General features: G+C 37.4%; 2 protein-coding genes across 3 annotated transcripts in view; both read left to right on the plus strand.

Annotated features, from left to right (window-relative positions):
• The first annotated feature begins 13,007 nt into the window (after positions 1 to 13,007).
• Positions 13,008 to 45,289, plus strand: LOC119821752 (vomeronasal type-2 receptor 116-like). Its single transcript, XM_038340873.1, has 7 exons — positions 13,008 to 13,204; positions 16,637 to 16,639; positions 22,058 to 22,343; positions 22,621 to 23,433; positions 24,606 to 24,833; positions 37,747 to 37,870; positions 44,364 to 45,289. The coding sequence occupies exons 1-7, from the start codon at positions 13,008 to 13,010 to the stop codon at positions 45,287 to 45,289; spliced, it is 2,577 nt and encodes an 858-aa protein (XP_038196801.1).
• A 20,167-nt stretch (positions 45,290 to 65,456) lies between these two features.
• LOC119820508 (vomeronasal type-2 receptor 116-like) overlaps positions 65,457 to 72,089 on the plus strand; it is a 44,740-nt gene continuing 38,107 nt past the window's right edge. For both annotated transcript variants that reach the window (XM_038338910.1, XM_038338911.1), the window contains exon 1: positions 65,457 to 65,653. In XM_038338910.1, the coding sequence (XP_038194838.1) occupies positions 65,457 to 65,653 (197 nt within the window). The remainder of the gene's footprint in view (positions 65,654 to 72,089) is intronic.

Consider the following 72,089-nt stretch of genomic DNA (forward strand, 5'->3'; position numbering starts at 1 on the left):
ATGTTGCTTTTATTACTATAAATTTTCATACAACCTGTTTCTGGAATGGTGAAATTATTAAAACTTTAAAAACTTTTATTGTTCATCACTATTTCACTTACTCTGTTGTTGTTTATCCCTATGACACTGAATATTTTCCTTTGAAATTCTCTGAAAAATTGAGTTTGAAAGTTACATTCTAAAGGTGAAACTTGGCTTTATTGATTCTCTTCAAATTCCTAAACTTTTTATTTCTAAAAAAAAATTTCACTTTGGATTGTTTTTGTCTGTTTGTTTGTTTGTTTTTTTACTAATTTATTCATTAAAAATTTCTACCCCTCCCCCCATTCCTCCCCCTCCTTTTCCAGTCCAAAGAGCAGTCAGAGTTCCCTGCCCTGTGGGAAGTCTAAGGTCCTCCCCACACAATCCAGGCCCAGAAGGTAGGCATCCAAACAGACTAGGATCCCACAAAGCCAGCACATGCAATAGGATCAAAACCCAGTGCCATTGTCCTTTACTTCTCAGTCAGCGCCCATAGTCCACCAAGCTCAGAGAGTCCGGTTTGATCGCATGCACAATCAGTCCCAGTCCAGCTGGCCCTGGTGAGCTCCCACTAGATTAGCCCCACCGTCTCAGTGGGTGGGCACACCCCTCGCAGTCCTGACTTCCTTGCTCATGTTCTCTCTCCTTCTGCTCCTCATTTGGACCATGGAAGCTCAGTCCAGTGCTCCAATGTGGGACTCTGTCTCTAGCTTCATCCATTGCCAGATGAAGGTTCCATGGTGACATGCAAGATACTCATCAGTATAGGTATAGAATAGGGCCATTTCAGGCTCCCTCTCCCCAGCTGCCCAAGGAACCAGCTGGGGACATCTCCATGGACCCCTGGGAACCCTTCTAGAGTTAAGTCTCCTGCCTACCTTAAAATGGCTCCCTTAATTAAGATATATACTTCCCTGCTCCCATATCCACCCTTCATTCTTCCCAACCGTCCCATTCCCCCCAAGTTCTAACCATCCTCTCCTTCTCACTTTTCTCTCCCCATTTCCCCTTACCCCACCCCATCCCCACCCCCAAGTTTCCAACCCCTGCCCAGCAATCTCGTCTACATCATATATCCAGGAGGATAACTACATAATCTTTCTTTGGGTTGACCTTCCAACTTAGCCTCTCCAGGATCACAAACCACAGGCTCCCTTACTTATGGCTACAATTCACTTATGAGTGAGTACATACCATGTAGAAGGAACTGCGGTGGGCTGTGTCCCGCCACCCGGCTAGCTTTGCCCAAAATAATTACACGGGAACTGTATTCTTTTAAACACTGCCTGGCCCATTATCTGTAGCCTCTTATTGGTTAATTCTCACATCTTCCTTTAACCCATATTTAGTAATCCGTGTAGCACCACGAGGTGTAGCTTACCAGGAGAGATCTTTACCTGTGTCCATCTCGGAGAGGAGAAGCATGGAGGCTCACTATGGCGGCTGCCTGAAGCATCTCCCCACTGCCTGCTACCCCTTTTCCCACAATTCTGTTCTGTCTACTCCGCCTACCTAATTTTCTGTCTCTTAAAGGGCCAAGGCAGTTTTCTTTATTAATTAACCAATGAAAGTAACATAGACAGATAACTCTCCTCCATCAATACCATATTCATTTTTTTGATCTGGGTTACCTCACTCAGGATAGTGCTTTCTATTTCCATCCATTTACATACAAAATTCAAGATGTCATTGTTTTTTACCGCTGATAGTACTCTAATGAGTACATATTCCACACTTTCTTTATCCATTCTTCCATTGAGGGGCATCTAGGTGGTTTCCAGGTTCTGGCTATTACAAATAACGCTGCTACAAACATAGTTGAACAAATTCTTTTGTAGTATGTTAGGGCTTCTCTTGGGTATATTCCCAAGAGTGGTATTACTGGATCCTGGGGTAGTGTGATTCCGAATTACCTGAGAAACCACCACACTGATTTCCAAAGTGGTTGCACAAGTTTGCATTCCCACCAGCAATGGATGAGTGTACCCCTTACTCCACAACCTCTCCAGCATAGGTTATAGTTGGTGTTTTTTATTTTAGCCATTCTGACAGGTATAAGATGGTATCTCAAAGTTGTTTTGATTTGCATTTCCCTGATCACTAAGGAGGTTGAGCATGACCTTAAGTGTCTTTTGGCCATTTGAAGTTCTTCTGTTGAGAATTCTCTGTTCAGTTCAGTGCCCCATTTTTAATTGGGTTAATTAGCATTTATAAGTCTAGTATCTTGAGATCTTTATATATTTTAGAGATCAGACCTTTGTCTGTTGCGGGGTTGGTGAAGATCTTTTCCCAGTCAGTAGGTTGCCTTTTTGTCTTAGTGACAGTGTCCTTTGCTTTACAGTAGCTTCTCAGTTTCAGGAGGTCCCATTTATTCATTGTTGCTCTTGTTGTCTGTGCTACTGGGGTTAACATAGGAAGTGGTCTCCTGTGCCCACGTGTTGTAGAGGACTTTCCACTTTCTCTTCTATCAGGTTCAGTGTGTTCAGATTGATATTGAGGTTTTAATCCATTTTGTGCATGGAGATAGATATGGATCTATTTTCATTCTTCTACAGGTTGACATCCAGTTATGCCAGCACCATTGGTTGAAGATGCTTTCTTTTTTCTACTGTATACTTTTAGCTCCTGTGTTGAAAATCAGGTGTTCATAGGTTTGTGGGTTAATATCCGGGTCTTCAATTCTATTCCATTGGTCAACTTCTCTGTTTTTATTTTAATACCAAGCAGTTTTCATTACTATAGCTCTGTAATAGAGTTTAAAGTCAGGGATGGTAATGCCTCCAGAAGTTTCTTTATTGTATAAGATTGTTTTGGCTATTCTGAGTTTTTATTATTGTAGCTCTGTAATAGAGTTTGAAGTCAGGGATGGTAATGCCTCCAGTAGTTCCTTTATTGTATAGGATTGTTTGGGCTATTTTGGGTTTTTTGTTTTTCCATATTAAGTTGATTATTGTTCTCTCAAAGTCTGTGAAGAATTTTGTTTGGATTTTGATGGGCATTGCATTGAATCTATAGATTGCTTTTGGTAGAATTGCCATTTTTACTATGTTGATTCTCCCAATCCAAGGGTAAGGAAGATTCATTTTATAGTGTCCTCTTCAATTTCTTTCTTCAAAGACTTAAAGTTCTTGTCAAATAGATCTTTCACTTCCTTGGTTAGAGTTACCTAAGATATTTTATGCTATTTGTGGCTATTGTGAAAGGTGATGCTTCTCTGATTTCCCTCTCTGCTTCTTTATCCTTTGTGTATAGGAGGGCAACTGATTTTTTGGAGTTGATCTTGTATCCTACCATGGTACTAAAGGAGTTTATCAGTTGTAGGAGTTCTTCAGTAGAGTTTTTGGGGTCACTTATGTACACTATCATACCATCTGCAAATAACACAAGTTTGACTTCTTCCTTTCCAATTCAAATCCCCTTGATCTCCTTATGCTGTCTTATTGCTATTGCTAGAACTTCAAGCACTATATTGAAGAGATATGGATAGAGTGGACAGCCTTGTCTTGTTCCTGATTTTAGTGGGATGGCTTTTAGTTTCTCTCCATTTAATTTAATGTTAGCTGTCGCCTTGCTGTATACTGCTTTTATTATATTTAGGTATGAACCTTGTATTCGTAATCTCTCCAAGACCTTTATCATAAAAGTGTGTTGAATTTTGTCAAATGATTTTTCATCATCTAATGAAATGATCATATATTTTTTCCTTCAGTTTATTTATATGATGGATTACATTGATAGATTTTTGGATGTAGAACCAGCACTGTCTCTCTGGGATAAAGCCTATTTGATCATAATGGTTAATTTTTAGATGTGTTATTGGATTTGGTTTGCCAGTATTTTATTGAGAATTTTTGCATCTATGTTCATGAGTGAGATTGGTCTGTAATTCTCTTTCTAGGTTGAGTCTTTTGTGGTTTTGGTATCAGAGTGACTGTAGCTTCATAAAAGGAGTTTGGTAATGACTCTTCTGTTTCTATTTTATGAAACACATTAAGGAGTATAGGTATTAGTTCCCTATGTATGTTCTGGATAGAATTCTGAATTGAAACCATGTGGTACAGGGATTTTTTTGGTAGGGAGGTTTCTGATTACAGCTTCTAATTCCTCATGACTTACAGGAATATTTAAACTGTTCACTGGGTCTTGATTTCATTTTGGTATATAGTACTTATCTAAAAAATTGTCCATTTCTTTCACATTTTCCAATTTTGTGGCATACAGACTTTTGTAGTAAGATCTAATGATTCTCTGAATTTCCTCTGTGTCTGTGGTTATGTCCCCCTTTTTATTTCTTATCCTGTTAACTTGCATGTTCTCTCTCTGCCTTTTGATTAGTTTGGATAGTGGATTGTCAATCTTATTGATTTTCTCGAGGAACCAGCTTTTTGTTTCATTGATTCTTTGGATTGTTTTCTGTGTTTCTATTTTGTTGATTTCAGCCCTCAGTTTGATTATTTCCATCTTCTACTCTTCTTCGGTGAATCTGCTTCTTTTTTATCTAGAGCTTTCAGGTGTGCTGTTAAGTCTCTAATGTGTGCTTTCTCCATTTTCTTTATGTGGGCACTTAGTGCTATGAACTTTCCTCTTAGCACTGCCTTCATAGTGTCCCATAGGTTTGAGTATGTTGTGTCTTTATTTTCATTAAATTCAAGGAAGACTTTAATTTCTTTCTTTATTTCTTCTTTGACTCAAATGGGGTTCAGTAATTGACTGTTCAGTTTCCATGAGAATGTAGGATTGCTGGGGGTAGCATTGTTGTGAAATTCTAACTTTATTCCATGGTGATCCGATAAGATACAGGTGGTTACTACAATTTCTTTGTATCTATGGATGTTTGCTTTGTTACCAATTATGTGATGAGTTTTTGAGAAGGTTCCATGAGATGCTGAGAAGAAGGTATTTTCTTTTCAGTTTGAGTGGAATGTTCTATAGATGTCAGTTAAGTCTATTTGGTTCATTACATCTGTCAGATCTTTTATTTCTCTGTTAAGTTTCTGTCTGGTTGACCTGTCCATTGGTGAGAGCGGAGTTTTCAGATCTCCTACTATTAGAGTGTGGGTTTTCATGTATGCTTTGAGTTCTAGTAATGTTTTTTTTTTACATATGTGGGTGCTTTTATATTAGGGGCATAGATATTCAGGATTGAGACTTCATCCTGATGAATTGTTCCTGTTATGAGTATAAAATGTCCCTCTCCATCTCTTCTGATTGATTTTAGTTTGAAATCAATCTTGTTAGATATTAGTATAGCCACACCTGCTTGTTTCTTTGGACCATTTGCTTGATAAACCTTTTCCCAACCCTTTACTCTGAGGTAGTGTCTGTCTTTGAGTTTGAGATGTGTTTCTTGTAAACAGCATAATGTTGGAATCTGATTTCGTAGCGATTCTCTTAACCTGTGCCTTTTTATAGGTGAATTGAGTCCATTGATATTAATTGATATTAATGACCAGTGGTTGTTAACTCCAGTTATTTTTTTAGTGGTAAAGTTTGAGTGTTTCCCTTCTTTGAGTTGTGTTGGTGGAAAGTTATCAGATGCTTGTGTTATAATGGGTGTTGTTGGCTTCCTTGGTTTGTGATTTTCTGTCTAGTATTATTTATTTGTAACGCTGGGTTTGTGGCAATGTATTGTTTAAATCTGTTTTTTTCCTGGAATATCTTGTTTTCTTCATCGATGGTGAATGCAAGCTTTGCTGGGTATAGTTGTCTGGGCTTGCATCCATGATCTCTTAGTGTCTACAGCACATCTATCCAAGATCTCCTGGCTTTCATGGTTTCCATTGAGAAGTCAGGTGTAATTCTGATAGGTTTCTTTTTATATGTTACTTGACCATTTTCCTTTGCAGCTCTTAATATATGTTCTTTATTCTGTATGTTTTGTGTTTTGATTGCTATATGGCATGGGGATGCTTTCTTTTGATCCAGTCTATTTGGTGTTCTTTATGCTTCTTGTACCTTCATAGGAATATCCTTCTTTAGGTTGGGAAAGTTGTCTTTTATAATTCTGTTGAATATATTTTCTGGGCCTTTGAACTGTAATTCTTCCCCTTCTTCTATCCCTATTATTCTTAGGTTTGTTCTTTTCATGGTGTCCCAGATTTCCTGGATGTTTTGTGTTAAGAATATGTTGGATTTGTTTTGTTCTTTAATCAGTGAGTTTATTTCCTCGATAGTATCTTCTGTGTCTGAGATTCTTCTATCTCTTGTATTCTGTTGGTAATACTTGTCTCTTTAGTTCCTGATTGTTTACCCAGAATTTCCAAATCCAGCTTTCCCTTTGTTTGTGTTTTCTTCATTACCTCTATTTCATTTTTCAAATCTTGAACTGTTTCCCTTACCTGTTTGATTGCTTTTTCTTCTTTTTCTTCTTTTTCTTGGGTATCTATGAGAAATTTATCCATTTCCTCTACCTTTTTGTTTGTCATCTCCATTTCTTTACAGCAGTTTTTCACATCCTGTTTAAGGTCCTCTACTATTTTCATAAAGTTCCATTTAAGGTCGATTTCTTCTATTTCTTCTGGAGTAGGGTGTTCAATTCTTCTTGTTTCATGATCCCTGGATTCTGGTGATGTAATGTTGCCTTTCAGGTTGTTGGAGAAATTCTTGCCTTGGTCCCTGCCCATCTCTTCCTTCAAATGGAGCAAGGAGAGTCTTGGTGTCTTTGTCCAGTCTTTTCTGTGACTGACTCTCTGGGTGGATCTCCTCAGTGCAGGAGCAGGAACTGTTCATGTCTGGATGAAACTCCTCAGCACTAAAACAGAAATGCCTGGTAGCCCCCTCTGCGTGGATAGCCTGAGTGCAGGAGCAGGACACTGTTCCTGAGCCAAGGACCCGTCTGGATGGAACTCCTCAGCACTAAAACTGGGATGCCTGTTAGTCCAAGGACACCTCGGACAAAAGGGCAAATATGTGGGCAGGGTGGGCCCAAGTAGAACACATAAGACCCTGTAGCACAAGCTGAAGGCGCCCGCACTCCCTTGCTGGGACCTTCAGGTCTGCCTGGCAGGCAGACACTCACCCCTCTGGGTGGAATGCCTTAGTGGAGGAGCAGGAAACTGTTCCTGAGCCAAGGAACTTGCAGACAATAGGGCATTCATGTGTGTTTTCTGAGAAGATGAGTTCACTATCCCTTCCCCAAAACTTGCAGTTCATACTTTCCAGTAATAATAGCTCCAATGAAAGCATTGCTCTCTTTTGGCTTCCAAGTACACCTACATTCAGATGTGCACGTAACACACTCAAAAAGCACCCGTACACCTAATTGAAATTAAATTAATTTTTTAATTTTATGAATCTTTTATTTACAGATAATCTCAATGAAAATTAACATGAGAATTTACATATGATGTAATTAAACAATACATGCCTATATTGTTCATGATAAAGTAAAAAATGTGTAAAATTTCTACACAATTATTTTTATTGATTTCATTATGTTAATATAGGCTTATATTATGTTATAATGTATATTTCTCATGTATTGTTTTGAATGAAAAAAGATATAAAACTGAATCTTGTATATATTTGATTAAATATACTGAATTCATTACTGTACTATTTTTACTTTTTAGAATAGAAAAAGAAAAGATGAAAGATATGTATCTTTCTAGATATACCTAGATATATAGATAGATATCTTTCAGTGGTAAATTTAAACTTTGAAAAACTTAATTTGTGAAACAAATACTTTAATAGTCATTCCTTGAAGTTGTAGTTTGTGTGATGACCACATGCCTTTGTCCGGTACATGAGGTTGTTTCTCTTTTGTCTGTCTTACTGTGATCTTTGAGCATAGAGACATAGACCATAGACTCTCCTATAATGTGCATTGTTAGCTCTACATAATAAAACTTATACTCTCCTTTCCCTATTGATAGTACAGATTGTATTAAAATATAATGTTCTTTTTAAAATTGAATTTTACAGAACACTGAAATTGAACATGGGTTTTATTATTTTATTCATTAAAAATATTTTTCTACATAATATCCTCTAGTTAGGTCTTCTCCTGCCTTTATTCCTTTATTCTTCCATACACCTTCCCATAACCCCTTTATGTTATCTTATCCACCACTTTTTATCTTTCATTGAAAAACAAACAGGTTTCTATTGGAAAGTAATAAAAAAATTATGCTAATTTTAAGAAAAGCTAACACATTATGTTAGGTCAAAATAAGGAAATAAAAATAAAAGATCTAAAGAGAATGGATGAGAATCAGACCAATGGAATTGCACACTCAGGAATCCCATAAAAATTTAACCTGAAACCTATAATATTTATGCAAAGTATCTATATGACTAAAAGTGGAAATTAATATATATGCACATTTATGAATATATATACATATAAATGCATGTATCACATAATACATATGATATGACAAGCCAAACAATTAGAGACAAGGTGAAACTCTGACACAACATTATGAGACAAGGATATCCAAGAATGAGGTTGAGTGAATTATCTATTCACTTCTGTTTCTGGGCATGCAAATTCCCTATTGAGACTCTTTGGAGGAAAGGCAATTATCATTAGTGATTGATTATAAATTGGATATTGATTCAGGATTAGAAATGAAGCTTGTGTTTACTTCTACTTTCAGGTATGTAACCCCAACTGGGAAACACACATGTAAGAATTATGATGTGTTACTTCAGGTTCTATGATTTCTTTTGTGTTTCAATCCTGTTTGTTCAATCTGTTGTGAAGGTAAAGTTAAGGTTTTATTAAAGGACATTGCCATCAAACCGTGAAAAATAATGTATAATCTTGTCCACAGACAAGGTGCTTGGAGACAGCCAATATATTACTTTTAGACAATAACTCAATTAGATGTAACCAAATGATAGTATTCTGTTTCTTTTATTTGTTTGTGAATTCATTTAGATCTCCTACAGAGATATATATAGTTTAGGAAGGTTCATCTTTATTTTGTTCCAACAGTACTCATCAAATGACCGTTAAATTTAGCAATCTCGACAGAAAAAACCAAAAGGTGAATGACTACACACCCCAATCTCTAGTCCGTCCATACCTAAGCAAAATCATGTGTGCTCCCATACCTGTGTCAGCTTCTCTAGCCAGCCAGCAGTCAAGATTCCTGCAGGTAGGCTGCTCCAACTCCCCATTCCATCCATCTGACCATGAAACCTACAAGTCACACTCCTGTCAAACCTTCCTGTCACCCAACCACAACCTCAGTGGAATGATGAAACACAGATGCCACTACACAGAGAGGACCAAGTGAGAAACCTTGAAGCACAAAACTGTGATTGCACAGAGTGGACCAAGAGAGCAGGGCCCTGAGTAAACTCACACGAGAGCAACAGTACAGAGCAGAGCAAGAAAAGTTCCGATAGACACAGACAGATACATCAAGGATTGAACAACATACAAAGACACTTCTGGGAGTAAGAAATGGGTAGGGAACAATACAAGAATTTCTCCAAAACCTAAGAAACAACATGGTAACAGAACTCAGTGATACAGAAAGACTTGATCATGCTAACCCAGAACAAGAGAAGAAAATGATTTCAAATATAAGTTTATCAGGATGATGGAGAACTTTAAAGGGGAAATGAAAAAGTCCCTTAAAAATTGAGGAAAATACATGGTCCCAGTAAGCTATCTCTTAGTTGCTGTCTGGCCAAGGACATGTTAGAAACTCGATGTGGAGTTAAGCGAAGGGATTGAATTGAAGATAACAATTGGCCCTTACCAAATTGTGGAATGTTTCTATTTTTTATTTAATAAATCAAATTTTTGTTGTAAATTTTAAAAAATGAGGAAAATATAATAAAAAAATAATAAATCACATAGAAAAAAAAGCAAGAAAAAAGAAAAAACAAACAGGAGAAACAGGCAGCTCAAACAGTTCAAGACTTGAAAACAGATATATGAACAATAAAGAAAACACAAATAGAGGGAATTCTGGATATGGGAAATTTGAGTAAATGAACAGAAACAACATAGGCAATCATAACCAATAGAATAGATGACATGGAAGAGATAATCTCAGGTGTTGAAGATACTATAGAGTAAATAGAATTAATGGCCAAAGAAAACATTAAATCTAATAAATTCTTAACACAAAACATCCACAAAATATGGGACACCATGAAAAGACCAAGCAGAAGAATAATAGAGATAGAAGATTGTGCTCAAAGGCACAGAAAATATATTCAACAAAATGAAAGAAGAAAAGAAGAAAACTTTCCCAACCTAAAGGAGGATATCCTGATGATACAAGAAACTTACAGAATACCAATAGAATGAACAAAATAAAGTCTCCTTGCTGTATAATAATCAAAATATAAAACATACAAAAGAAAGAAAGAATATTAAGAACAGAAAGGAAAAAGGTCAAGTAACATATAAAGTCAGACCTGAATTCTCAATGGAAAACATAAAAGCCTGAAGGTCCTGGACAGAAATGCTGCAGACAAGACACTAAGAGACCATGGATGCAAGCCCAGACTTCTATACCCAGGAAAACTTTCAATCAACATCAATGGGGAAAACAAGATATTCCACAACAAAACCAGATTTAAATAATAATGATCTACAAATCCAGCACTACAGGAAGTACCAGGAAGAATACTCCAAACAAAGAACGGTAACAGTACACAGAAAAATGCAGGCAAAGAAGGGAAAAACACAAACACTTCTACCAAAAAAAATATCAGGAATTAACAATCACTGGTCATTATTATCTCTTAATATCAATGGACTCAATTCAAATATAAAAAGAGGTAGCTAAGAAAATGGAAGCAAAAGGAAAGTCCATCCTTTGCTATACACAACAATCAGACCTCAACCTCAAACATAGACATTATCTCAGAGTAAAAGGCTGGGAAAAATTTGCCAATCAAATGGACCTAAGAAACAAGTAAGTGTAGTTATCCTAACATCCTATAAAACATATTTCAAATTGAAATCAAGCAGAAGAGATACCAAAAAAATGGAGTAGATCCCTGTATCTTATCAGATAACCATTGATTAAAGTTAGAATTTAAAAACAAACCTAATTGCTGAAAGCCAACAAGCTCATGGAAATTGAACAGTGCTCTAATGAACAACCCCTGTGTCAAAGAAAAAGTAAAGAAATTAGAGACTTCCTACAATTTGATGAAAATAAAGGCACAATGTCCTAAAACCCATGGAACACTACAAAAGTGGCGCTAAGACGACGGTTACAGCACTAAGTGCCGACATAAAGGAAGTAGAGGAAACTCATACTAGTGACTGATTAACACACCTGAAAGCTCTAGAACAGAAAGAAACGACAGGAAATAATCAAATTGTGGGCTGAAAGCATCAATGAAACAAAGAGCTGATTTTTTGAGAAAATCAACAAGATAGACAAGTGCTTATTCAGACTATTTAAAGGCAGAGAGAGAACACTGAAGTTAACAAAATCAGAAATGAAAATGGGGATATAACAGAAGACAATGAGAAATCCCAGAGAATCATTAGGTCATACAAAAAAAAAAAAACACTATATTCCACAAAATCGGAATGGATAAAAGAAATGGACAGTTTTCTGTAGAGGTATCACAAACCAAAATTAAATTAAAACCAGGTGAATAATGTAAATAGACCTATAACTTTCAAGGAAATAAAAGCAGTCATCAAAATCCTCCCAACCAAAACTAAGCCCAGTACAGGATGGTTTCAGTACAGAATTCTATGAGAACTTCAAAGAAGAGCTAATACCAATACTTTTCAAAGTGTTCCACAGAATAGAAACTAAAAAAACATTGCTAAACTCTTTTTTTGAGACTACAGCTACCCTAATACCAAAACCACACAAATACTCAACCAAGAAAGAGAAGTACAGACAAATCTCACTAACGAACATAGATGCAAAAATAATCAATAAAATACTTGCAAACCAAATCCACAAACCCATCAAAAAATCATCCCCATAATCAAAAAGAAAAATTATGCATGGAGCACATGGTCACTTCACAGTATTATTTCCTTTGCAGATTCTCAACAAGACATATTCACAACCACTACAAGAATCTAAAATGAGAAAAGCAGTGTAGTAAATCACAAATAAAGCAGATAAATTTTCCAAATGACTAACTGATCTATGAAAACTGAGGATCATGGAAGGAGATTATGAGGGGGATTATGTTATAGACATAATATATTTGCCTTATCTTCTATTTAATATTTATTGTTTGGAGAAGGTGTAAAAGATATTGAGTGTTTGAAATGTAGAACACAGAATCTGTAGTGATCTTGTTGAATATTCAAAAACATTTTATAATGCTATAAATATAACTGATTCTATGTTGATTTGGATAATTATAGAACAGCAGGATTCAGAAAAATTTAGAATTGGGGCTGATTATTTGTTTTTAAAACAATGGAAGCACAGTATTTGGTTAGATATTCTGTTACTGTCAGTCCTGTAGTATAAGCCCACTGTGCATGCTGTGTGAAACTCCGTTTCTCTAACCATGGAACTGTTGTTCCCTGACAGGGATTTTGTGAAAGAATTCCCAGTGTGCAACTAGGAATTTCAAATTTGTGTGTCCTTCCTAAAACATTGCTGCATGTCTCAATATGGATCATCTAACCAAAGCCACTGACATCATTTCTAAATGCATTAACATAAAAAGATTGTTCTGGCAGCCATGGCCCCAAATTTTTCTCAAAATGACCTCCTCCAAGGAGCCGTAATTTCCACAAAATTAAATGATGTCATGAAACTACCTGAATTTTCCTCATATATATTTCTGAACTAAATTTGGATCACATGCATATCAGGTGCACAGCCATAGGGAAAGAAAGTGTCCAAGATTCCTCCAGAGGCAAGGAATCAACTGGGAAATAACAGAATCATGAATACACAAATAGCTTCTTCTTTGGCTGCAGAAATAAAAGCAGGTGGGAATATCCGGGTGCCCATATAATGTGCTGATCTAAATAGCACTTCACAATACACACTGCCCAGGCTCTGAGTAGGACAAAGATGTTCACTTTGATTTTTCTCTTCTTTCTCCTGAACATTCCACTTTTTGTGTCCAGGTTCACTCATCCCAGGTGCTTTTGGAGAATGTATGAGAATAAAGACAAAGACGAAGACTTGGTGACAGGTTGTGTCTTCTTACTTACAACAGTGCAGTGGCCTGTGGAGAAAGATTATTTCAACGACATTCTGAATGTACAGTAAGTTTCTTTGAATTTTCTATGTTAATGTTACCATAAATATTTCATAGGGGGTCAGAAAATGAGATTCATAGCAATGCTTAGAATCTTTTATTCTGTTATTTTCATTTGCAACCCCAAATTCTTTGAGACCCTTGCTATTTATTTATTTTACTTTTAGTTTGTTCATGGGGTGTAATATTATTTTCCTACTTACCCTCCAACTTATAAGGCTGGAAGCTGAGAGAAAGGGGGACTGTGTCACTTTGTTCACCATGTATATCTCTGCTTTTGACTTTTTCCACAACTGAGTAGCCAGTAATAGCTTATCAAAAGAAACCCCATATTAGACAATAAATATCATAGTAAATGGGTGCAGCTAAACTGATGTTGATTAGATCCTGTGATGACCATGCAGCTTCAAATGCATGTCTCAGGGCAACTAATATGTGTGGCACCCCTAGGTCCAAAGAGTTTTTACATAGATATTCAGTTACTCTCTCAGATGTTCTGCATGTGGTCACACAGTGCCTTCTAATGCTGCAAAAAGAATGAAAACAGGAGACTTGCCTACTGTTAAATTCTTATACGATTCTGTTTCTCCATACTTTGTTTATGTACAACCACAGGCCTTTATTTCCACAGTACAGTTCTTCACTGTCTCATTAAAGAAATAATTTTTGTTGTATAAATGGTATGTTTGCATTTTTTGAAATATGAGTTGTCACTAATGGAGGTGACTGCTTACTCTCCTTGCACTTGCCTGATTGGCAGCTGCAGCATGTGATACTTGTCAACACTTGATAATGGTACTTACTTGCTCTTTGCTATTATTTAAGAAGCACATGTTTCTTCTCTATAGGTCTAAAAGTGTTACTCACTGTCAAGTCTATCTCATTTATGTCTTATTTTTCTCTACAATAATTTTACTAATTATAACTTTGCCTTTTAACACTTTAAAAACTATGATTTTGTGTATTGTTGATAGTTCTTTTCAAATATAACACTTTAGATCACTATATCACCCCAAGAGCTCAAATTATTGACAATTCCTAATGTTTACTATGCAGGAGTTAGTGTTTCACTTCCATAAGTTTTTTATCCCAAATTCCTGTTGAGTATTAATGAAACTTTTGATAATATTTTCTATAAGGTAATAATGAATATTTTAAGATTATTTTTATTTCAATATGTAGAGGTAAATATTTACATTTATTCATAAAGGTACCACAGTGGTAAGAAATCAAATTAGGAAATAAATTGATTGTAAGTCTGAGTGCATCATTCAGCATGAAAGCATATGTTTGAGTTTGTTGTTTATTTTGCAGATGATACATAATGTGTAAGAAGACATAGGAGTTATTATTTTTATTATTATTATTAGTTAGTTAATATTATTTAAGTGAAACAAACACAAAATGGTATTGTTGACTATATTCTAAAGATTCATAAATATTTTCCATACATTGCACACTTTATATTATTGTACTTTACAAACATGTAATACTGGCACAAAGAAATCTCACTGCAATTTACAGATGTACATAGTTCTCAACCGCATGCCAGTGTTGTGAGTTTGTAAATGGAAATGTAGACAGAAGATGCTCTGTACAAGAAAATTCATGTTGTTCAGATGTATCAGGTACAATTACATTGAACATACCTATGTAAGCATTAAATACATAGACAATATTGGGGTTACTGGGATTCATGCCCTTAATATCTACATTAATGAAATGGAGTAGATGTATCATTATGCATTCAGGGCCAGTGGCAATTAAAAAATGTTACTGAAAACTGTGAAATCCATTCCCCTTTTATGGTCTGAATGAGTATTTCTCATGTTCATACACACAAATGAATTTATTTACCAATTGTATTTTGGTATTTAAATTTATTTAAAATTAAATATTTAAAGAACATTTTGTGCCTTTAATCGATAAACCAGAAAAAAATACAAGATAGTGATGGTAGACAAGAAGGAATATGTTAACTATATTGTCCACTAAATATGAAAGAATTAGTAGTACAGGAGCCAAACATTGTCCCCAAGAGACTACTGTGCACTTACCAGTCATTCCTTAAATGCCTTATCCAGTTAAGTTTGTTTTATAAAACTTACCAGAATTTTGGATCACGTGTACTTTTAATCTTGCTCAATAATTTCAAACTGAATATATGATCAGGTTTTCTGTTTCATCAAAGCCTGTACCCTTTATTTATCTTCTGTGCCAGCACTCAAAAACCAGAGATGCATTGTCTTTTCTGTGAGAGTTGAAAATGACTCATCTTATTTATGGGAGCTTTACTTTAATGAACATTTAAAGCTTTTTTAACCTTCCAGCAACTTATGTCATTCCAATCTCACAACACAGGACATTTGTTTCAATTACTGAGGGAGGCTGAGAAGATTGTCCACTACAGGATAATTCTTCTTTTTACTACAAATAATCATATATAGATCTCTGTCCATAATAAACACTGTTGCCTTTTATAGAACACGAACTGAAAAGTGCCAGTTTGCTCTGGTGTTGAATTTTTGCATGGGTGATGTAGCAAGAACCCTGATATTTTACCAAATATGTCACTAGTATTTCAATTACCAGAAGGAGTGTTATAATATTGGGTCACAATTACACAGTCTCATTCATTTTATCTGAACAAAATAAAGAAACTCCCCCTAATTATGTCTGTAATGACAAGATCAGGTGTACTATTGAACTTAGAGGACCTTATTGAACAACATCTGTCATAATAGGATTAGTCACGAATCTCTACAAATCTCAGCAGGTGAATATTTTTGGATGTTTGAAAGAAATCCTTGTCTCCATTTGTACCATTCACAGATGCTAAGAAAAGTGTGAGGAAGATAATGGCCACACATGGATGTCAAAATGTGAGGTTATAGGCTACTATTCAGAGACTTGATTGGGGCTTTTACATTTCCTTGTGTGAAACAGATGAGAAAAGATTAACAAGTGAGGGAGTTTTCAAGAACACTTGCAAGAACAGTGTTTCTAAGTTTTGAGGAGTGCATGCTACTTTAGCTCCTCACTTTCTTCATTCTATGTTCCATCCACTCTAGTTCACTCATTCCGCTTATGTATGCACCTGTCCATCCTATCCTGAGTGATTGTGGTCAGTTTCCCTCTCTGTATCAGATGGCGCACAAAGATGCATCTTTAGTTCTGGCCATGATTTCTTTCATACTTCACTTAAACTAAAACAGGATTGGGCTGCCCATCTCAGACAATGAAGATGGTGCTCAATTTCTCTCATAATTGAAAAAAAAGAGTTGTTAAATATAAAATCTGCTTTGATTTTGTTAATACAATCACAGTCAACATGCATTTATACTTGTGAAGACCTGAAGTAAACTATAACCAAATCATGACATCATCCACAATTTATTTTTCATTTATGATTACACAAACAGTTCACTGCGTGCTTCAGAATGTGAGAATCACTAGGTATACAAAGAATATTGGTCACCACCTCACAGTAGGTTTGATTTCTCTATAAGAAATAGAGACTTCACAATTGACTCATCCCTTGGGATGTTAACTTTTGCAAACCAACCTGCTGAGATTTATGCTTTTTAAATTTTTTACCTTACATGAACCAATTCCTAAAACTCAGATGAAATCCTGACAAGATTAGGTGGATGAAGTTTAGAAGTATCACCTTTTAAGTATCAGACACTGAAGAACTTCTCATTCAATGCCTCATTGGAATTACTAATGGTACACATTTTGAAATGGCCTTTAATGAGAGGAGTTATGATGTATAGAGTTCTGTTCATGCTGTTGCCCATGCTGTGCATGCTGTGTCCCATGCAGTGCATGAGATTCTTCAATAAGATAAACAGTCACTGGACAATAGGAAAAAATTGATACTAAATGTTAGAAGGTAGAGTTTCTTTTATTGGATTATATTTGCTGCCGTCAATGCCATAGTGCTTAGAGGATCTTAGATGCCAAAATCTCTTATTTTAAGAAATATTGGCCAAATAGAAAGATTTCTGAACATTTTTCTGCTGTGTTAATAAATCTAGACTTTTATATAAATTTCTAATACAGAAAATGAATGGGGAGAAACTAATTATCAATGAAAATCAGTGATTTCTACAAAGCACATGAATATCATCATTCCATCCTAATACTGAAAACATATTAGTTCTTAATTATTAATGTTCTCTATGTTGATAAGATAAACACTCCTTTATTAATTGTCGCGTATGTGGTAAGTTACTGAATGTGAAGTTTTCCATAAGCTTCCTTTACTGATTATGCACCCATGTACACTCTGGGTACCTTACATATAACTCTGAGAGAAATTACAGAAGAAATTTTATTGTGATTCAGTTTTGTGTATACATGCATATTCCTTTATGTTAATAGAGATTTCTCACTTTGTATGCATGTATGTTTGTGTGTTTCTTTGTATCTGTGCCTATATCTGTGTTGCTATAATGTGTGTGTGTGTGTGTGTGTGTGTGGTGTACACTTCAGTATAGCTGTATCTCTATCTGTTTTTAGAAGTAAGAATAAATTTGCCATATGTCAATGTCTTTTTATATGGGAGTTTTTTATCTGCCTGTGAGTGTTTGTCAATACATGTCTCTTCACATGCCTATGTATATGTTCTTCATATTTCTTTATATGTGCTTGCAAATATGTATATCTGTGTTGTTGTGTATGTGTGTATCTGTTGTTTATGTCTTTGTATATGTGCATAAATTTCTCTATGTCATTATCTCATTGTGTAGTTATTTGTATCTGCTTTGGGCCTGGTGATATGGCAGAACTTAGGTAGGTGGGGAGACAGAACTAAATGCTGGGAGGAAGAAAGCATAGTCAGGGAGATGTCATGAATCTTCTGCTTGAGTCAGACACTGGTTAGAATTTTTCCCGGAAAGCCACTGCCATGTGGCGATATACAGGTTAGTATAAATGGGTTAAATCAAGATATAAGAGTTAGCTAGAAAGGCTAGAGATAATGGGTCAAGCAGTGATTTAACTAATACAATTTCTATGTGGTTATTTCTGGGCTAAGCTAACCAGACGGCTGGGACAAACAAGAAGGCTCCACCTTGCATAAGGTCCTCAATCATATTCATGAAGTTGGTTTTATGCTTCAGTTGTACTGGAATTCAGGTCTTGCTGTAGTAAGATAAATGGCATATATTGCTCGGTTGTTGCTGATAGAATATTAACATTTGTGTCTAGGAATCTGACACTCAAATTGGAATCTGACACACAAGTTGGAAGATGAATGTCTGGTAGCAACATTGGCCTCTGGTACAGCGGGGGGGACTCTCCTTATGTTGAAGCTGGGGATGTTTGATTCATAGGGGTTTGGGATTGAGAATATGGTAGGGAACCAAATTGTGGGATTGCATTGGGGTAGGCCATTTATGTCAAACTCTAACACTCCTTTATGGTCTCTGGTTGAGTAGAGACTCTTACAGTGTTAAAGAACTGAAGCACTCTGGTCTGGAGGGTTGGGGAAGGGAAATCACAATTGGGGTACATGGAAAGTGGGTGACATTCAAATGTGAGCAGCCTATCTGGAATACTGGTGGCCATTGTGGTCTTTAGTAGAGCTGGGAGACTGTCCCTGTTGCAGACTGGGATAATGTAGAAAGGGCAATCAAAGATATGAGATATGGTGAACAGGCACAGAGAGAGTGAGAGCCTTGGAGAATTCAATGTGCAAATATCCTACATGGACTTATGTTGGCAAGCATGTTCCCAGGTAAAGATCTGATAAACCAATGCAAGATTGTGTTAAATCATTGACTTTCTCTGTCATTGATGCTTTCTCTGTGGTGAATAGTCATCTGTTCAACTGCCCAAGGAAAGTTTACACAATGTTCAAGACACTTGTGGCAACAGTAAAACTTTTCTGAACAGGAAATTAGCAAAAAGGTATGTAAAAATTAAAAGTAGAAGTCTCTTCCTATGAAAGAATCTGCCTTTCACTTTTCTCTGTGTCCACATTGTGGGCACCCAGGACAGCTCATCAGAGAACCAGAGTCATGCACTTTTTAGATGTTTATTTTTCAATGTACAATAATATCTATAGAAGAACAGTAGTCCTGTTTACCTCATCACAAATACTAAATAAGACATAACACCACCAGAGATAAGACTTGTCCCATAATTTCCTACATTCTCTTCAGGCATATCCACTGAAAGAAGCTCATCGACCCACACTCACAAAAACACTCTACCATTATTAGAGTAAGTCTGCTTGTTGGTTCCCGGCCACATGGCTATCTTAGATCTGAAATAATCACACAGAAACTGTATTATTTAAATAACTGCTTGGCCCATTAGCTTTAGCTTCTTATTGGCTCTTACATATTAATTTAACCCATCTTTATTTATCTGTGTATTGCCATGTGACAGTGGCTTTCCAGCAAAGTTTCAGGGCCTCTGTTTCTGGTGGCAGCAGCTCCATGGCATCCCCTCAACTCTGCCTTCTTTCTCCCATTATTCTGTTTAGTTTTCTCTGCTTACCTAAGTTCAGACCTATCAAGAGGCCAATGCAGTTTCTTTATTCATTAATGGTAATCACAGCACACAAATCACCTGGTGTCAGAAGTAGGATGCATGAAGTTCCTTGCAACAATTTGTGTGCCAATGTAGTGGACTAAATCCATGTAAAAACCTGAGAAACCTTAAAAAGGACAAAAGAAAAGTCTTAAGCATGGTTTGGTTTGTAGAAGCAATTTCTTGGATGGGCTCTGTTTTCTAGAGGTAGGCAAAGGCATGGTTTTTTGGGGAAAGGATCTCCTGATTCAGCCATAGCAGGTAATAAAAGCCACACAGTTTTGAAGGACTGCTTCCTGGGACATACTGTCAGCACAAACTCTGGCCATGGAGCATTTCAATGGTATTTTTTGGGCCCAGGTGTTTGTGTGCTCACTCTTGAATGATCTGTATGTGGTCCCATTATCCTGAGACTGCATTAAGTATGGAAATAAGACACTGGTCCCTTGTGAACATCATATGTGTTCCTATTTCTCCACACATCATTTACCTACATGTAAAATCACTGCCTTTAATTTCAAAGTCTACTTCTTCACTCTAGTTTTGCTCAAAAAAATTATGAACTGTAGATAATATGCTTGCATTCTTTGAAAAGTGTGATTGACACTTCCCTTGTCACTTACTTGATTGACAGCCCTAGTGTGTGATAGTTAGCAACACATTAAAAGGGGAATAGAGCAGTTACATATTAGCACATCTTTGCCATTATTTTTAAAACAAATGTATTGTCTCTTTGTATCTAACTTGTTTATTTTCTGACACATATTCCCCACGTACCTCTCACATTGCTTTCAGTAATTTTGCTAATTATAACTGTTTATTTTACCAATGTGGGGACTACACATATTTTGATGTTGTAGATTGTTAATATTGTTATCAAACACAGAAATTTACTCCACTGGGACACTCTAACTGCTCAAGGATTCATGTATCTTAAGGTTTGAGGGAAAGGAATTGGTGTTTTGGATTCACAAGATCGATTCTCAAATTCCTGTTGTGTGTTACTAAAATTTTCAATGACATTTTTGCTGTGTGGTAATAAAAATATTCAAAAATTATTTTTACTTGAAAATATATAGGTAAATACATAATGACAACATAGTAGTACAATATATAAGTTGGAAATAGATTTATTTTACTCTGAGTGTATCATTTAGAATGAAGAAGTATGGCTGATGTTTATTGGTCAGATTATATTAAATGACTAGAAAGAGACAGAAGTTACTGATCTTTTCAAAAAAAATTGATATTATTCACTCCCAACTTACTTATTACCCACTTTTATTACAGGAAGCCTCATAAACATTTTCCTCAGATTTTATTCTTTATCATCTTCTATTGTACAAAGATGTTAAACTGGCATATACAAATTAATGTAGGATGCTATTGTGTTAGTGTAACTAGAAATGTAGTCAAAGCAGTTTTGTTGTATAAAAACCAATTGGTCAGAAGTTTCCAGTGAGAACATATGACATTTCGTATAAACATAAATTAGGTGAAGAGTACTTAGAAGGTAGTACATGGGCTTAATTGCTGCAATAAGAACCTGGAGCTGGTGTATCTTTGTGCTTTTGAGGCCAATCTAATTTGTAGCAAATTGGTGTTCAAAACCTTGGAATCCATTCTCTATTTATTACCCATATTAACACTAATGCTGTCCATATACATTTGTGAACACATACATACAGCTTTACAAAATACATCGCTGGCATTTAAATTCACTTAAATATAAATCTTAAGAAGAGATTTTACACCTCAATTAGATAAATCAGAAAAAAAGAATAACATAAAGATCAAGGGCATATGTTAATTATAATGCCCACTGATTATAAAGGAAAGCACAAGAGCCAAACATTGCCCATACTATTGTGCACTCAACAATCATTATTTGACAGTCTTATCAAATTCAGTTAATTTGATAAGAAAATATGATAAACTCATAGGCTCACATGTCTCTTGAATTTTTCACATTGATTGATGATTTCAAAATGAATACAGGAATAGGTTTGTTGTTTGATTAAAGCCTCTGCCATTGTCTTTATCTTTAGAGTAAGCATTCAAAAACCAGAAATTGAAAACACACTCTTTGAAAGGTGCTGATGTCTCACTTTATTTAATGGAAAATACATTCTGATGAACTTTTAAAGCTTTTTATAAGCTTCCAGCTATGCATATTATTCTAATCTCACAGCATAAGCCATTTGTATCAGTATTGGCAGTGGTTGGGAATACTGTACAGCTAAGAATAGTCCATCTATTGACTACTCAGGAGCATCTGTAGATCTCTGTTCATAATAATCACCATACCCTTTTACAGAACAACAAAAAACATCCAGTTTGCATTGGCCTTAGCTTTTTCCATGGATGAAGTCAACAGGAATGTTGATCTGTTACCAAATTCATCATTCATATTTGAATGCTCAAAAGGTGGTTGTGCAACTGAGACGAAATTATATAGTCACTTGCAATTTTCTGAAGAATTTCGTGATATTCCCAATTATATCTGCTATGACCAGACTATGTGTATAGTGGTGCTTACAGGACCAAATTTGGCAACATCTGTGATGGTTGGGACCATGCTCAACCTCTTCATGCCTCAACAGGTGAGATTTTGTGTTGTGACTTTGAAAGAAATTCTGGCTCTGCTGTTATAAGTCCTAGATGCTAAGAAGATTGTGAGGAGGATACTACCTTAAAAATCTGTGTTTAACAATTTAGTTCAAGGTTATTATTCAGTCTTGATGGGGCTTCATTTCCTTTTTGAAATTGAGATGAGGGAAGAAGTAAGAGATAAGGAGTATTTTAAGGAACTCCTGGCTGAAAGTGTGTTTATAAGATCTTATGAGTGTGTGCTACATCATGCTGCTCCCTGTGTTGTAGGTCCTTCAGGTTACCTACGGACCTTTCCATCCCATCCTCAGCAGTCATGAACAATTTCCCTCTCTGTATCAAATGGCTGCCAAGGACACATCTTTAGTCCTGGCCATGATCTCTATGATGCTTTACTTCAACTGGAACTGGATTGGACTGGCCATCTCAGACAATGATCAGGGTATTCAATTTCTCACACATTTGAGAGGAGAGATGGAAAAAATTACAGTCTGCTTTGCCTTTGTGACTATGGTCCCAGTCAAGATGGATTTATTCTTTACAAGAGCTGAAGTGTATTATAACCAAATAGTAACATCATCCACAAATGTAGTTATCATTTATGGTGACCGAGACAGTACTCTAGCTGTGGGATTTAGAAGGTGGGAATCTCTAGGTTTACAGAGAATATGGGTAACCACTTCACAGTGGGATGGCACTACAAGTAAGAATGACTTCCCATTTAATATATTCAATGGAAAAATTACTTTTGCATATCACCATGCTGAGATATCTAGTATTAAAACTTTTGTCCAGACATTGAACCCTCTCAAATACACAGACAAATTTCTGGCCAGGCTTGAGTGGATGAACTTGAAATGCAATGTCTCCGCTTCTATGTGTAAGACCCTGAAGAATTGCTTATCCAATGCCTCATTGCAATGGCTCAAAGCACAGACTTTTGACATGGCATTTAGTGATGAGAGTTATGACATATATAATGCAGTGTATGCTGTGGCCCATGCCCTCCATGAAATGCTTATTCAGCAAATATATAATCCACCAATGGATAATGGAACAGGGCATGATGCTCACTGCTTGAAGGTAGTGTTTCTTCTTTTGGATGAAATTTGATGTCATCAATTTCAAAGTCTTTAAGTGTCTATTAAATGTCCCAATTTACTGGATTAGGGAATATTTCATAAAACACAATGATTTCTGGAAATTTTTCTCAGTAGTGATATAAATCTGGATGCTGGTATAAATCTTAATGCAAAGCAATGGTGTGGAAGGCACAATTTGTAAAGGAAGTACACTGATTTTGTTACAGAGTACATGTCTTTCACCACAGCTATTCTAAAACTGTAAGCCTAAATCCTTCCTCCTTAATCCTCTTCTTTATGAAAAGATGAATCCTTGGATATTTATTGTCAAATATGTGATAATCAGTTTATAAAATGATTTTTCACACTCGTTCCAAACTGATTCTGCTCACACTGTAGGCTCTGGGAACCTCATTCACATCCTGAGTGAAAGTAATTACACAGTAAACGGTGTCATTCTTCAGTTAAGGACATACATTTTTATTCATATGTATGAATATATAGTTCTTCTTGTTTGTGGTTGTATGCTTTTGTGTTTCTAGGTTTCTCTGTTTGTTTCTGTGTTACTGTGTATATATGTGTTTCTGTATATCTGCATATCTATCTGTATGTGGAACTCAACATTAATTTGTCTGTGTCAATGTCTTTCTGTATGGGAGTTTTTCTGTGAATAACTTCCTGTGTATTTTTTTCAGTGCATATGTTCATATGTGTTGATTTCACTGTTGTATATTGCTTGCACATATGTTTATCTTTGTTTCAGTGTGCCTGTCTGTCTGACTCTCTCAATCAGTCTTTGTATATGAGCATAAATCCATCAATATCAATATCTCTCTGTGTAGGTGTTTTTGTTTTTGAGTGTTTCCCTGTGTGTATTTGCAATTTAATATGTGCATATATTTTTGGCCCTGTTTATGTGTTTCTCAGTTTTCTGGGTTTTTGTGTCTGTTTTGGTGCATATGTTCCACTGTGTATAGATTTGTTTTAGTGTGTGAGTGTTGGCATTTGTGTTTATTTCTGTATAACATGCATATAGATGCATTATGTATGTCTATATGGAAGTTGATCTCTGACTCTCTCTCTCTGTTTCTCTCTCATGCTCTTTGTGTGTGTGTGTGTGTGTGTGTGTGTGTGTGTGTGTGTGTGTGTGTTTCTGTGGTGTGTCTCTTTCAGCTGTACTCCTTTCTGAGGAAAACACGCTTCACTAATCCAGTTGGAGACAGAGTGATTATGAACCAGAAAGAAAAACTTCAGGAAGAGTACGACATTTTTCAGATTTGGAATTTACCATATGGTCTTGGACTTAAGGTGAAAATAGGAGAGTTTAGCTCACATTTTCCATATGGTCAACAGCTGCATATATATGAAGACATGATAGAGCAGGCAACAGGAAGTAGACAGGTGGGTCTGACTTAACTGCATTCCTTTGCATTACACGGCAGTATCAAGGACAATGAGATAGATTTATGCTGTCTTGTAACCAACTACAAATAAATAGTCCCATTACAAAGAATTTTCTGGCCTCCTATTTTATGTTTCTACATTCCCCTTTTTGATGTGACATTTTATTAATACTTTGAGGATTTCAGATATGTATTCAATGAATTTTTATCATTCCAGAATATCTTTCTTGTTTTTAATATATAATGTATAATGACTGTTACTACTGCACAATATTGTTTCTGGTAAATAGAGCCACTTTATCTTGGTACAATTCTGATAGCTAGACAGTGATTGTTGTGTTTTTGTGGAACACTTGACACAGGTGTCGAAAGACTGACGGTAAATCTAAGGGAAGAAAAATGTAAACACATACAAATCATTAATATTTATTACATAATTGTTATTAAGTATCTTTAACAACAGATACTAAATTGCCAACATCTTGAACAATATATTAAGGTAATATTTTCATAACCCTATGAATTATAACTTTATTCATGTTTTTCTTTATGGTTTTAAGTTGATATGGGTGCTTTCTTTGTATGTATATCTGTGCAACACTGCAATGTATGGTGCCAATGGATGCATATCTGTTAAAGTAATTGTTACCTAGAGGAACATTGCTTGGTCCTGTAAATTCTTTTATATTTTACTCAAAGCAAAGAGTGTGTGTCTAGTTACCTTATCTGTGTGCAGAGGAAATATTGGTAGTACAATAATGGCTTTTTGACATTTATAAATGAATTCCATTATGGGTCTAATGTATGCTATAAGTGTGAATTCTAATGTTAATGGTTTTAGATATCCAATTCAAACTTCTCCAGCATTATGTGGGTCAAAACTTAAAGGAGTTAATTTCAGGAATATCATCAAGCTAGATCTGAAGTTGTATTACAAATTCCAGATAGCATAAAATCTACAAAATAATATTTATCTCAGAGTGATAATGAGAGTTATTATCAGGAAATAAAACATATGGACTGAAGGTATAGCCACTGACTGACATATCCATTCAGGGAGCAACAATAATTTTTCAAGTATGTACTTTCCAAGCCAAATTGAGCATTGCAAAATATCCACTGAAGGATACAGAAGATTATGAACCCTGAAACCAGTGCTCATCTCCCATATAGGCTAATTTCATGCAAAAACAAATGAACAAAAAAATAAGTCTTCAAGCCAACAGAACTACAAATATTACAGTCATAGGTTAAAATGAGAATGTGTTCAATGACATATTAGAAAGATACAAAGAATTATAATAACAAAATTCCAGGGCATCAAACAGGACACAAATCAATTCTAGAAGAAGGCAATGAAATCATAAATCCTTGTATACCATAAGGAACTGAGTAAGCATATGATAGATACTTTCCAAATGGTAGAAAATGATAAAAATATTCAAACTAAAATATGTAGAGGAAACAAAAAATCCAATAAATATCTCAAAAAAAATTCTCATAAAGGAAAACTTCAAGTTGAGTACAGGATGGCAAGGCTCAGAGACAAGCAGAAGAATTAGAACACTGAAACTATGACAGCTAAATATCAAAATATATATGAGACAAAGGGGGTTTGATTAAATAATCAAAGTTATTAAAACTAGACAGAAGGACTAATGAAGACATCAACAATATATTCAATAAAATGCAACAATAATTTCCCAAAATGCAATGAGATACATGACCATCTGAAGACAGAAGGCATTTATAAAAACATATTATCAGAAAAAAAAACTTCCTATGACATATTTTACATAGATTTGTATTATAATGGCACAGAATGGAAATTGAAGGGTGTAGAATAGAAATTCTTTTCATAGAAAGACCTCTTATAAATAAATAATAGAAGAGACCTTTAGTTCCTTTAAAAGGGCAGAGTATAAGTTATGCAATTCAAGGACTTAGAGATATGTTTGCAAAATCATGTTACTATACCCAACAAAGCTATCCTTTATAATCAAAAGAGAATTTGAGAGCTCTTCAAAGAAATATATTTGATTACACATTGAATTTATAAAAACCCCAGAATGGAGAGCACACTTGTGCATTATTTTTGCTTATTTTGAAGTAAGAAGATACAATTGTTACCCAGATTGTTGAGATAGAAAGATGTGTCTTATATCGGGTTGTGGTAATACTCTTTAATTCCAGAACTCAGGAGGCAGATAAAGTTGGACCACTTGGTTTGAGGGAACCTCTTCTACATAGCCAGTTCCAGGATAAGGGCTAGAAAGAAAAATATGTCTCTAAAATATATCAGATAAATGAAAGAAAGAAACAAACAAACAAAGAGATAAAGAAAGAGAGAACGATAGAAAGAAAGAAAGAAAGAAAGAAAGAAAGAAAGAAAGAAAGAAAGAAAGAAAGGAATAAGGAGAGGAAAGGAATTCATGCCTTTATATCACATCTTCTAACCTAATCTGGGAAAGAAACATTATTTATGTGAATCTTGAATTGGTAAGACAAACTTTAATCATTTAGTTCATTTGATCTGGAAAATCCTCCTATAATCTCTGCTACACACTGTGCTGGAAGAACAGATAATTTGATTTTGTAAATCCCCTACAATATTTGCTACACACTTTGCTGGAAGCCTATACAAGAGCAAAGAGAAAGGAAACTTATACTCTGTCTGCTGGCTCTCACCTTGCTAGAAAGTCCATTCTGTCATTGACATTATAATGAGCCATCGTGTCTGGGATTCAAGTGTTTACTGAAGATCAACCGAGACATTCGGGATCATGGACTGAGTAGCTTCTGTATTCTTAGATCCCATTCTTAACTAGCAGTGTTGGATTAGCTAGACCACAAACTAAATGATGTCATACATCATTTGCATCATTTGCATACATACATACATACATACATATATTCATACATAAAGAGAGACAGACAGAATACTGTAAATTCTATTACTCTAGAGAACCATAACTAATACAGAAACAGATGAATATTCATTGATGTATATTTTATAGAAAATTATGACCACAATGGAAGACACTTGAAAAACTTCTACACACTGACAACAAAGATAAATATGTGGTCCAGGAAGACAATGAGAATATTAGAAAACAATACAGAAAAACAACCATTAGAAAATTATCATATATAGCTACAAAAATGAACAATTAGCAAATTGTTCTCAAAACCAAATATTAATTTTCATTTTCTCCTATCATAATACACAAACAAGAATTTTTTGTAAAACATACATTCATTTGTCCTTCCAAAAACACACTTCAGTTACTAACATGAAGACATTTCTTCTATAAAGATGGAGGAAAGAAATCTTATGAAAATGAGACATAATAAAGAACATCAGACACTACACAATTTCATGAACTTAAATGGAAAATTATCAACTAAACACTAAATAGTATAAGTCAAAAACAAAACAAAATGATCTGTCCCTGTGACAAACATGACTTTATTCCAAGGTTACAATGATTTTTAACATATTTAAAAGTTAAAGAAATGTAGCTCAGAAATATACCCAAGCACAGGCCTACATAATTATTCAAATGTGTGCAGAAATGGCTCTTAACAAAGTTCAGTGGTGTAGGAGGTCCTTCTGTCTTTATATTGCTTTCATTGGTTAATACAAAAAGTGCTTTGTGCCTGTTGATAGGGCAGAACTTAGGTAGGAAGGAAAAGCTGAACTGAATTCTGGGAGGAAGAAAGCAGAGTAGGAGATATGCAGTGGAACTGCCAGAGACAGACATTGGGAATATTACCTTGTAAGCCACTTCCACATGGTGATACACAGATTAATAGAAATGGGTTAAATTATATGTAAAAATTAGCCCCTAAGAAATTAGAGCTAATGGGCTAAGCAGTGATTTAATTAACACAGCATCTGTGTGGTTATTTTGAAGCTCAGCTAGCCAGGCAGCCAAGACAAACAAGCAGCCCACTCCCTACAACAGTTCAGCATTCACTGAGAGTTAAAATTTAAATCAAACATAGTGAAGGGAACCCTGATGGCTCTTTGTCTTGGAGAGGGGAGGAGTGGGGGTATGGGTGGAAGGGAGGGGAGGGAAGAGGGAGGAGGAGGGGAGAAGATGGAAATTTTTAATAAAAAAAAATGAGAAACAAAAATTTAAATCAAACAAAATCTTACACAATAGAAGGAACCCATCTTGACATAATAAGGTTTTCTTTTCTATTAATTACTCAATGTTTTCCAGCCTGATCATATTAAAAAGTTGATCTATGACAATCATATTGACAACATTGTACTACAGGAAAAGAAACTCAAAGAATTTCCAATGAAATCCTAACTGAGGACGGGTGTACGCATTGGTGTGTATGCTTAATAAATACACTTGGGTGGCAGAGGTAGAAAAAAATCCTATCTGTTTATGGCCAGTCAGGCCTGCACAGCACGTCCAAGTGATTAGGGTTGCATAAACAGACACCAGCTCAAATAAATGAACAGAGATTGGACAAGGATAGGCATTTACTCCATGATTCTTGAAAATAGTCCTTGACATCTTAGCAAATACAAAAAAAGAAATAGTAAAATTAAATAAAGAAAATAAGAGAAGAAATATGCACACTGATAGCGTGCACATTTAATCCCAGTATTCAGAAGGCAGGAGAGGCAGATTTCTGTGTGATCTAAGTTAATATACTCTACTTAGGGAGTTGAGGTGTACCAATACTACAATTTAAGACTCTCTTTCAAGAAAACATTGAGGAATAAATGGAAGACTTGTAGTTAATCTTCTTGTGGAGAACATGAAGAACCAATGCAGAGGAGACACTGTGGTGTTGACACATAACTCAGTTCTGAACAGAGGATGCAAGTCAGCACACAACAATCAGGAGATATCTAAAACAGTGTGTAGATCCCAATCCAGAGCTTTTGTTTATACAAAGTTCTTTCATTTTAAACTTTAAGAAATACTTCAATGAAATTTTTACAAAATCAAAATTTTTAATATGTTTTACATTATATTTTGTGTGAATAGAAGTTTTTTATTTTTATTGATGTGTTTTTTTAATTTTTATTGATTTTTATTGAGGTCTACATTTTTCTCTGCTCCCTGCCCTCCTTTCCCATCACCTACCACCCTCCCCCAAGATCCCCATGCTCCCAATTTACTCAGGAGATCTTGTCTTTTTCTACTTCCCATGTGGATTAGATTTATGTATGTCTCTCTTACAGTCTTATTTGTTGTCTCAGTTCTCTGGGAATGTAATTTGTAAGCTGGTTTTCCTTGCTTTATGTTTAAAAACCACTTATGAGGAACTAAATATGAAAAAATATATTCTGTGTCTGGGTTACCTCACTCAAAATGATGTTTTCTAGCTCCTTCAATTTTCCTGTAAAATTCAAGATATTATTTTTTCTGCTATATAGTACTCCACTTTGTAAGTGTACCGCAGTTTCTTTATCCATTTTTTGGTCAAAGGGTATTTAGGTTGGTCCATATTCTGGTATGACAAGCAATGCTGCTATGAACATAGTTGAGGTCTGTCCTTGTGGCACATTTGAGCATCTTGGGATAAATACCCAAAAGTGAAATTACTGGGTTTTAAGTAAGGTTGTTTCTTAATTTTCTGACAAATCACCACACTAACATCCAAAAGGGCTGTACCAGCTTGCATTCCCTCTAGCAACATAGTAGTTTTCCTTTTACCCAACAACCTCTCCAGTATAAGTTGTCATCAGTATTTTTGATTTTGGCCATTCTTACAGTTTTAAGATGAACTCTCAACATAAAGCTAGCCATACCAAACCTTATAGAAGAGAAAGTGGGAAGTACATTTGAACATATTGGCACAGGAAACCACTTCCTAATATAACCCCAGCAGCACAGACACTGAGATAATAATTAATGGGACTTCCTGAAACTGTAAAGCTTCTGTAAAGCAAAGGACATGGTCAATAAGAGAAAACAGCAGCCTACAGAATGGGAAAAGATCTTCACTAACCCCACATCAGACAAATGTCTGATCTCCAAAATATACAAAAATCTCAAGAAATTGGTCATCAAAAGAAAAATAATCCAAATCAAACTTTTATTCAGGTTCCCCAAATATTTGCAGGCATTGTAAAGCATGTACATCTCAGGAAACACCATTCTTTCCAGCTCAACACATATCAATTATACTCTTCCTCACTGCCTATTTAGCTGAGTTTTTTATTTATTTATTTATTTATTTTTATCTTCCACTTCCCAAAGTCAAACTATTTTTATTTCAGCTCAAAAGGCCCTCCACGATCTTTGTCCCTCTTTGTCAACCTCATCCTTTTTTTTTTCATGTTCCAGTATTTTCTTCTTTTTAATTTTTTAAAAAAAAATTCCACGGAGAAAAATTCATGCTGTTAAGTCTCTAAGTGAGCTTTCTTCGTTTTCTTTTTTTTTCTTTTTTTTTTCCTCATGGTTTATTTTTTTTTATATTTAAAAATTTCCATCTCCTTCCCTCCTCCTCCCCCTTCCCTCCCCTCCTTCTTCCCCTTCCCTCCCCTCCCCTCCACCCATACCTCCCCTCCCTCCCTCTCAAGGCCAAGGAGCCATCAGGGTTCCCCACTCTATGCTAAGACCAAGGTCCTCCCAATGCCCCCCAGGTCCAGGAAGGTGATCGACCAAGCTGAGAAGGCTCCCACAGAGCCCGTCCATGAAGAACAATCAGAGCCCAGAGCCATTGTCCTTTGCTTCTCATTCAGCCCCCGCTGTTGGCCACACTCAGAGAGACGGGTTTGGTCGCATGATCCATCAGTCCCATTCCAACTGGAGTTGGTGATCTCCCATTAGTTCTGTCCCACCGTTTCCATGAGTGAACGCACCCCTCTCGTTCCTGACTTTCTCCCTCATGTTCTCGCTCCTTCTGCTCCTCATCGGGACCTTGGGAGCTCAGTCCAGTGCTCCAATGTGGGGCTCAGTCACCTTCCCCATCTGTCGCCAGCTGGAGGTTCCCTCACGGTCCTGACTTTCTTTCTCATGTTCTCTCTCCTTCTGCTCCACATCAGGACCTTGGGAGCTCAGTCCGGTGCTCCAATGTGGGGCTCTGTCATTTTCTTCATCTATCGTCAGGTGGAGGTTCTATGGTGATATGCAAGAAATTCATCAGTATGGCTATAGGAACTGGCCTTTTCAGGCTCCCTCTCCTCAGCTGCCCAAGGAACTAACTGGGGGCGTCTCCCTGGAAACCTGGGAACCCCTCTAGGGTCAAGTCTCTTGACAACCCTCAGGTAGCTCCTTAAATTAAGATATATGCTTCCCTGCTCTCATATCCACCCTTCCTATATCCCAAGCACCCCATTCCTCCGAGCTCCCCCGGTTCTCCCCTTCACACTTTTCTCTCCCCATCTTCCCTTGGCCCAGTCTTGCCCAACCCTCAAGTTCCCAATTTTGCCTGGCGATCGTGTCTACTTCCAATATCCAGGAGGATTACTATATCTTTTTTTGGGAGTTCACCTTCTTATTATCTTCTCAAGGATCCCAAATTTATAGGCTCGATGTCCTTTAATTATGGCTAGAAACCGAATATGAGTGAGTACATCCCATGTTCATCTTTATGGGCCTGGGTTACCTCACTCAGAATAGTGTTTTCTATTTCCATCCATTTGCCTGCAAAATTCAAGATGTCATTGTTTTTTACCGCTGAGTAGTATTCTAGCATGTATATATTCCACAGTTTCTTCATCCATTCTTCCACTGAAGGGCATCTAGGTTGTCTCCAGGATCTGGCTATTACAAATAATGCTGCTATGAACATAGATGAGCATATGCTTTTGTTGTATGATTGGGCATCTCTTGGGTAGATTCCCAAGAGTGGAATTGCTGGGTCCTGGGGTAGGTTGATCCCGAATTTCCTGAGAAACCGCCACACTGCTTTCCAAAGTGGTTGCACAAGTTTGCATTCCCACCAGCAATGGATGAGTGTGCCCCTTACCCCACAACCTCTCCAGCAAAGGTTATTATTGGTGTTTTGGATTTTAGCCAATCTGACAGGTGTAAGATGATATCTCAAAGTTGTTTTGATTTGCATTTCCCTGATAGCTAGGGAGGTTGAGCATGACCTTAAGTGTCTTTTGGCCATTCGAACTTCTTCTGTTGAGAATTCTCTGTTCAGTTCAGCGCCCCATTTTTTAATTGGGTTAATTGGCATTTTACCGTCTAGTCTCTTGAGTTCCTTATATATTTTAGAGATCAGACCTTTGTCAGTTGCAGGGTTGGTGAAGATCTTTTCTCTTAGTGACAATGTCCTTTGCTTTACAGAAGCTGCTCAACTTCAGGAGGTCCCATTTATTCAATGTTGCCCTTAAAGTCTGTGCAGCTGGGGTTATGCATAGGAAACGGTTCCCTGTGCCCATTTGTTGTGCTATGATCTTTCCTCTTAGCACTGCTTTCATAGTGTCCCATAGGTTTGGGTATGTTGTGTTTTCATTTTCATTGAATTCAAAGAAGACTTTAATTTCTTTTTTATTTCTTCCTTGACCCAGGGGTGGTTCAGTAGTTGACTGTTCAGTTACCATGAGTTTGTAGGCTACTGGGGGTATGATTGTTGTTGAATTCTAACTTTTTTCCATGGTGATCTGATAGTACATAGGTAGTTACTACACTTTTTTTGTATCTGTGGATGTTTGCTTTGTTACCAATTATGTGATCAATTTTCGAGAAGGTTCCATACGATGTTGAGAAGAAGGTATATTCTTTTCTGTTTGGGTGGAATGTTCTATAGGTGTCTGTTAGTTCTCTTATTTCTCATTTATTTCTGTCTGATTGACCGCTCCATTGGTGAGAGAGGAGTGTTGAAATCTCCTACTATTAGTGTGTGGGGTTTGATGTGTAATTTGAGTTCTAGTAATATTTCTTTCAAGCTCTCCCCATCTTCCCCTTCACACTTTTCTCTCCCCATCACCCCTCACTCCCATCCCACCCCTCCCCCAATTTCCCAATTTTTTTATCGCTGAGTAGTACTCTAATATGTATATATTCCAGTTTCTTCATCCATTCTTCCACTGAAGGGCATCTAGGTTGTTTCCAGGTTCTGGCTATTACAAATAATGCTGCTATGAACATAATTGAACAAATGCTTTTGTAATATGATAGGGCATCTCTTAGGTATATTCCCAAGAGTGGAATTGCTGGGTCCTGGGATAGGTTGATCCCAAATTTCCTGAGAAACCTCCACACTGCTTTCCAAAGTGGTTGTACAAGTTTGCATTCCCACCAGCAATGGATGAGTGTACCCCTTATTCCACAACCTCTCCAGCAAAGGCTTTCATTGGTGTTTTTGATTTTAGTCAATCTGACAGGTGTAAGATGGTATCTCAAAGTTGTTTTGATTTGCATTTCCCTGATCGCTAAGGAGGTTGAGCGTGACCTTAAGTGTCTTTTGGCCATTTGAACTTCTTTTGTTGAGAATTCTCTGTTCAGTTCAGCGCCCCATTTTTTTAATTGGGTTAATTGGCATTTTAAAGTCTAGTCTCTTGAGTTCCTTATATATTTTGGAGATCAGACCTTTGTCTGTTGCAGGGATACAGGAAGGGTAGGTATGGGAGCAGGGAAGTATATATCTTTATTAAGGGAGCCATTTTAGGGTTGGCAAGAGACTTGACTCTAGACGGTTCCCAGGTATCCAGGGAGCTACCCCCAGCTAGTTCCTAGGGCAGCTGAGGAGAGGGAGCCTGAAAAGGCCAGATCCTATAGTCATACTGATGAATATCTTGCATATCACCATAGAACCTTCATCTGGCGATGGATGGAAATAGAGACAGAGCCACACATTGGTGCACCGAACTGAGCACCCAAGGTCCAAATGAGGAGCAGAAGGAGGGAGAACATGAGCAAGGAAGTCAGGAATGCGAGGGGTGCTCCCACCCACCAAGATGGTGGGGGCTGATCTAATCGGAGCTCACCAAGGCCAGCTGGACTGGGACTGAAAAAGCACGGAATAAAACTGGACTCCCTGAACATGGCGGACAATGAGGGCTGCTGAGAAGCCAAGGACAATGGCACTGGATTTGGATTTTACTACACATACTGGCTTTGGGGGGCCTAGCCTATTTGTATGCTCACCTTCCTAGACTTGGACGCAAGGGGGAGGAACATGGACTTCCCACAGAGCAGGGAACCCTTACTGGAGAGGGAGGGGGGAGGGGGAGGTAAATGGGAGGTGGGGAGGAGGCAGAAATTTTTAATAAACAAAAAATAAATTTAAAAAAAGTGAAGAAAAAATAAAAAAAATATATTTCTTTTACATATGTGGGTGCTTTTATATTAAGGGTGTAGATATTCAAGACTGAGACTTCAACCTGATGATTTTTTCCTGTTATGAGTATAAAATGTCCTTCTCCATCTCTTCTGATTGATTTTAGTTTGAAATCAATTTTGTTAGATATTAAGAAAGGCATACCTGCTTGTTTCTTAGGTCTGTTTGATTGGAAATCCTTTTCCCAACCCTTTACTCTGAGGTAGTATCTGTCTTTGAGGTTGAGGTATGTTTGTTGTAAATGGAAGAATGTTGGATCCTGTTTTTGTATCCATTCTCTTAACCTGTACCTTTTTTATCAGTGAATTGAATCAATTGATGTTAAGTGATATTAATGAACAGTGGTTGTTAACTCCGGTTATTGTTTTTGGTGGTAGTGTTTGTGTGTTTCCCTTCTTGGAGTTGTTCTTGTGGAGGGTTGTCAGATGTCTGTGTTATTATGGATGTTGTTGGCTTTCTTGGGTTGTGGTTTTCCTTCTAGTACTTTTTGTGAGGCTTGGTTTGTAGGTATGTATTGTCTAAATCTGTTTTTGTCCTGGAATATCTTGTTTTCTCCATCAATGGTGAATGCAAGCTTTGCTGGGTATAGCAGTCGGACCTTGCATCCACGGTCTCTTAGTGTCTGCAGCACATCTATCTAAGACATTCTGGCTTCATGGTTTCCATAGAGAAGTCAAATGTAGTTTTGATAGGTTTACCTTTATATGTTAATTGCCCTTTTTCTTTTGTAGCTCTTAATATTTTTTCTTTATTCTGTATGTTTAGTGTTTTGATTATTATATGGTGAAGTTTGTTTTTTATCCAGTCTATTTGGTGTTCTTTATGCTACTTGTACCCTAATAAGAATGTCCTTCTTTAGGTTGGGAACGTTTTCTTCTATAATTTTGTTGAATATATTTTCTGGGCCTTTAAGCTGTAATTCTTCTTCTTCTACCCCTATTATTCTTAGGTTTGGTCTTTTCATGGAGTCCCAGATTTCCTGGATGTTTTGTGTTAAGAATTTGTTCAATTTGCTGTTTTCTTTTATCAGTGAGTTTATTTCCTCTATAGTATCTTCAGTGTCTGAGATTCTTTCTTCTATCTCTTGTATTCTGTTGGTTATACTCGTCTCTGTAGTTCTTGTTCATTTATTGTATCCTACCATCCATTGGTTTGTGTTTTCTTCATTGCCTCCATTTCAGTCTTCAAATCTTGAACTGTTTCCATTACCTGTTTGATTTCTTTTTCTTGGTTTTCTTGGGTATCTTTGAGAGATTTAATGATTTCTTCCAACTTTTTGTTTGTCTTCTTATCCAATACTTTAAAGGAATTTTTCACATCCTGTTTAAGGGCCTCTATTATTTTCATAATGCTATGTTTAAAGTCAATTTCTTCTACTTCTTTTGGGATAGGGTGTTCAAGTCTTCCTGTTGCGTGTTCACTGGATTCTGGTTTTATCATGTTGCTTTTCAGGTTTTTGGAGGAATTCTTGCATTGGCCCCTGCCCCTCTCTTCCTTCAATGTAGCCAGGAGAGTCTTGGCATCTTGGTCCAATCTTTGCTGTGACTGACTGTGTACTTGGGGGCTTTTTTTGATCTGCCCTCTCTTAGGTCCCCTTGCACTGAGCTGGCTGTGCTGGTGGATGTAAGGACCCAGCAGATGGAAAGGAGTGCCCTCTGGATGGATCTCCTCAGTGCAGGATCAGGAACTCTTCCTGGGCCAAGGACATCACAGAAAATAGAACAGGCTTGGGGGAGGCAAGGTCATGTGGAACAAAGAAGCCCCTGCAGCAGGAGATGAAGGGACCCTGTACTCGTTTCCCGGACTGTCCGGCCTGGCAGGCACTCATTTACCCCTCTGAATGGATCTCCTCAGTACAGGAGCAGGGTCGTGTGGAACAAAGAAGCCGCTGCAGTAAGATGAAGGGCCCCTGTACTCAGTTCCCTGACCATCCGGCAGGCGGGTACACACTTACCCCTCTGGATTGATCTCCTCTGTGCAGGAGCAGGAAGTCTTCCTGGGCCAAGGACCTTGCAGACAATAGGGCTCATCTTAGCTTTTTGTGATGTTGCTGTGATTAAATATTGACCAAAATCATATTGAGAGGGGTTTGATTGGGAACATGAATTACAGCAAAGAAATGACAAGGTAGGCAGGCGTATGGAGACTGCAACTAAATTGTAGACCTGAAGGAACGTAGCTTACTGACTTTCATTGAATTCTCACACAGCCCTGCCTAGGGACAGGACTGCCCACAGTGAGCAGGGAGTCCTACATCAATTACCCATTAATAAAATGCTTAAATAATTTGAGAGCAGGCTATTTCAATGGAGAGAAATATTTTAGTTAAGGTTCCCTCTAGCTTATTAATGTACTTTGTGTCAAGGTGATGAAAATTAAGTAAAAAACTACTTTGCAAGCTCTATAGTGTTTGTCCATATCAAACAACCCATTCTTACTCCTTTATTTCTAGGTATGAGAAGCTACTCAAATTTACATCAGTTTGTTTCCATGCATATGTATGCCAGGTATTATAAAATACATTAAGTTTAATCTGATTAATCCTTTGATGTATATAAAATTAGCTTATTGGCATATCAATATGATAATAAAATAGGAGTAGGTAAATCTCCTGACACTAGCATGTGTCTGCTTTTTCGTAGATGCCGCCCTCTGTGTGCAGTGCTGATTGTGGTCCTGGATTCAAAAAATTCTTGCAGGAGGGAATGGCAGCATGCTGTTTTGATTGCAGCCCTTGCCCACAAAATGAAGTTTCTAATGAGACGAGTGAGTGTTTGCTATTGAGATAAATCCTTCACATCACATAGATCATCTTCTGTCAATTATGCTGAGGTGATCAAATGGCCAAAAAAAAAAAAAAAACACTGAAGAAATAAAATATATCGCTTTCCTAAATTAGTTTTTATAGGACTATGATTATTAACAAGGTCACTTTAAGTAACTTGTTATAACATTGTAGTGGCATTTCAATTGTATTTTAATAAATAAAAACTGCCTGAAGCTCTGAGAGTAAAACAGTCCCACTGGTCAACAATGCAGACCACATTACAGTAACATGCACCTTTAATCCCAGCAGCCACAATGACATGCACATTTAATCCCAGTAACTACCCTAGTTTATAAAGAAATTGGGGGATGCATACCTTTAATCCCATTGGTACATGCCTTTAGTCCCAGCCCTAAAGAGGAATAAAAGACAGCTCTAAGACAGTCTTTTTTTTGAGATTCTGAGAGGAAGGATAGCCATTTTGCACTGAGGTTTATGTAAGAGCCAGTATCTGACTGCTTTGCTTTTCAGATCTTTATGTTGAGCCTCAATTGCAGATCCCTGAATTTTGTTAATCATGTTTCATTTGGCACCCAAATTTTTGGTATACCAATTCATTAAAATGATGTTTGTTTAGGGCTTTTATTCACCAGTCCAGGCCGCGGATGGGTTTGGAATTCTAGTTTTAGGAGCTGGACCTAAATCTAGCCACCTGGCTTCAGGAGAAAAACTAGAGCTCCCAGCTCCCATCTGCCCTGTTTTAGCTTCCATGTAAAGATCCAAAATACACAGAGAATCTGGATACTGTATGCTATTGTGATGTCTTTGAATTGTTTGATCTCTGAAGAAGGAGCAACAGCTGCTAAAAGACATTTGATTATTGATGCTGCTAGATTGATCCAACCTTTAAAATTTAAGTCAAAAGATATGTTACTTTGTAGAAGAGGTTTTACTTTTGTCTCCAAAGGAAACAAGAGCCTGTGGGCTAATTTTATTAAAACATATTGTACATGCATTTTGAATCTTGTTCAAGGTATTGTACCTATACAGTTCATTTAACAATGTAATGCAAATTTATAGTCCTTGAAAATTAGTATTATCAACTGTTTAGGATGATAGAGCAGACCAATCTACTTCAGAGAAACTAATGGGCATTGAAGAAACTCCTCCACATGGAGTAATGAATGACACATTACTTCTTTGTGTCAAAAGTAAGTCATTGATAGAAAGTAACTTAGGTATAAACCTTTGGACTCACCAATACATGCTGTATACAAAATATTTTTTCTCAATATGTCAAATGCAAATGGATTCAATATTGTAGATATATTTCTTCCTTGTATATATTGTACATAGTCATTGTACTTACTGTTTATAGTTTTCTTATAGTAAGTATGGGCTTTTTATTATTGTTTTTGGGAAAAGAGGAAATGTAGAGGTATTTTAATTGTACTTTAATAAATAAGGACTGTCTGAAGATCTCAGAGAAAAACAGTTTCACTGGTCAGCCTTATAGTCAAGATTATGGTAAAAACAAAAAACCAAACACCTTTAATCCCAATGGCCACAGTAGTTGATATAGAAATCAGGTGGTGCTTGCCTTTATCCCAGTGGTGCATGTCTTTAATGCCAAACCTAGAGGGGAATATAAAAATTTGGGGGGCAGGCAGGAGACAGCTCTCAGACACAGTCTCTTTCTGAGATTCCAGGAGGCAATATTGCCATTTCAGAGTGAGGTTGAAGTAAGAGCCAGTGGCTGGCTGTTTTCCATTTCAGATCTTAAGGTTGAACCCCAGTTTCTGAACCTGAGTTTTTATTAATTGAACTTCATACTATAACATACATCTTTGATTCATTGAAGTCTATATTAGCTGGCCTTTTCACAGAAACAGTTTTAACATCATACAACATTGTGAACAAATTCTACACAAGGTCTTCATTAGTGATCAATATAGATTTTATTCCAGTCATGAATCTTTACTAATTTTTATTTTCTTTCAATTTTCATGTCTGTATATATCACTATATAATTTTATAGCCACATATATTTGAAGAAATCAATGGAGAAGAGACTAGGATATCAGAGTCATTAAACTCTATTTTGTGGATCTTGGGAACCAAACTCAAGTACTCTGTAAGATTAATGAGGAGAGGAAATCATTACATGTAAATTTCTCAATGACTGTTATTTACTAGACAGAAGATTTCAAGCAATGACCAAAGTTACTTTTTTCAAAGATCAATGTGTAATCTATGGAAGTGAAATAAGTATTAGCACATAATGTGGAAAATAGGGAGTCTTATAATCATCATTTTTACATACAGCACACAGTTAATAATATCAAAGTGTAGAGGATTTCAATCATTTCCTTTGAAAGCAACTAGCCACAATTACCCAAAAGGTGCTATCTCCTACACAGCTCTTATCAGTTAAAAAATTGTTTAGAGCTGTTTACATAAAAATGGCAAATAGATAGTTTTCTTCCTTATTGCCGGTAATTCTATATAATGAAAGTTTATAAAGGGTATTTATATGTGGTAAGATGACTCACAAGTTAAATCTATTGCTAAAAAAGCTGATGATGAGCTTATCCCTGAACCCATGTGGTAAGAAGTGGTTGCCAACTCATTGAGATTGTGTTCAAATCTCTATTCACCTGCATACTTCAAATTAATTAAACAATCTGCAAATAGATTGTCTTAAATATAAAAATATATAAGAATGAAGGGTATTTATAGTAATAATACAACAAAAGTTAAACAAAAATATTTTATTAATCCTTTAAATATGTGTATATATGTGAGATGGGTGGTTATGCGTACACAATTGCAGGTGCATGTGAGAGACATACAATGCCCCTGTAGTTAGAATTACATACAATTATGAGATACATAACATGGATACTGGGAGTTGAACTCAGGTATTGTAGAAGAACAGCATATTCTCTATATAACTTGCATAAATTCCTAGCCCCTTAAAAATTAAATAATTATGTTTTCATAAATTCATATTTCTTGATAAAAATACTTAAAATCTAGAAGCTCATCACTTTTTGCAATTATCCAATGGGTAAAAACAATTGGAATCACATTTCCTTAATTTTCCGGGTAGGAGATTACAATTTATTAATGCAGTACTATTCTTCAAAGCAAACCTTCTGTGCTATCACTCATGCCTGAACAATCTTCTGTTTTCATAGTCATGGTCTTATATCAATATCTACTTCACATTAGAGTACACTTACAGAATCTTGGCCTTAAATAAATTGTTAGTAAGCAGGAAGGTATTTGTTTGCTCCCAAACTTGACAGAATCAAGATGGAGGGCTTCTTAATCTTAAGTATGTACAGAGGTATCTACCTTTAGAATAGAGTTACTGTGTCTTATAAGGCTTAAGGAAAAATTATCCCTACTGCCTGATGAGGACACAGGTGAAAATATTATTTTATTTAACTATATTCTTTTTAAAATATAAGAATTATATTTATATACCTTTTTTCTCTCATACTCATTTACCTCCTTCCTCTATATAAATTAAATAACACTGATATCTGGGCTCTATTGTTACTTTTACATGTACACACACATGGAGACATGCACACACATTTAACTTACTCATTCTGAAGGGACTTTTGCCAGCCTAAGAATGGAAAGCATGACTCTAGCAAGTCTTGCCCCTATTCCTATTCCCTTTGCCTTGCTTAGAAAATTATATTTGAATAATAGTTTACACAGTGGTGGTAATTACCCATTTAGGAGGTATTGCCTTCTTGGAGTAGGTGTGGTCTTATTGGAAGAAATGTGTCATAGAAGAGGAAGATTTTGATGTTTCATATGTTTAGGCCATTCACAGTGAGACCATTACTTCCTGTAGACTATGGATCAAAGATAAAGAATACTCAGCTCCCTCTCCAGCACCATTTCTGCCTCTATATCAGCATGTTCTAGGATGATGATGATGCACTTAGCCTCCAAACTGTAGGTCACACAATTGAATGTTTTTGTTTGTAAGACTAACTGTGGTCATGGTTTCTTTTCACATCAACAGAACACTAACATAGCTAGTATATACATAAAATTAGCCCCTTAGCTCTAATACCTTATTTGGTCATGTATTAGTCCCAAGGGTCACTATCAACATCCAGCTATCAATGTATTGAAGTCCAGCTAGCAAATAGTGTTTTATGACTGTCTTAATTATCTTGTCCAATCAAAACTAAATTATTTGACCTATCAGGGGGTTCCCCTTTTACTTTATAAACTTCTATTTTCATCCAGGTCACACTTGTCTCCTCTAACCAGAGGCAGTGCTAGGTTCTCCCTGACCAAAACCCCTTCCTCCTCTCTTCTTGACTCATCCCTTGTCTTTGATTCTTTTTCCCTATCCATTGTCCTATTGGACAAATCAATCTTTTTTTTGGCTGAGAACTTGATATGTTGTGTGCAGACTCCAAGGGTCGCTACAGATTCTGTGTCCTGTTTCTTCTATGTCTGGGTGTTTGAGCTGGTGAGTTCATACTATAAAATGTATCACATAACTTGTCACAATAGAAGGCGCAGTCTCTATCTATATCAGGGAAAGTATTCATAAAACAGACAGAAAGAGAGCAGGCATCTCTGTAATCATATTAAAATACACTCTGTGCAATACACTGATTATTTTAATCTCTGTAAACTCACTACTTTAAGTCAATTCATCATAGCATTCAGAAAGTACTGAAAATATCTGTGTTTTCTGATAACATAAAAAATGGTATCATCAACACAAACAGTTAAATAGACAATATATTGTTTTATATCATTCCCTATAATGATAAGTATGAAATGAAGGTATTGCTATGCAGCAGTGTCTCTCAACTACATCATCAGCAAATAATGCAGATATCAAAATGAAATTCAACACACTTAATTGAAACATGCTGCCAATAAATGGCAGAAGTTGCCAGGCACACAGGTTACACCATAAAAGATCTGATTAACAGCGCCCCCACTCAACAGAAAACAGTTTGGAGAGAAATAACTGCACCCATTTTCCCAAAAATTGTTTATAAATGTTTTTTTACATTTAAAGGGGGAGATGATATAGATATGAATAATTTGCATTGGTATAGATTTTAAGGTCAATTTTGTTATATGTATATGTATTTCTGCTCTTGATTAAGGTATTGTGATTGTGTAGTTCATTTTAAAATGTAATGTATAATTAGAAAATATAGGTTGTTAATGGATAATCATCAATAATAGTCAAGCTTGTAGTCATGTTAGATTTTCTAGATATATAGAGATATACTTTAGTTAAATAGGCATTCTTCATATCTTTTAATAGTCAAACTTGTAGTCATGTTAGTTAGATTTTCTAGATGTACATAGATATATTTCAAATAAGCATTCTTCATATCTTTCAAAGACTACAAAACATGGCATTTAAGATTTTTAATAACTTAGGGATTTTCATGACAATGAGATACGTCTGCTCCTGACAGCACCATCTACTTCAAGAGGAAGATGGGCACTGAAGAAGCTACTTATGGAGTTTGTTAGCCATTTGGGCAAGAAACTGCTCTTGCCTGGACTGTTACATAAACTGGACACAAAGAACCCACAGAGAGAGGACTGCTAAACTTGCCTAAGGGTGAGATGGTCTTTCGGGGTTCCTGATTCGTGAGGGAGTCTGCGAGACATTCTGCAGGACACAGCAGAAAGTGACTAAACTGTCTTTGGAATTTCCTGCTTCATGGAAATGTCTGCTGAATACTATGTGCCTGAAGGCCAAAGATGGATGCCCCAACAGTACAGAGGAACTTTGGGTGACTGTCCAGGCAGCGAGTTGTCTCTGTCATTTTTAGAGTTTGAAAGCTATATATTTCTTGTTTACTTAGGTAGTATTATATCCTTCTGGAGTCTTTGATGGAGTTAAAGAATGGTTCAATAGTTACAGTTTTCCTTAGTTATGATAAAAGATAAAATAGATTTAAATATTGTAACTATAATTCTTGCTTGATAACTGTTTTGTTACATGCAATTTTACTATGTTAAAGTTAAAGCCTTTCTTTTTTGTTTAAACAGAAAAAGGGGAAATGATGGAGGACTGTCTATGTGTTACTTTCATTATTAATAAAGAAACTGCCTTGGCCCTTTAAGAGACAAAAAATTAGGTAGGCAGAGTAAACAGAACAAAATGCTGAGTAGAAGGCAGTGGGACAGACACTTCAGACAGTCGCCATAGTGAGTCGCCATGCCTCTCCTCTCTGAGATGGATGCAGGTTAAGATCTCTCCTGGTAAGCGACCACCTCGTGGTGCTACACAGATTACTAAATATGGGTTAATTAGTCAATAAGAGGCTAAAACTATGATCCAGACAGTGTTTTAAAAGAATACAGTTTCCGTGTAATTATTTTGGGTATAAAGCTAGCCGGGTGGCGGGACGCAGCCCCGCCGCTCCTTTCTGCAAGTTGTGCATTGTACTAATCATGCTTTTCTGTCTCCAGTAGATGTGGATAAATGTGTGAGGTGTCCAGAAGACCAGTATGCAAACAGAGAGCAGAACCAGTGTATTCAAAAAGCTGTGGTCTTTCTGAACTACAAGGACACATTAGGGATGGTTCTTGCCTTAATGGCCTTATTCTTCTCTGCATTGACAGCTGTGGTTCTTGGGATATTTGTGAAGCATCATGACACTCCTATTGTGAAGGCCAACAACCAGAATCTCAGCTACATCTTGCTAATTTCACTCATCTTTTGTTTCCTGTGTCCCTTGCTTTACATTGGGCATCCCAACTCAGCTACCTGTGTTCTGCAACAAATCACATTTGGAGTTGTATTCACTGTGGCTGTTTCCACTGTGTTGGCCAAAACAGTGACTGTGCTGCTTGCATTCAAAGTCACAGCCCCTGGAAGAAGGATGAGGTATTTTCTGGTTTCTGGTGTGCCCAACTACATCATTGCCATCTGTATGCTCATCCAAATTATTCTCTGTACAATCTGGCTGCAATTTTCTCCTCCCTTTATTGAAAATGATATGCACTCTAAGCATGGGCAAATCATCATTGTGTGCAACAAGGGCTCAGTTGCTGCATTCTACTGTGTCCTTGGCTATCATGGCTCCCTTGCATTAGGAAGCTTCATTGTGGCTTTCTTGGCCAGGAATCTCCCTGACACATTCAATGAAGCCAAGTTTCTGACCTTCAGCATGCTGTTGTTTTGCAGTGTCTGGATCACCTTTATCCCTGTCTACCACAGCACCAAGGGCAAGATAATGTCGGTTGTAGAGGTCTTGTCCATCTTGGTTTCCAGTGCAGGTCTACTGGGATGCATTTTTATCCCCAAGTGCTACATAATTTTGTTAAGACCAGAGAGAAATTCTCTTCAAAAGTTCAGGAGAAAACATCTTGCTGAACACACATTTCATAAATTGTAACTGACAACTACAGTATTGGTACAGAAGCACCTAATACAATACAATGCAAACTGTATGAATGGCTAATGATTCTCATCATTTCTTTAATGATGAGGCACAGCATTGCTATATATACTACTTTTCTGTACATTGTGATCCATAATCATCCACACAGCCACTTATCTTATAAGATCCAGTTTTTTTAACTTTAGCATATAGGGGATGTTTTCCTTTCTTTCACAATTGCACACTAAGATTTGACAATATACTCTAAGTAACTCTATTTATATCTGAGTGAATATGGGACTTTGAATGCAAATGAAAACAGAGAAATCTTATAGTAGACTGAAATAAAGCTTTCAGATGGTAAAACAAATTTGTCCTCTTTTATGGAAATAAAAGTGAATACTTTTGCATCCTGGGAGTAAGAAGAGCAGAATTTAGGAGAGAGAGAGAAATGTTTCATAAATAAATATAAAAGATATTAAGAAAGTTGGAAAGTTGTCTCAGCATTTAAAGTCATGTATGGGGTTTTTTTCCTTTTTATTTGTGGTTTTTTTTTCCAGTTTATTTATTTTTTATTAAAAATTGCTATCTCCTCCCCTCCTCCTCCCCTTCCCTCCCCTCCCCTCCACCCACACCCCCACTCCCTCCCTCTTGAGGCCAAACGGCCACATTGGAGCACCGGACTGGGCTCCCAAAGTTCTGATGAGGAGCGGATGGAGAGAGATCATGAGAAAGAAAGTCAGAACCATGAGGGATGCGTTCACCCACTGAGACGGCAGGACAGAACTAATGGGAGACCACTAAGTCCACTTGGAATGGGACTGATGGAACATGCGACCAAATCGGACTCTCTGAGGGTGGCTGATGGTGGAGGCTGACCGAGGAGCCAAGGACAATGGCGATGGGCTTGGTCTCTACGACATGGACGGGCTCTGTGTGAGCCTTGTCAGTTTGGTTGCTCAACTTCCTGGACCTGGGGGGAGTTGGGAGGACCTTGGACTCAACATAGTGTAGAGAACCCTGATGGTTATTTGTGGTTTTTTGAGACAGGGTTTCTTTGTAGCTTTGGAGCCTGTCCTGGAACTAGCTCCTGTGGCCCAGGCTGGCCTCAAACTCATAGAGATCTGACTGCCTCTGTTTTCCAAGTGCTGGGATTAAAGGCATGCGCCACCATTGCCAGGCATCATGTATGTTTTTTCCAAGGAGATAAGTTCACTTCCCATTCCTCAGACCTTGTAGTTCACACTTCCCAATAATAATAGCTCCAATGAAAGCATTGCTCTCTCTGGCTTCCAAGAACACCTCCATTCAGATGTGCACATAATAACACACTCAAAAAGCATATATATACCTAATTTAAATTAAATTAATTTTTTAATTTTATGAATCTTTTATTTACAGATAAGATAATACAAATTAAAATTAACATGATAATTTAAATATGATGCAATTAAACAATACATGCTTATATTGTACATGATATAGTAAAGAACAATATATAAAATAATCACAATTATTTTCTATTGGTTACATCATGTTAATAGAGACTTTTATAATGTGTATTTCTCATTTGTTGTTTTGAATGGAAAAATATAAAACTGAATATTGTATATCTTTGATTAAACATATTGAATTCATTGCTGTACTATTCTTCCTTTTTAAAACACAGAAGAAAAGATGAAAGATATGTATTTATCTAGGTATACTTAAACATATAGATAGATATCTTTCAGTGGTTAGCTTTAGACTTTGACAAACTTAATTCATGAAACTGAAATACTTTAATAGAGGTTCTGTGAGGATGTAAAGTTAGTGTGATAACCACATGCTTTTGTCTATTACATGAGGTTGTTTTCTCATTTGTCTGTCTTGCTGTGACCTTTGAGCATAGAGGTACAGACCACAGACTCTCCTATAATGTGCTTTGTTATGTCTACATAATAAAACACATTCCTCATTGAGAATACGGATTGTATTAAAAGATAATGCTCTTCTTAAAATTGAATTTTGAAAAACACTGAAATGGAACACTGGTTTTTCTTTTGCCTTCATTAAAAAATATTTTTTCCACATAATATCCCCTGATTATGGCTTCTTCTGCCTTTATTCCTTTATTCTTCCATACCCCTCTCCATAACCCCATTATGTTATCTTATCCACTCCTTTCTATCTTTCATTGAAAATCAGTTTTCCTCCTGTACTTGTGTCAGATTCTCTAGCCAGCCAGCAGTCAAGGTTCCTGCAGGTAAGCTGCTCCAATACCCCAAACCATACATCGGACCATGAATGCTACAAGTCCCACTATACCCCCAAACCTTCCTATCACCCAACCACAATCTCAGTGGAACTCTGAAACACAGCCTGCTATTACACAAAGAGGATGAACAGAGGAACCTTGAAGCACAAACTGTGATTGCACAGAATGGAATAAGATAACTCAGTGGCTACCTGAGACACAGAGAGCAATAGTACAGAGCAGAACAGAAAAGTTCCCAAAGATACAGACAGGATTGAACAACATACAAAGACATTGCTCAGACCAATACAAGAATTTCTCCAAAAACCTAAAAAATAACATGGTAACACCAGAACTCAGTATTACAGAAAGACTTCATCATGATAACCCAATATAAGAGAAGAAAATGATTTCAAATATAACTTTATGAGGATGATAGCTAAAAGGCCCAGAGCTACCAGAAATAAAAGCTAGTAACTTTACCAATAAGATACAGCCAGGTGGTGATATACTTATAAATAGAATGGGTTAAATTAATATGAGTTAGTCAATAAGAAGATAGAGCTAATAGGCCAAGCAAAGATTTAATTAATGAAGTTTCTGTGTGATTATTTTAGGTTTAAGCTAAGCGGGCAGCTTGGAACCAAAAAGTAGCCTCCCTCTTCTTCCAACACTTTTTTCCATTGTATAATTTTAGCTTCTTTGTCAAAAATCAGGTGTTCATAAGTATGTGCAATAATGTCAGGATCTTTGCTTCAATTCCATTGGTCTACCTGTCTGATTTTATGCCAACACCAAACAGTTTTTATTATGGTAGCTCTATAATAAAGCTTGATGTCAGGGATGAGAATGCCTCCAGAAGTTCCTTTATTGTAGAAGACTGTTTTGGTTATTATGGGTTTTTGCTTTCTCATATGAAGTTGAATATTGTTCTCCAAGATCTGTGAAGATTTGTGCTAGGATTTTGATGGGGATTGCATTGAATTTGTTGACTGTTTTTGGTAGGATTGCCATTTTTTCTGTTTTGTCCTTACATATCCAAGTGCTTGGGAAATCTTTTGATTTGCTTATATCTTTGACAAATTTCTTCTTCAAAGAATTAAAGTCCTTGTCATACACATCTTTCATTTGTTAGGTTAGTTTTACCATAACATATTTTATGTTATTTTTGGGTATTATAAATGGTGATGTTGTTTTCATTTATTTCTCAGCCATTTTATCATTTGAATATAGAAGGGGTACTAATTTTTTGAGGTGATTGTGTATCCTGGCACATTATTGAAGGTGTTTACCAGCTGTAGGAGTTCCATGGTAGAGATTGTTTCATCACTTACACATACTACAATATTATTTGCAAATAGTAAAAGTTTGACTTTTTCCTTTCAATTGTGAATCCCTTTAATCTTTTGTTGTCTTACTGTTCTTGATAGAAATTTGAGTACTATGTTGAATAGATATAGAGAATTGAAAGCCTAGTCTTGTTCCTGATTTTAGTGGAATTGCTTTAAGTTTTCTTCCAGTTGATTTCATTTTAGCTCTTGGATTCCTCTATTTTGTTTTTTATTTTTTTGCTATTTTTTTAAATTTTAAATTTTTATTAAAAAATTATCGCATCCTCCACGCCTCACATTTACCCCCCTCCCCCCTCCACTCCTCCTCCCTCTCCTGTCCAAAGAGCAGCAAGGATTCTCTGCCCTGTGGGAAGTCCAAGTTCCTCCCCCCTCCATCCAGGTCCAGGAAGGTAAGCATCCAAACAGGCCACCACCCCCAAACCCAGTATGCATAGTAGAATCCAAATCCAGTGTCATTGTCCTTGGCTTCTCAGCAGACCCCACTGTCCGGTTTTGTCCGATGCTTTTTCAGTCCCAGTCCAGCTGGCCTTGGTGAGCTCCAATTAGATCAGCCCCACCATCTCGGTGGGTGGGAGGACCCCTCACAGTCCAGACTTCCTTGTTCATGTTCTCCCTCCTTCTGCTTCTCATTTGGACCTTGGGATCTCAGTCCGGTGCACCAATGTGTGGCTCTGTCTCTACCTCCATCCATCACCAGATGAAAGTACTTTGGTGTTATGCAAGATATTCATCAGTATGATTATAGGATCTGGCCTTTTCCGGCTCCGGCTCCTCAGCTGCCCAAAGAACTAGCTGGGGGCATCTCCCTGGATACCTGGGATCTCCTCTAGAGTCAAGTCTCATGCCAACCCTAAAATGGCTCCCGTAATTAAGATATATACTTCCCTGCTCCCATATCCACCCTTCCTATATCCCAACCATCCCATTCAGTCAAGCTCTCCCAATCCTCCCCTTCACACATTTCTCTCCCTATCTCGCCTTACTCCCCTCCCACCCCGCCCCCAAGTACCCAATTTTTTCCTGGCAATCTTGACTACTTCCAATATCCAGGAGGATAACTATATGTTTTTCTTTGGGTTCACCTTCTTATTTATCTTCTCTAGGAAAACGAATTATAGGCTCGATGCCCTTTATTTATGGCTAGAAACCAATTATGAGTGAGTACATCCCATGTTCATCTTTTTGGGTCTGGGTTACCTCACTCAGCATAGTGTTTTCTATTTCCATCCATTTGCAGGCAAAATTCAAGATGTCATTGTTTTTTACTGTTGAGTAGTATTCTAATATGTATATATTCCACAGTTTCTTCATCCATTCTTCCACTGAAGGGCATCTAGGTTGTTTCCAGGTTCTGGCTATTACAAATAATGCTGCTATGAACATAATTGAACAAATGCTTTTGTAATATGATAGGGCATCTCTTGGGTAAATTCCCAATAGTGGGATTGCTGGGTCCTGGGGTACGTTGATCCCAAATTTCCTGAGAAACCTCCACACTGCAATCTTGACTACTTCCAATATCCAGGAGGATAACTATATGTTTTTCTTTGGGTTCACCTTCTTATTTATCTTCTCTAGGAAAACGAATTATAGGCTCGATGCCCTTTATTTATGGCTAGAAACCAATTATGAGTGAGTACATCCCATGTTCATCTTTTTGGGTCTGGGTTACCTCACTCAGCATAGTGTTTTCTATTTCCATCCATTTGCAGGCAAAATTCAAGATGTCATTGTTTTTTACTGTTGAGTAGTATTCTAATATGTATATATTCCACAGTTTCTTCATCCATTCTTCCACTGAAGGGCATCTAGGTTGTTTCCAGGTTCTGGCTATTACAAATAATGCTGCTATGAACATAATTGAACAAAGCGGTTGCACAAGTTTGCAATCCCACCAGCAATGGATGAGTGTACCCCTTACTCCACATCCTCTCCAGCAAAGGCTATCATTGGTGTTTTTGATTTTAGCCAATCTGACAGGTGTAAGATGGTATCTCAAAGTTGTTTTGATTTGCATTTCTCTGATTGCTAAGGAGGTTGAGCATGCCCTTAAGTGTCTTTTGGTCATTCAAACTTCTGTTGAGAATTCTCTGTTCAGTTCAGTGCTCCATTTTTTAATTGGGTTAAATAGCATTTTAAAGTCTAGTCTCTTGAGTTCCTTATATATTTTGGAGATCAGACCTTTGTCTGTTGCGGGGTTGGTGAAGATCTTTTCCCAGTCAGTAGGCTGCCTTTTTGTCTTAGTGACAGTGTCCTTTGCTTTACAGAAGCTGCTCAGCTTCAGGAGGTCCCATTTATTCAATGTTGCCCTTAATGTCTGTGCTGCTGGGACTATACGTAGGAAGCAGTCTCCTGTGCCCAAATGTTGTAGAGTACTTCCCACTTTCTCCTCTAACAGGTTCAGTGTGTTCAGATTGATATTGAGGTCTTTAATCCATTTGGACTTGAGTTTTGTGCATGGTGATAGACACGGATCTACTTTCATTCTTCTACAGGTTGACATCCAGTTATGCCAGCACCATTTGTTGAAGATGCCCTCTTTCTTCCATTGTGTGCTTTTAGTTCCTTTATCAAAAATCAGGTGTTCATAGATTTGTGGGTTAAGATCTGGGTCTTCTATTCGATTCCATTGGACGACTTCTCTATTTTTATGCCAATATCAAGCTGTTTTCAATACTGTAGCTCTGTAATAGAGTTTGAAGTCAGGGATGGTAATGCCTCCAGAAGTTCCTTTATTGTATAAGATTGTTTTGGCTATCCTGGGTTTCTTGTTCTTCCACATAACGTTGATTATTGTCCTCTCAAGATCTGTAAAGAATTTTGATGGGATCTTTAAGGGGATTGCATTAAATCTATAGATTGCCTTTGGTAGTATTGCCATTTTTACTATGTTGATCCTCCCAATCCAAGAGCAAGGGAGATCCTTCCATTTTCTGGTATCCTCTTCAATTTCTTTCTTCAAAGACTTAAAGTTCTTGTCAAATAGATCTTTCACTTCCTTGGTTAGAGTTACCCCAAGATATTTTATGCTATTTGTGGCTATCGTGAAAGATGATACTTCTCTGATTTCCCTCTCTGCTTCCTTATCCTTTGTATATAGGAGGGCGACTGATTTTTTTGGAGTTGATCTTGTATCCTGCCACGATACTAAAGGAGTTTATCAGCTGTAGGAGTTCTTTGGTGGAGTTTTTGGAGTCACTTATGTACACTATCATATCATCAGCAAATAACGAAAGTTTAACTTCTTCCTTTCCAATTCAAATCCCCTTGATCCCCTTGTTTTGTCTTATTGCTATTGCTAGAACTTCAAGCACTATATTGAAGAGATAAAGAGAAAGTGGACAGCCTTGTCACGTTCCTGAATTTAGTGGGATGGCCTTGAGTTTCTCTCCATTTAATTTGATGTTAGCTGTCGGCTTGCTGTAAATAGCCTTTATTATATTTAGGAATGACCCCTGTAACTCTAATCTCTCCAAGACCTTTATCATAAAGGGGTGCTGAATTTTGTCAAATGCTTTTTCTGCATCTAATGAGATGATCATATGGTTTTTATCCTTCAGTTTATTTATATAATGGATTACATTGACAGATTTTTGTATGTTGAACCAGCCCTGCATCTCTGGGATGAAGCCTACTTGATCATAGTGGATAATTTTTCTAATGTGTTCTTGGATTCTGTTTGCCAGTATTTTATTGAGAATTTTTGCATCGATGTTCATAAGTGAGATTGGCCTGTAATTCTCTTTCTTGGTTGAGTCTTTGTGTGGTTTAGGTATCAGGGTAACTGTAGCTTCATAAAAGGAATTTGGCAATGACTGTTCTGTTTCTGTATATGAAATACCTTAAGGAGTATAGATATTAGCTCTTCTTGGAAGTTCTGGTAGAATTCTGCATTGAACCCATCAGGTCCTGGGCTCTTTTTGGTAGGGAGGTTTCTGATAACAGTTTCTAATTCTTCGCGACTAACAGGACTATTTAGAGCATTTACCTGGTCCCGGTTTAACTTTGGTATATGGTACTTATCTAAAAAAGTGTCCATTTCTTTTACATTTTCCAATTTTGTGGCATACAGGCTTTTGTAGTAAGATCGAATGATTCTCTGTATTTCCTCTATTCTGTGGTTATGTCCCCTTTTTCATTTCTGATCTTATTAATTTGTGTGTTCTCTCTCTGCCATTTGATTAGTTTGGCAAGGGGTTTGTCAATCTTGTTGATTTTCTCCAAGAACCAGCTTTTTGTTTCATTGATTCTTTGGATTGTTTTCTGTGTTTCTATTTTGTTGATTTCTGCCCTCAGTTTGATAATTTCCAGTCTTCTACTCCTCCTATGTGAGTTTGCTTCTTTCTTTTCTAAAGCTTTCAGGTGTGCTGTTAAGTCTCCAATGTGTGCTTTCTCCGTTTTTTTTTTTTTAAGTGGGCACTTAGTGCTATGAATTTTCCTCTTAGCACTGCTTTCATAGTGTCCCATAAGTTTGAGTATGTTGTGTCTTTATTTTCATTAAATTCAAGAAAGACTTTAATTTCTTTCTTTATTTCTTCCTTGACCCAGGTGTGGTTCAGTAGTTGACTGTTCAGTTTCCATGAGTTTGTAGGCTTTCTGGGGGTAGCATTGTTGTTGAATTCTAATTTTAATCCATGGTGATCTGATAAGATGCAGGTGGTTACTAATATGTTTTTGTAACTGTGGAAGTTTGCTTTGTTACCGAGTATGTGGTCAATTTTCGAACAGGTTCCATGAGCCGCAAAGAAGAAGGTATATTCTTTCCTGTTTGGGTGGAATGGTCTATAGATGTCTGTTAAGTCCATTTGGTTCATTACCTCTATTAAGTCTCTTAATTCTCTGTTAGGTTTCTGTCGAATTGACCTGTCCATTGGTGAAAGAGGAGTGTTGAATTCTCCCACTATCAGTGTGTTTGGTTTGATGGCTGTCTTGAGTTCTAGTAATGTTTCTTTTATATAAGTCGGTGCTTTTGTATTAGGGGCATAGATATTCAGGATTGAGACTTCATTCTTATAGATTTTTCCTGTAATGAGTATAAAATGTCCCTTTCCATCTCTTCTGATTGATTTTAGTTTGAAGTCAACTTTGTTAGACATTAGTATGGCCACACCCGCTTGTTTCTTAGGTCCATTTGCTTGATAAACCTTTTCCCAACCCTTTACTCTGAGTAGATGTCTGTCTTTGTGGTTGAGGTGTGTTTCTTGTAAACAGCAGAATGTTGGAATCTGTTTTCGTATCCATTCTCTTAGCCTGTGCCTTTTTATAGGTGAATTGAGCCCATTGATATTAAGTGATATTAATGATCAGTGGATGTTAACTCCGGTTGTCATTTTTTATTTGGTAGTAGAGATTGTGTGTTTCCTTTCTTTGAGATGTGCTGGTGAAGGGTCACTAGATGTCTGAGTTATTTTGGGCAATGCTGGACTCCTTTGTTTGGGAATTTCCTTCTATTACTTTCTGTAGGCTGGATTTGTGGCTACATATTGTTTAAATTTGTTTTTATCCTGGAATATTTTGTTTTCTCCGTTTATAGTGAATGAAAGCTTGGCTGGGTATAGTAATCTGGGCTTGCATCCATGGTCTCTTAGTTTCTGCAAAACATATATCCAGGACCTTCTGGCTTTTATGGTATCCATAGAGAAGTCAGGTGTTAGTCTGATAGGTTTACCTTTATATGTTACTTGACCTTTTTCCTTTGCAGCTCTTAATATTCTTTCTTTATTCTGTATGTTTTGTGTTTTGATTATAATATGGCGAGGAGATGGTTTTTTTGATCCAGTCTATTTGGTGTTCTGTAAGCTTCTTGAACCTTAATAGGAATATCTTTCTTTAGGCTTGGGAAGTTTTCATCTATAATTTTATTAAATATATTTTCTGGGCCATTGAGCTGTAATTCTTCTCCTTCTTCTACGTCTATTATTGTTAGGTTTGGTCTTTTTGTTGTGTCCCAGATTTCCTGAATGTTTTGTGATGAGAATTTGTTGGATTTGCTGTTTTCTTTGATCAGTGCATTTATTTTCTCTATGGTATCTTCAGAATCTGAGATTCTTTCTTCTATCTCTTGTATTCTGTTGGTTATGCTTGTTTCTGTAGTCTCTGTTCGTTTACATAGATTTTCCATATCCGGCTGGCCCTCGGGTTGTGTTTTCTTCCTTGCCTCCATTTCAGTTTTCAAGTCTTGCACTGTTTCCATTATCTGTTTGATTGTTTTTCCTTGGTTTCCTAGGATATCATTTACGGATTTACTCAGTTCTTCAAACTTTTTGTTATTCTTCTTGTCCATTTCCTTAAGGGAGTTTTTCACCTCCTGTTTAATGGACTCTATTACTTTCATAAAGTCAATTTTTTCTACTTCTTCTTGATTAGTGTGTTCAAGTCCTCCTGTTATAAGTTCGCTGGGTTCTGGTGCTTTAATGTTGTTTTTCAAATTGTTGGAGGAATTCTTGCATTGGCGCCTGCCCATTTGTTCCTCTGAATAATCCCCTTTGGGTCTTCTTTTAGAAGTTCAATTCCCCCCAATGAATTCAATTCACTCACCCCAATGAATGATGGATCCTCTGGCAGACTGTCAGGTCTCCTTGCAGGCCAAGCAGCTCGCTGACAAAGGGCCTACCTTGCTACAGGCAGACTAATCGAGGTGTGTTTCTTGTAAACAGCAGAATGTTGGATCCTGTTTTCGTATTCAATCTCTTAGCCTGTGCCTTTTTATAGGTGAATTTAGTCCATTGATATTAAGTGATATTAATGACCAGTGGTTGTTAACTCCTGTCATTTTTTTTTTCTGGTAGTAGAGTTTGTGTGTTATCCTTCTTTGAGTTGTGCTGGTGAAAGGTCGCTAGATGTCTGAGTTATTGTGGGCATTGTTGGACTCCTTGGTTTGTGATTTTCCTTCTATTACCTTCTGTAAGTCTGGATTTGTGGCTACATATTGTTTAAATTTGTTTTTATATTGGAAAATTTTGTTTTCTCCTTAATAGTGAACAAAAGCTTGGCTGGGTATAGTAGTCTGGGCTTGCATCCATTGTCTCTTAGTTTCTGCAAAACATCTATCCAGGACCTTCTGGCTTTCATGGTTTCCATAAAGAAGTCAGGTGTAAGTCTGATAGGTTTACCTTTATAAGTTACTTGACCTTTTTCCTTTGCAGCTCTTAATATTCTTTCTTTATTCTGTATGTTTTGTGTTTTGATTATTATATGGTGGGGGATGTTTTTTTTTTTTTATCCAGTCTATTCAGTGTTCTGTATGCTTCTTGAACCTTCATAGGAATATCTTTCTTTAGATTGGGAAAGTTTCCTTCTATAATTTTATTAAACATATTTTCTGGGCCATTGAGCTGTACATCTTCTTCTTCTACCCCTATTCTTCTTAGGTTTGGTCTTTTTATTGTGTCCCAGATTTCCTGAATGTTTTGTGATGAGAATTTGTTGGATTTGCTGTTTTCTTTAATCAGTGCATTTATTTTCTCTATGGTATCTTCAGAATCTGAGATTCTTTCTTCTATCTCTTGTATTCTGTTGGTTATGCTTGTTTCTGTAGTCTCTATTCGTTTACCTACATTTTCCATATCCAGCCGGCCCTCGATTTGTGTTTTCTTCCTTGCCTCCATTTCTGTTTTCAAGTCTTGAACTGTTTCCATTATCTGTTTGTTTGTTTTTCCTTGGTTTCCTAGGATATCATTTACGGATTTACTCAGTTCTTCAAACTTTTTGTTATTCTTCTCATCCATTTCTTTAAGGGAGTTTTTCAGCTCCTGTTTAAGGGCCTCGATCCCTTTCATAAGGTCAATTTTTTCTACTTTTTCTTGATTGAGATGTTCAAATCCTCCTGAGGTAAGATTGCTGGGTTCTGGTGATTTCATGTTGTTTTTCAGATTGTTGGAGGAATTCTTGCATTGATGCCTGCCCATCTCTTCTTCCAAATGCTCCTCTATGGATCTTCTTATACAGGATCAGGTGTCCTTGCTTGCCAAGGAGCTCACAGACAAAGGGCCTACCTTGCTGCAGGCAGACTATTGAAACAAAGAAACTCCCGCCCTCTGGTTGCATTCCCTACAGGGTCCCAGTGCCCTGCTTGGGCTGAGCTGGAGATGTTATGAACCCGAAGAGGGGAGGAAGAAGGGACGGTTTTTCTGGGTGTAAGCTATGTGGGGAAGGAAGAGAGAGGCAGTAGCCAGAGAGACTAGCCACAGCTGGAAGACTAGGAAGTGTAGGGGGTCAGGGAGTGGCTGTGCTCTGTCTCCCAGGTTCCTGCCGTGGGGTCAGGAAGTCACTCACCTCCCAGATGTGTCTTCTGGTACTAAGATCCGGTGTCTTTGCTGGCCAGGGAGTTCGGAAAGGGCCTACGTTACTGCAAGCAGGCTATTGAAGCAAAGAAACTCTCTATTTTGTTTTTTAATGTTTATATATTTTCATTTATCCCTTATCTCTCCAAAACCTTTGTCCTTAAGGGATGTTCAATTATGTTGAATATTTTTTTAACATCTAATGAGATGATGATTTGGTTTTTATTCTTTTAGTTTGTTTATATTGTAGATTATGCTATAGATTTTTTTTAATGTTGAACAATACCTGCATCCCTTGGATGAATCCAACTTGATTATGGAGATGATTTTTTTCATGGGCTCATGGATTTGGTTTGCAAGTATTTTACTGAGTATTTTTACATCTATGTTCATTAGTAAGCATCTTTCAAAATTCTAGAATTGACAGAGACATCTCACTTCCTGGACAGTCTCCCAAAGTTCTTCCTTACAGTTGGGGCATCCATCTTCAGCCTACAGTCCCATAGTATCCAGCAGATTTTTCCATTAATCAGTAAATTTCAAAGACAGTTCTGCCTATATCGGCAGTTTTTCAGTCATATTTTTATGTGTCCTACAGAATGTCTAGCAGACTCTTTCATGAAGCAGGAACCATGAAGGATTATCTCATTTTAGGCAAGTTCAGCAGTCATTTCTCTGTGGGTTCTGCATGTCCAGTTTGCAGTCAAGGCAAAATCAATTTCTTGTACAAATGGCTAACAGACTTTATAAGGAGCCTCTTCAATGCCCATCTTCCTCTTGAAGTAGATTGGTACTGCCAGGAACAAACGTGTCTCATGTCATGAAAAGTCCTAAGTTATTAAAACATTTAAATGCCATATTCTAAAGTTCTCTAAAGATTTGAAGAATACTTATCTAACTGAAATTTATCTCTATAGATCTAGAAAACCTAACTAACATGACAACAAGATTGACTATTATAGATAATAATCTATTAACCTATATTTTTAAATTGTACGTTACATTTTTAAATGAGCTACACACACCTAATACCTTAATCAAGAGCAGAAATATACATATAACAAAATTGGCCTTTAATTTGTATCAATAAATATAGTATGTACTCACTCATTAGTGGATTCTACCAATAAATAAAGGACATTGAGCCTATAATTCATGATCCTAGAGAAGCTAAATAGGAAGGTGAGCCCAAAGAAAAACGTAGTTATCCTCCTGGATATTAGAAGTAGACAAGATTGCCAGGCAAAAATTGAGAGCTTGGGGGTGGGTGTGGGGTAATGGTAAGGGGAGATGGGGAGAGAGAAGGGAGAAGGGGAGGATGGGAAGAGCTTGGGGGAAAGGGATGGTTGGGATGGAGGAAAAGTGGATATGGGAACAGGGAAGTATATATCTTAATTAAGAGAGCCATTTTAGGGTGGGAAAGAGACTGGATGCTAGAGGGGTTCCCAGGTATCCAAGATGTCCCCAACTTGTTCCTTGAGCAGCTGAGGAGAGGGTGCCTGAACTGGCCCTATCCTATAGCCACACTGATGAATATCTTGCATATCATCATAGAACCTTCATCTGGCGATGGATGGAGATAGAGTCAGAGACCCACATTGGAGCACTGGACTGAGCTCCCAAGGTCCAAATGAGGAGCACAAGGAGAGAGAACATGAGCAAGGAAGTCAGGACCGCGAGGCATGCACCTACCCACTGAGACGGTGGGGCTGATCTAGTGGGAGCTCACCAAGGCCATCTGAACTGGGACTGATGGAGCATGTGATCAAACCGGACTCTCTGAATGTGACTGACAATGAGGGATGACTGAGAAGTGAAGGACAATGGCAGTGGGTTTTGATTCTACTGCATATACTGGCTTTGTGGGAGCCTAGTCTGTTTGGATGCTCACCTTCCTAGACCTTGTGGAAGGGAGAGGACCTTGGACTTCCTACTGGGCAAAGAACCCTGACTGCTCTTTGGAGTGGAGGGGGAGGGAGAGGGGGAATGAGAGGAGGGGGAGGGAAGTGGGAGGAGAGGAGGTGAAAATTTGTAATAATAATAATAATATTTTTTTTAAAAATTGTATCAATAAATCAAGATACATACCAATGCAAATTATTCATATACATTTATAGATAATATTTGAGAATATGGGCATAGTTTTCTCCATACTGCTCCTGATGATTGGGTGTGCTTTTAATCAGGTCTTCCATGGTGTATCCTTTGTGCTATGTTTTCTCAGTCATCAGTTAAGCAAAGTAATTTTCATGGTGACTTTTCAGGGGGTCGTGGTGTATGAAACCGTATTTGTCTGTAAGAAATCCACAGGTTCACTTAGGGGGAGCTGGGAGGACCTTGGACTTAACATAGTGAAGGAAACCCTGATGGCTCTTTGTCTTGGAGATGGGTGGAGGGGGGGGTATGGGTGGGAAGGGGGAGGAGGAGGGGAGGAGATGGAAATCTTTAATAAAAAAAATGAGAAGAAAAAAAAAGAAATCCACAGGTTCTTATCCTATGTGGAAACAAAAGAAGAGCCTCTTTTCCAAAGCATCATATCCTTATAAAGTCAAGATATCTTTACATTGGTTTTGCTTAGCACCATGTACAATAAAATATCTATTTGTGCTTAGCTCCTTCAGTCAAAAATTTTAAAGAAAACAAAATTTTATATATATATATATATACATATATATATGTATATATATATATAATCTAGACTTTCTCCGTATAGCCCATATTTACATGGTTTATTTTTACTCTATTACTTCTTAATATTTATTTTATTATATTTACTCCTTTAATCTATGACTGTCTGTACACTATCTCTTTAAAGACCTTATCTTTTAAAAAAAAAATACTTCTTTTTATAACTCTCTGTACTCTTTTTCTTCTTTTTCACATGCCTATTTACATTTATCCAACCCTATAAGTCATTTAGAGGTCTTTTATGTCTGATTCTGTCCTCTTGTGTGTAGTGAGGGGCTGCGGGCGGTTTCCCACCGCCCTGCTCTCGGCCACCGGCTAGCTTAAAAACCTGAAATAACATCACACAAACTGTATTCTTTTAAACACTGCCTGGCCCATTATTTTCAGCCTCTTACTCATATCTTGACTAACCCATATCTAATAATCTTTGTAACACCACGAATGGTGTCTTACCGGGAAAGATTCAGCATATCTGACCTGGTGGCTGGCTTCATCGCATCTCACTTCTCTCTGAGGAGAGGCATGGCAGTCTGCCTCACCTAGGAGAGGCGGGGCAATTGTCTGAGCCATCTACCTCACTTCCTTCTTCCTGTTCTATCTACTCCACCCACCTAAGGGCTGGCCAAGGCAGTTTCTTTATTAACAAATGAAATCAACAGACACACCTACATCACTTGTGTATCTGTAAATCTTTACTGTCAAGGAGTGCTTCTCAAAATGATAAACCCTTCTGAAAAACTTAAGAGGTGACATTGCTAGGGGAATATAGTACTGACTACTTGTGTCACCCAGTAAAGCATGGCAGAACTGCACTGCTCCTCTGAGAGCCATGTACAATGCCCCATCTCTAGGCACACAGCCTACAGTGAGACATATCCATGAACTTATGGGCACAGGAGACCACTTCCTAAATATAACCTCAGTAGCATAGACATGAAAGCACCAGTTAATAAATAGGACTGGCTGAAACTATCAGCAAGACACAATCACTAAGACAAAATGGTAGTGTATTGAATGGGAAAATATCTTTACCAGATCCATATTGGAGAGGACTGATCTCCAAAATATATTTAAAAATTTAATAAACTAGACATCAAATTATAAAATAATCAAATAAAATGGGGTAGAGATTTAAAGAGAGAATAATCAACAGAAGAGTTGCAAATAGCCAAAGCACAATAAAGGAATTGCTCAGTATCTTCAGCCGTCAAGAAAATGCAAAACAAAATGACTCTGAGATAACATCTTATACAAGTCAGAATGACTAAGATCAAAAACACCAAAGAGAGCTTATATTGGAGAGGATTCAGAGTAAGGGGAATACTCCAACATTACCTGTGGGAGTACAATCTTGGATAACGACTTTGGAAAACATTGTTGTGGTTTGGGAAAATCTGGGAATCAGTCTTCCTCAAGACTCAGCAATATCACACTTGGAAATATACCCAAAAGATGCATACTCATACCACAAGAACATTTGCTCAACTGTGTTCATAGCAGCATTATTTGTAATACCCAGAACCTGCAAACCACCTAGGTGCTCCCAAACTGAAGAATAGATTTTAAAAATATGGTGTATTTACAAGGAGTATTACTCATCACTAAAAGATGAAATCTTGAAATTTGCATTCAAATAGATAGAATTAGAAAACAAACATTCTGAGTGACTTAACCTAGACCCAGATAGATAACCATGGTATATACTCACATGTGAGTGAATATTAGATGTAACATCAAAGAATAACAAGTCTATAGCCCATGATCCCAGAGAAGCTAGGTAGCAAGGAGAACCCTAAGAGACATATATGGATCCTCCTGGGATTAGAAAACAGACAAGATCTTCTGAAAATCTTGGAAATATGGAAGAAGGGTTCAAAGGGTGGGGAAGAGAGAAAGAGAGGGAAGAGGAAACATGAGGGAACAGGATGCTAAAGAAGGGGAAACCGTAGTGAGGGAGAACAAGAAAAGTGATACCTTGATTGAGGGAGCCAGCAAAGAGCTAGGGAGAAACAAGGCACCAGGAAAATTCTCAAGAATTAACAAAGATAATCCCAGTTAAGGTTCTAAACAATAGTGCCTTCCTCTTTAATCAGATTGGTGACTTCCACTATTGTCATCATAGAACCTTCATCCAACAACCAATAGAAGCAGATACAGAGATCTACAATAAAGCACTGGGCCTAGCTTTTGAAGACCAACCTATGAGAGGGAGGAGTGATGATAGAGCAAAGGGGTATGGTCCATGATGTTGATACCCACAAAAAGAGATGACCTAAGCTATTGAGAGTTCACTGACTCTGGACTGATTGTGAGGGAACAACATAGGAACACTTATGCACTTTTATTGACTCACCTTGGGAAGCCTTAACCCTTTCTGGATATTAGATGGGGACCCAGCTGGGAAGGGTGGATTAGAAGGATTAAAGGGAGTTGTAATGAAAATAGCTATGTAAAGGGAGAAAACATTGTATAAAAATATTCTTGATACAAAAAAGAAAAATAAATGAATAGATAGGCACCATACAATTCATTAACTATTGAAATCAATGATGAAATTAAACAGATAAGATTGATGGATTCATACTTCTCTTACACATTTTGGAAGTAAGATTAAAGCCTCAAAGGATTTATTTGCACACAATGGGCTTCTCCGCAACCTGGAAGAATTCAATGATGTCATTAACATGAATTAAGTCATTATGCAACCTGAACAGACTCCAGAAATACAGATTTTTCACAAACTCAAAATGTAACAGTGAGAGTGTGTGTTTGTGTGTGTGTGTGTCTGTCTGTCTATATGTCTATATATAAATATATATATACATATATATATTGTTGTTGTTGTTGTTTGTTAACTCAAATAAAGTAGGAGAGGTATTATTTGAGATGTGAATGCCTGAAAGAATTTGGTTGGGATACCCTGTAATGCCAGTATGAAAAAAATATCACAGTTGTATGATAAACTGAACAAGTACACAAACAACATTAAGTGAGAAGGAAGCTTTATAAATTGAGGAATAGCTTTGGTAGTAAGATGATCAACAATACATGGGTGACAAGGGGTAAATATTGAGGAAGGTCATACAACACATATGTGAGTATGATATGTGGAATCTTTTATGTTATCTATTAATTAAAATAATAGTCATAATTACACATAAAACAAAACTGATACAATACTAAACCTTTACTGATGTAAAATTTCATTTGCACTTTTGAATGGTGAAATTTCTGAGGTCTTGAGTTAGAACAATATTCAATTTTCTGAAAGGGGGCTGTCCAAACTTCTTTGCAGGGTTTTGGGATGTTACTCTCCTCATACTGCATCACCTTGACCATCCTTAATACAATGCAAGGTGATTATTCTTACTACAAATTGGAATCCCATGTCACAATGATATCCTGGGAGGGGGTGATTTTTTTCTGAACAGAAACAGAGGAGGAGATTGGTGTTAGAGGCAGATGGGAGGTCGGGGAGGACTGAGAAAAGAGGAGGGAAACGGAACTGTAGTTTGGATGTAAAATAAATAAATAAATATATAAATAAGACTCTTCCTATGAGATACTCTTCCTGTCATATACTTCTCTGTCACATCTTAGCCCCCCAGGACAGCTCATTACAAAAACATAGGTCATGCTTTTTTACATGTTGATCTTTAATTTTACTAAGTTCAAAAGGAGAACACTAGTCCCTATTTGGCCCTCATCAAATGCTAAGTAAATCTTACAACCAAGCAAGAGAAAGTCTTAATACAAATATGTATTTTAAAATAATAAAACATAGATTGGGTGGAGTTCCAATAAATACTGAAATTGCCCATGTATAATTTCCAATTGCTTGAAATACTCCTGGCCCAAAAAAGTAGGAGTAAGATTTTTTTTAAAACCTACATTAGCATGATACAAGAAAATGAATAGACCAGTTGAAGTTTGTTGGCTACATCCATAGTTAAACATTCTGTTGATAGAACAAAACAAGTCATGCTCACACCTTAGATCAAAGCATCCTGTAGGCAAACTACTCCCTGAGTGTAATCCAATGTTGCCCTCCTTAAAAGAAATGGATCCTTAGTTGAATCACTTACACTTTTGTTTGAGGTAGAAACATGTCAACTTCTCTATTCCTGAAATACAAGGTCTGGTTATTAGCCACACCTGTTGACAATAACATTGAGAAAGCAGAACTCTTTGACCTAAATCTAGGTGGGACATTTGTTTTAGGTAAAAACACAGTACCTTGAAGGAATAGAGGTGTGTTCCAACTTTCTGACTTTTGGTCAATGTAGAAATAAGCTCATATTTTGTGCTTCATGCCCTATTTGTGTTCTGCTTTTACTGCAGTCCGTATACATTCACTTAAAGAGACTCATCTGCTCACACTCATCAATGAACCCTCACAGTGGCAATGCAGGTTCAAGAAGGCAAGCAAAAAGGCATGAGTTGGAAAATGGTATAAGAAGAATTAATGAGTAACTAACCTGGAATGTTTCCAGATGGTTGGTCCTGAGCAAATTCCATCTTGGTCAATATGTAAATTTTAAATAAAAGCTTGCTTAAATTCAGTCAAAAAAAAAGAAAAAAAATATGCATTGAGCCCATGGTAACTTCACGGTATTTATTGCTTTTGAAGATTCTCAACAAAACATATTCAAAATGACTACAAAGAATCTAAAATGAGTAAACACTGTAGGAAATCACAGATAAGGCAGAAGAATTTGGTCAGAGGACTAATTGTTCTATGAGAACTTAGGCTCATGGAGGGAGATTATGAGAGAGATTATATTTTAGACATAAAACATTTGCCTTATCTTCTATTTAATATTTGTGTTTGGAGGAGGAGTGAGAGATATTATTGAGTGTTTGAAATGTTGGACACAGAATCTCAAGGGATATTGTCGAATATTCAAAAACATTTTGTAATGCTATAAATGTAACTGATTCTGTGGTGATTTGTATAATGATAGAACAGCAGGATTCAGAAAAAAAATAGAATTGAGGCTGATTATTGTTCTCAAGACAAGCACAGTATTTGGTTAGATAATCTGTTACTGTCAGTCATGTAGAATAAACTACACTGTGCAAGTTGTGGGAAACTCAATTTCTCTAACTATAGAACTGTTGTTCCTTGACACAGATTTTGTGAAAGAATTCCCAATGTGCAACTAAGAATTTTGACTTTGTGTGTCCTTCCGGAAACTTTGATGAATGTCTCAATGTGGATCATCTAACAAAATCCACTGACATCATTTCTAAAGGCATTAACATAAAAAGTTTGTTCTGGCTCTCCTGGAGGCAAATTTTTCTCAAAATGACATCCCCCATGGAACCATAATTTCCACAAAAATAAATTATGTCATGAAACTACAAGAATTCTCCCCATATATATTACTGAACCAAATTGTGATTACATGCATATCAGGTGCACAACCCCCAGGGAAGAAAGTGTCCAAGATTCCTCCAGAGCTGAGGAATCAACTGGGAAATAAAAGAATCATGAATACACAAATAGCCTCTCCTTTGGCTACAGAAATAAAAGCAGGTGGGAATATCTGGGTACCCATATAATGTGCTGATCTGAAGAGCACTTCACAACACACATTGCCCAGGCTTCAAGGAGGACAAAGATGTTCGCTTTGATTTTCCTCTTCTTTTTCCTGAACATTCCACTTCTTGTGTCCAGGTTCACTCAACCCAGGTGCTTTTGGAGAATGAATGAGAATAAAGACAAGGACGAAGATTTGGTGACAGGTTGTGTCTTCCTCCTTACAACATTGCAGCAGCCTGTGGAGAAAGATTATTTTAACGACATTCTGAATATAAAGTAGTTTCTTTGAATTTCAATGTAAATGTCAACATGAATATTTGATAGGTGGTCAGAAATGAGAATCAAGAACAATGTTTAGAGTCTTTTGTTCTGTTATTTCAGTTTGCCACACCTAAGAACCAGCCCATGTTCTTTAAGAGCCATTGCTGTTTATTTTTTTTTTTTACTTTTAGTTTGTCCAGGGGTGTAAAATTATTTTCCTAGTTACTCTTCTACTTACAAGACTGGAAGCTGAGGGAAAAGGGGATTGTACAACTTAACTTTGTTCACCATGTATATCTCTCCTTTTGACTGTTTCCACAACTTGAGTAGGCCAGTGATATCTTATCAAAAGAAAACCCCATACTAGTCAATAAATATCATGACTAAATTGGTGCAACTAAACTTATGTTGATTAGATACTGTGATGGACGATGCGGCTTCAGATGCATGTCTCAAAGCAACTAATATGTGTGGCACCCCCTAGGTCCAAAGAGTTTTTACATAGATATTTAGTTACTCTCTCAGATGTTCTGCATGTGGTCACACTGTGTCTTCTAATGCTGCATAAAGAATGAAAACAGGAGACTTGCCCACTGTTAAATTCTTATATGATTCTTTTTCTCCATACTTCACTTATGTACAACCATAGGCCTTTATTTCCACAGTACAGTTCTTCACTGTCTCTTTAAACTAAAGAAAGAATATTTGTAGTATAAATGATATCTTTGCATTCTTTGTAAGAGGAATTGTCACTAAAGGTGGTGACTGCTAACTTTCCTAGCACTTGCCTGAGTGACAGCTGCAGCATATGATACTTGAAAACATTTGAGAATAGGGATCTACTAGCTTTTTGCTATTATTTAAGAAGCACGTGTCTCTTCTCTTTAGGTCTAAACTGTTTACTCACTATCCACACTATCTCATTTACATCTTATTTTTCTCTTCAATGATTTTACTAATTATAGCTTTGTCTTTTACCAATTTGGGCATGTGCACTTTTGATTTTGTGTATCGTTGATAGCTCTTTTCGAATATAGCACTTTAGATCACTATGCCACACCAAGAGCTCAAATCATTGACATATTTTGATGTTCAGTGTGCAGACATTAGAGTTTCATTTCCATAAGTTCTCATCTCAAATGTAGACAAAAGTTGCTCTCTACAAGAAAATATATGTTGTTCAGATATACCTGATATAATTATCCTTAATTTCTGCATTTATAAATGGTGTAGGTATATCATTGTACATTCGAGACCAGTGGCAACTAAAGACAAATGTTATTGAAAACCTAGAAATCCATTCCCTTTTTATGGTCTATATGAATATTCCTAATGTCCATACACAGAGATGAATTTATTTACCCACTGTATTCTGGTATTTAAATTTATTAAAAATTAAATATTTAAAGAATGTTTTTGCCAATAATCGATAAAGAAGAAAAAATACAAGATGGTGTTTATAGACAGGAGGGAATATGTTAACTATATTGTCCACTAAATATGAAGGAATTATTAGTACAGGAGCCAAAGGTTGCCCCAGAAGACTACTGTGCTCTCAACAGTCATTCCTTGAATGCCTTTACCCAGTTCAGTTTGTTTTTTAGAAGTTACCAGAATCTTGGCTAATGCATCACATGTACATTTAATCTTGCTCAATAATTTCAAACTGAATATATGATAAGGTTTTCTGTTTCATCAAAGCCTGTAACCTTTATTCATCTTCTATGCAAGCACGAAAAACCAGAGAAGGGCAGCCCTTTCTGTGAAAGCTCCAAATGGCTCATCTTATTTATGGGAGATTTATTTTCATGAACTTTTAAAGCTTTTTCAAACTTCCAGCAACTGATGTCATTCCAACCTCACAACACAGGGCATTTGTTTCAATTATTGAGGGAGGTTGGGAAAACTATCCAGTATTTTCCAATCCTTCTTTTTACTACAAATATCATATATAGATCATACCATAATAAACACTGTTGCCTTATATAGAACACAAAATGAAAACTGTAAGTTTGCTCTGATCTTGACTTTTTGCATTGGTGATGTCAGCAAGGACCCTGATCTTTTATCAAATATGTCACTAGTATTTCAGTTACCAGCAAGGATGTCACAATTACACAGTCCCATTCATTTTATAGGAACAAAATAAGAAACTTCCCCTAATTATGTCTGTAATGACAAGTTCATGTATACTATGGAGTTTAGAGGACCTTATTGAACATCTGTCCTAATAGGACTAGTCACATACCTCTATATATCTCAGCAAGTGAGTATTTTTGGATGTTTGAAAGAAATTCTTGTTTATTTGTACCATCCCAGAGGCTAAGAAATGTGTGAGGAAGATGAAGGCCACATATGCATGTCAAAATGTGTAGTTAAAGGCTACTATTCGGAAACTTGACGAGGCTTTTGCATTTCCTTGTGAAAGATGGAGATGAGGAAAGTTTAACAAGTGGGGTGGCTTTCTAGAACTCTTGGCAGAACAGTGTTTCTAAGTTCTCAGGAGTTCAAGCTACTTCATGCTGTTCCCTGTGTCCCTTCAGCTTACCTATGCACCTGAGTGATTCATTCAGCTGATCTTTGCACCTGCCCATCCTATCCTAAGTGATCATGATCAGTTTTCCTCTTTGTATGAGATAGCAAACAAAGATGCATCTCTAGTTCAAGCCATGATTTCTTTCATGCTTCACTTAAACTGAAACTGGGCTGGGCTGCCCACTTCAAAAATGAAGATGGTGCTCAATTTCTCTCATAATTGAGAAAAGAGATGGAAAACATACAGTCTGCTATGACTTTGTGAATATGATCGCAATCAACATGCATTTTAGTTGTCAAGACCTAAAGTATTTTATAAACAAATAATGACATCATCCACAATTTATTTTTCTTTCTTATTTATTTACTTATTTTATTATTAAAATTTTCCACCTCCTCCCCACCTCCTATTCCCCCCCCTTAACTCCCCTCCCCCTCCCTTGCCAGTCCAAGGAGCAGTCAGGGTTCCCAGCCCTGCCGGAAGTCTAAGGTCCAACCCACTCCATCTGGGTCTAGGAAGGTGCACATCTAAACAGACTAGGCTCCCCAAAAGCCAGTACATGCGGTTGGATCAAAATCCAGTGCCATTGTTCTTGGCTTCTCAGTCAGCCTTCATTGTCCGACACCTTAAGAGAATCCGGTTTGATCGCATGTTTTTCAGTCCAGGTCACGCTGGCCTTGGTGAGCTCCCATTAGATCAGCCCTGCAGTCTCAGTAGGTGGGCGCACTCCTCACAATCCTGACTTCCTTGCTCAGGTTCTGCCTCCTTCAGCTCCTCATTTGAGCCTCCTGGATATTGGAAGTAGACTAGATTGCCATGCAAAAATTGGGATCTTGGGGGTGGGGGTGGGGTGGCCATAAGGGGTGATGGGGAGATGTGGATAGAAAAGTGAGGAGGGGAGGATGGGGAGACCCTGGGAGAATGGGATGGTTGGGATGGAGGAAGGGTGGATAGGGGTGCAGGGAAGAAGATATCTTAATTAAGGAAGCCATTTTAGGGTTAGCAAGAGACTTCACTCTAGAGGGGGGTCCCAGGTATCCATGGAGATGTCCCCAGCTAGTTCCTTGGGCAGCTGAGGAGAGGGAGCCTGAAATGGCCCTTTCCTATAGCCATACTGATGAATATCTTGCTTATCACCATAGAAGCTTCATCTGGTAATGGAGGGAGATAGAAACAGAGACCCACACTGGAGCGCAGGACTGAGCTCACAATTTATTTTTTCATTTATGGTGACACAGACAGTACTCAAACTGTGTGTTTTTAGAATGTGTGAATCACTGGGTACATAAGAATATGGGCCTGACTTCCTTGCTCATGGATCTCCCTCCTTATGCTCCTCATCGGGACCTTGGGAGCTCAGTCCGGTGCTCCTATGTGGGGCTCTGTCATTTTCTCCATCCAATGCCAGGTGGAGGTTCTGTGGTGATATGCAAGATATTCATGAGTATGGCAATAGGATCTGGCCATTTCTGGCACCCTCTCCTCAGCTGCCCAAGGACCTAGCTGGGGGCGTCTTCCTGGACGCCTGGGAACCCCTCTAGAGTCAAGCCTCTGCCAACCCTAGAATGGCTTCCCTTAACGACCGTGAGGAGTGCGTTTACCATTGAGACAGTGGGACAGATCTAACAGGAGACCACCAAGCCCAGTTGGAATGGAACTGATGGAACAGAGGACCAACCGGGCTCTCTGAATGTGGCTGACGGTGGAGGAGGACTGAGAAACCAAGGACAACGGCAATGAATGTGAACTCTACAGCATGGACGGGCTCACTGTGAGCCTTAACCTTCACCTGGCGATGGATGGAGATAGAGACAGAGCCCCACATTGGAGCACCGGACTGAGCTCCCAAAGTTCTGATGAGGAGCGGATGGAGAGAGATCATGAGAAAGTCAGAACCATGAGGGATGCGTTCACCCACTGAGACGGCAGGACAGAACTAATGGGAGACCACCAAGTCCACTTGGAATGGGACTGATGGAACATGCGACCAAATCGGACTCTCTGAGGGTGGCTGATGGTGGAGGCTGACCGAGGAGCCAAGGACAATGGCGATGGGCTTGGTCTCTACGACATGGACGGGCTCTGTGTGAGCCTTGTCAGTTCGGTTGCTCACCTTCCTGGACCTGGGGGGAGTTGGGAGGACCTTGGTCTCAACATAGTGTAGAGAACCCCGATGGCTGTTTGGCCTCAAGAGGGAGGGAGTGGGGGTGTGGGTGGAGGGGAGGGGAGGGAAGGGGGGAGGAGGATGGAGGAGGAGAGTGGCAATTTTTAAATAAAAAATAAATAACTGAAAAAAAAGAAAAAAAAAAGAATATGGGTCACCACCTCACAGTAGGTTAAATGTCTCTTTAAGAAATAGAGACTTCCCCTTTTGTCTGGGCTGCGACTCTGGGCTGCCTGGAATCCCTGATCCTGTGCCCTGACATTCCATCTGAACTGGTGAGTGAATGCAGACCCTGGGGCAACCTGCCCTGGAAGAGAGCACAGACCCCCTACCACCCCCACTTCCCTCTGCAGGCTTGTGTCGGTTTCCTCCCATCCCTGTGGTCTCCCAAGTTTTCCCTAGTGTTCTCAGGTGTCCTGCTCCTGTTCTAAGGCCATCCACCCAAAGGGGTCAGACTCTGGCCTCCAGGCAGGTCTGAGGATTCCTGCGGAGGGGTGCGGGCTCCTTCAGATTGTGACGCAAGGAATAGGTCCTCCTCTGGCACTGGGGAGATCCAACCAGTTTCAGTCACAGCAAAGATTGGTCTAGGACACCAAACGCCTCCGGGCTCTTTTTGAAGGAAGAGATGGGCAGGCGCCAATGCAGGAGCTCCTCCAACAACATGAAAGGCAACATGACATCACCACAAGCCAGACATCCCGAAAAAACAAGAATTGAACACCCTACCCCAGAAGATATAGAAGAAACCAACCTTAAACAGTACTTTATGAAAATAATAGAGGACCTTAAACAGGAGGTAAAAAACTGCCATAAAGAAATGGAGATGACAAACAAAAAGGTAGACGAAATAAATAAATCTCTCAAAGATACCCCCCCCCCCAAAAAAAAAACAAGAAAAACAAGAAAAGCAATCAAACAGGTAAGGGAAACAGTACAAGACCTGATAAATGAAATGGAGGTATTGAAGAAAACACAATCTGAGGGACGACTGGAAATGGAAACTCTGAGTAAACGAACAGAAACTTCAGAGACAAGTATTTCCAACCGAATACAAGAGATGGAAGAAAGAATCTCGGATTCTGAAGATACTATAGAGGAAATAAACTCACAGATTAAAGAACTAAACAAATCTAACAAATTCTTAACACAAAACATTCAGGAAATCTGGGACACCATGAAAAGACCAAACCTAAGAATAATTGGGGTAGAAGAAGGAGAAGAATTACAACTCAAAGGCCCAGAAAACATATTCAACAAAATTATAGAAGAAAACTTCCCCAACCTAAAGAAGGATGTTCCTATGAAGGTACAAGAAGCCTACAGAACACCAAATAGACTGGATCAAAAGAAAGCATCCCCACGCCATATAATAATCAAAACACAAAACATACAGAATAAAGAACAGATATTAAGAGCTGCAAAGGAAAAAGATCAAGTAACATATAAAGGGAAACCTATCAGAATTACACCTGATTTCTCAATGGAAACCATGAAAGCCAGAAGAGCTTGGATAGATGTGCTACAGACACTAAGGGAACATGGATGCAAGCCTAGACTACTATACCCAGCAAAGCTTGCATTCACCATTGATGGAGAAAACAAGATATTCCAGGACAAAAACAGATTTAAATAATACGCAGCCACAAATCCAGCCTTGCAGAAAGTAATAGAAGGAAAATCACAAACCAAGGAGTCCAACAATGCCCACAATAACTCAGGCATCTAGCGACCCTTCACCAGCACAACTAGAA

Source organism: Arvicola amphibius, chromosome 8 (assembly GCF_903992535.2).
Source record: "Arvicola amphibius chromosome 8, mArvAmp1.2, whole genome shotgun sequence".
NCBI classification, from domain to species: Eukaryota; Metazoa; Chordata; class Mammalia; order Rodentia; family Cricetidae; genus Arvicola; species Arvicola amphibius.

What these genes read in the sequence shown, in the direction of transcription:
- LOC119821752 (XM_038340873.1), top strand. Translation starts at nt 13,008, where the DNA reads ATGTTCACTTTGATTTTTCTCTTCTTTCTCCTGAACATTCCACTTTTT. An exon ending in AGGCAACAGGAAGTAGACAG is followed by an intron (nt 24,834 to 37,746) that starts GTGGGTCTGACT and finishes GCTTTTTCGTAG; the next exon opens with ATGCCGCCCTCTGTGTGCAG. An exon ending in TGAAGTTTCTAATGAGACGA is followed by an intron (nt 37,871 to 44,363) that starts GTGAGTGTTTGC and finishes TGTCTCCAGTAG; the next exon opens with ATGTGGATAAATGTGTGAGG.